Source organism: Zea mays, chromosome 4, assembly GCF_902167145.1.
Source record: "Zea mays cultivar B73 chromosome 4, Zm-B73-REFERENCE-NAM-5.0, whole genome shotgun sequence".
In the NCBI taxonomy this organism is placed as follows: domain Eukaryota; kingdom Viridiplantae; phylum Streptophyta; class Magnoliopsida; order Poales; family Poaceae; genus Zea; species Zea mays.
The window spans coordinates 195,886,249-195,958,337 of record NC_050099.1 but is presented as its reverse complement, the minus strand read 5'-3'; the positions used below and the strand labels follow the sequence as shown (position 1 = coordinate 195,958,337).

The window sequence follows — 72,089 nt, the reverse complement described above, 5'->3', positions numbered from 1 at the left end:
TATTCAGACTCCGACTATGCTGGATGTAAGGTCGATAGTAAGAGTACATCGGGGACGTGCCAATTCTTAGGAAGGTTCCTGGTGTCGTGGAGTTCTAAGAAACAAACTTCCGTTGCCCTATCCATCGCTGAGGCCGAGTATGTTGTCGCAGGACAGTGTTGCACGCAACTACTTTGGATGAGGCAAACCCTCAGGGACTTTGGCTACAATCTGAGCAAAGTCCCACTCCTATGTGATAATGAGAGTGCTATCCACATGGCGGATAATCCTGTTGAACACAGCCGCACAAAGCACATTGACATCCGGCATCACTTTTTGAGAGACCACCAGCAAAAGGGAGATATCGAAGTGTTTCATGTTAGCACCGAGAACTAGCTAGCTGATATCTTTACCAAGCCTCTAGATGAGTCGACCTTTTGCAAGCTGCGTAGTGAGCTAAATGTCTTAGATTCGCGGAACCTGGATTGATTTATAGCATACATGTATTTTATGCCTTGATCATGTTCCTTAATGCATTTTGTTGTTTATTTATGGTGCTCAAGTTGTACAAGCACTCCCCAGACCTCACAAGTCCATTTGCAAGTGATGCACATATTTAGGGGGAGATGTGCTACAACTTGACCCTTTGAGACTAACTGTGTGCTTGAGTTTGCTTAATTTAGTCTCAAAGGAAGTTTGAAAGGGAAAAGGTGGACTTGGACCATGCAAGACTTCCACTGCACTCTGATGAAAGAGTAACTGATTCCAAGTTCATCTTTGTACTCTTATTGCCTTTTTCCTCTTAGTTGAAGATTTTGGTGAGGCAATGGGGTTAAAGGGCCAAGATTGATCCCATTTTGGTGCTTGATGCCAAAGGGGGAGAAAATAAGGCCAAAGCAATAAATGGATCAGCTACCACTTGAGAATTTTGAAAATAGTAGAATAGAGCTTTTGGTTTGTCAAAAATCTCTTATTGTCTCTTTTATCAAAAGTTGGCCTCTTGTGGGGAGAATGGTTGTCACACCCGGTTTTAGAAGGCAAACCGAATGCGAACCATGTACGTGCCAGGATCAGCAATTCACGTACACAGCAGTTACATAACATGGACATCATCACACAGTGCTCAAATAGTATTAAAAAAGGGGAATAATAGTCGATTACATCATATGTCTGAGACATCCACGTAGTCCTTACATTAAATCAAAGTGCGGAAAAGAAACGTAGATAAACGCGGCCTTCACAGGCAGCTGACTGGGGGTTGCCGCTAACCCACGCCTAGAACTCGTCGTAGTCTTGAAACTCCTGGAAGTCTCCTTCCACGGCTTCATCTTCTCCTGAGCAGTGGTTGCAATGCTGACAACCTGGGGATGGGGGGGGGGGTTTGGTGTGTAGAGCAAGGGTGAGTACACATCAACATATTCAGCAAGTATCTTGTTTGGCTGTAGTGGACTAGCTTTATGTGGGGATAAGTCAAGCAGTTGCTTTTAGTTGGTCAAATTATTATTTACTAGTAGAAAGCCAGGTTTTAACATTAACCCAAGTTATTAGCCTGATGTACCCTTTCCAAACGGAAAGAATACCACTTACCAGTACCATAATCATAACCAGAACCATCAATCTCATTGCCACCTGTACACCAAAATGTCTCTGATCAAGTACCACTAATCACTGGAGCTCCCTTGGCCGCTCATAACCGCGAGCACGACTGATATATCAGTTTTCAAACACTCTGCAGAGGTTGTGCACTTTACCCACAAGCCGTGATTTCCTTTCCGCCCGGAGAGAGCTACTCCCCATTGACCACTGCCTAGGTGGTCCAGCAGGGCATCACTACGTAGCCTTTACAAAGATTCCTCGGGGCTGTAGCCGCCCGTTAGGTTTCCTAAATGCACCGCACTCCTCCCCAAGGGGGCGAACCCAAACTTGGCAGAGCGAGCCGCATACACCGAGCCCTATTGACGGCACGACGGCTAAGCGAACTACACCCCGGATCCTCTAATTACTCAGCTAAGGGCACCCCATTCCACCCTCATGGTTGCACTGTTTTTCCCGGGCGGTCATCCAAAGAACAGGTCCTTACGGAGAGGCACTCGAGAAACCGCTCGAGCCCCCTTAAAGGCCACAAGTATAACATCATAATAAGAAGGGGGGAAACAGCGTATCATTGATTATTCTCATCATGTTCATTGATTAGAGTGGAGCAATAGCATAAGACTAAACAATAATAATCCAACCCAAATAGGTAAACAAGGATATGCATAACAAAACTAGTACAACCTTAGGCATAAATGCGTAATGCGGGAGGTGAATTAAAGAATGAATAGGACAGAGATAGGTCAAGGGACACTTGCCTCCACCAACCGACTGCTGCTCAGGGGCTTCTCCTGCGAGTTCCTCGGGCTCTTCAACCAGATCGTTCTCTATGCGATTGCAAACATACATACATCCATCCATTGAAATTAGGAAACCAACAGTACACCATACAAGAGAACAAGTAGATTAAACATGCATAGAATATGACATGCGATATTGCATTTACCATGGTTAAAAAGAAACGGTGAAAGGTCTCGCAGGGGTTAAAGCTTATGGTCGAGGCGCACTACGGGTAGACGAATAACTAAACGTTACGTGCTCTAGTTCTACTTAGCTCCAATAATAAGGATTAGCTACATGCACTAATGGAAACGTGACCACTTTTAGTAGATTAACGTTAAATGAGATAGACAAGTAGCTATACAAATTAACTAACGTAACCAATTTCTAAATTGAGAATCCTATCTTATTAACATGAACAATGTGATTAGCACGCATAAAATATAGGGGGGGTAGACGGGGACGTCTGGGGGGTAGACGAGGGCATGGCGAGCCGTGCCAAGGCACTGCGCACTATGCGAGCACGCGCACAAGGCCGCACGCACACGCCACGAACTAGCCGTGCGCACGTCGGGGTCGCGCGCTAGCCGAGCTCAAGGCCGCGCGCCATAGGCACGCTGGGCCGAGCTCGAGGCCGCGCCGGGGCCGTCACGACGCGAGCAAGGCACGCCGGGGCGGGCGGGCGAGCATGGCGCACGGGCGGGGCGAAGCACGGGCGGGACGGGGCACGGCCGGAGCCGGGACGAGGGCAGCCGGGGCCGGGGCGGCACGGCCGGGGCCGAGGCGGGCGCGGTCGAGCCGGGCGCGGGCGCGGCGGGGGCGGCCGAGCCGGGGCCGAGCGAGGCGGGGACGGGGCAGCTCGCCGGGGCGGCCGGGCGCGGGGCGGGGGCGGACTCGCCGGGGCGGCGCGGGGGCGGCTCGCCGGGGGGCGCGGGGCGGGTCGTCGAGGCGGGGCGGGGACGGGCGCGGGGCGGCTTGCCGGGGAGCTGGGCGGACGGGGCGGGTCGCCGGGGCGGCCGAGCGGCTCGCCGGGGAGCCGGGCGGGCGGGTCGCCAAGGCGGGGGCGGGGCCGGGCGCGGGGCGGCTCGCCGGGGAGCGGCGCTGATGTAGCTGAGGTGCCCGATCTTTCGGCGAGTAGAGATAATTCCGATTTGGCGGAAGATGACCCTTGCGATCCGACTACGACGAGCAAGCCCGAGGCGCCAATGCAATCGCTGAACCAACTCCCTGTGGTTACCGACCTTGCTGATGCGAGATCGGCCTGATCACGAAGATCGTTTCCTGTGCGCAATCGAAGAACGAACAAGAAAAAGATGCGAGCAATCTAATCTATTACTCGAGGGTGGAGTTCTGAATACACGAAGACAGCGCAGATTTGCGCGTGTTCGAGAGTAGCTAAAGCTAATGTAAAACAAAACTCGAGAATAAAGGAGGCGCAGCTCCTGGATAAATAGAGGGGGCGCAGCCCCTAGGGGCGGCCAACCCTAGGTCGTCCACTATGGGCCGCAGTTGGGCTGGTCGTCTATTCTTCTGGGCCCTCATTCTTCAATAGCATGACGAAGTTAAGATCTCTAGCACGGGCCCGAGTGATTGGCCCAGCTAATGAAGGAAGTGGCGCTTGATGTGGAGGTGCTGCTGGTGTAGTCGTACTCATAGTGATGTCCTCATCAGGCGCCGGCGGACGGGGAAGGGGGAGGGAGGGGAGGGGGCCTCACCGTGGCGAGGGAGGGCGGCGCGGCGGCGGCGGCGGCGCAGGGAGAGGGCGGCGACGGCGGTTAGGGTAGGGGAGAGGGAGAGAGGGAGAGAGAATGATGGGCGGGGCCCGCGGGGAGGGGGGAGGGGAGGGGCGGCTGGGCCGCTTTGGGCCCAAATGGGGCGCCCGGGGGGGCGGCCCACGGCGGGGGAGGGAAGGGGGAGGGGGAGCGCGGCTGGGCCGGGCGCGAGGGGGAGGGGGCGGCTGGGCCAAAAATGGGGAAGGAGGGGGAAGAGAGAAGAAAAAGGTTTTCCTTTTTCTAAAAACCTATTTTCTCTAGATGAATGCATTTACATTTTAAACAATCAAAAAGTATGCATGGTTCGGCATGGTGCATCACACAAAATAAGGTATTTTAGGGTTTTGCTTTACATGGGATCTCAAGCCGAATCCCGCTATACTTTGGAAAAAGATCAAGGTTTAGCGGGGAGAAAAGGGAAAAGGAAAGGGTAACGCCCGAATTTGGTGAGAGAAAAGAAGAAAAAATTCCACCCCCAAATTCAGGGTGTTACAAACCTATCCCCCTTAAAAGAATCTCGCCCTCGAGATTCAGGGTTGGCTAGCAAAGAGCTCTGGGTATTTAGCCATCAGGTCATCTTCACGCTCCCAGGTTGCTTCTTCCTCCGAGTGATGATTCCATCTGACTTTGCACATTCTGATGGTCTTCCTTCGGATGACTCTGTCTGCAATCTCAAGGATTTGCGCTGGTTTCTCTGTGTAGGTCAAGTCCTCTTGGACTTCAAGACCTTCCACTGGCAACTGCTCTTCCGGCACGCGCAAGCACTTCTTCAACTGAGACACATGAAAGACATCATGCACAGCAGACAAATTTTCTGGCAGGCTGAGCTGATAGGCCACTTCTCCACGCCTTGCGAGAATCTGGTACGGGCCAATGTAGCAGGGTGCTAGCTTGCCTTTGACTCCGAACCTTCTGACTCCTCTGATCGGTGACACTTTTAGATAGACAAAGTCTCCGACTTCGAAACTCAGCTCTCTTCTTCTTGTGTCAGCATAACTTTGCTGCCTCGATTGCGCTATCTTTAGATTTTCTTGGACCATCTTGATGTTCTCTTCGGCTTCAAGCAGAATGTCTGGCCCAAACACCTGCTTTTCTCCAGGCTGGTCCCATTGCAACGGAGTCCTACAACTCCTTCCATAGAGCACCTGAAATGGTGACATCTTCAAGCTGGCCTGGTAACTGTTGTTATAGGAAAACTCTGCATAAGGCAATCGCTTGTCCCATCCGGACTGATCTTGCAACGCACAGGCTCTCAACATATCTTCAAGAATTTGATTGGTCCTTTCAGTCTAACCATATGTCTGCGGATGATAAGCTGAACTGAAATTCAGATGTGTGCCCAAGGCTTCATGCAACTGCTGCCAGAAATGAGAGGTGAACTGCGTTCCTCGGTCTGACACTATCTTCTTTGGCACACCATGAAGACAAACGATCTGAGACATATACAGCTCTGCCAATACTGCACTGTTGTAGTTGGTCTTGACAGGTATGAAGTGGGCTGACTTGGTCAAACGGTCCACTACTACCCAAATAGAATCGTAGCCGGCTCGAGTGCGAGGCAATCCGACTATGAAATCCATACCGATTTCATCCCATTTCCACTGAGGGATTTGCAACGGTTGCAACAATCCAGCTGGTCTCTGATGCTCTGCCTTGATCCTTCGACAACTATCACACATAGCCACATGCTCTGCGATTTCCCTCTTCATTCCGTACCACCAGAATTTCTTCTTCAGATCTTAATACATCTTCTCAGTGCCAGGGTGAATCGGATAGGCTGTCTCATGAGCTTCCTTAAGGATCAACTCCCGAATAGACTGGACATTGGGAACGCACAAGCGGTCTTTGAACCATATCACACCTTCAGCATCTTCCCGAAAATCTTTGCCTCTGCCATTTAGAATCAGTCGCCGGATCTCACTGATCTTCTCATCGTTCTTCTGCGCTTCTTTGATTTCCCGCTCCAGGGTAGGTTCCAACTCAACTGTGACTCCTCGCGTGTTGTTCAGAAATCCGAGACTCAACCTATCAAATTCTTTGGCCAACTCATAAGGCATCAGACGAGCGACCATCAGACTGACCTGACTCTTCCTGCTCAAAGCATCTGCCACTACGTTCGCTTTGCCTGGATGGTAGTGAATCTCCAACTCATAGTCTTTGATCAACTCTAACCATCTTCGCTGCCTCATATTCAACTCTGACTGAGTGAATATGTACTTCAGACTCTTGTGGTCTGTGTAAACATCACATTTCTGTCCATACAGATAATGCCTCCATGTCTTCAGTGCGTGAACCACTGCTGCCAACTCTAGATCATGGATTGGGTAATTCTTCTCATGAACTTTCAGTTGTCGGGACGAGTAAGCCACAACTCTTCCCTCTTGCATCAACACACATCCCAAACCAGTGTAACAAGCATCACAATACACTGAGAAGGGCTTGTGCACATCAGGCAAGACTAGGACAGGCGTTGTTGTCAACTTCTCTTTCAGCGCTTCGAAGGCCTCCTGACATTTTTGGGTCCAATTGAACTCAACCTTGTTGCCTAGCAACGCTGTCATTGGTTTCGCAATCTTTGAAAACCCTTCAATGAATCACCGATAATATCCGGCCATTCCAATGAAACTCTTGATTCCTCGGGCATCTGTTGGCGCTTTCTAGTTCAGAATGTCTGCCACTTTCTTCGGATCCACAGCCAATCCTTCTTTGTTGATTATGTGACCCAAGAACAGGAATTCACTGATCCAGAACTCACACTTGCTCAACTTTGCATACAACTGGTGCTCTCGCAATCTCTGCAATACCATCCTCAAATGACTTGCATGCTCTTCTTAGCTTTGAGAATAAATTAGAATGTCATCGATGAATACCACCACAAACTTATCGAGATAATCCATGAATACACTGTTCATCAGATTCATGAAGAAGGCTGGCGCATTGGTCAAACCAAAAGACATCACAATGAACTCATACAACCCATACTTGGTAATGAATGTCGTCTTCGGAATATCCGAAGGTCGGATCCTGAGCTGATGGTAACCTGACCTCAGATCGATCTTGGAGAACACACTGGCTCCTCTCAACTGGTCAAACAGATCTTCTATTCTGGGCAAGGGGTACTTGTTCTTGATTGTGACTTCATTCAGAGCTCGATAATCGATGCACATCCTTTTGGTGCCATCTTTCTTCTCCACAAATAGGACAGGGGCGGCCCAAGGAGAGGTGCTTGGCCGAATGTAACCTTTCTCTGACAGCTCATCAATCTGCTTCTTAAGTTCAACCAACTCTGGTCCAGATATTCTGTAAGCTCTCTTAAAGATGGGGGCGGTTCCAGGAAGAAGCTCTATGGCAAACTCAACTTTCCGCTCTGGTGGCATACCTGATAAGTCCTTTAGAAACACATCTAGAAACTCAGACACAATCTTGATCCTCTCAATTGGGTCTGCTTCACTGCTATCGACAGCCATCTGATAACAACTTCCTTTCTTCGACTCAGGCGGGACTAACTCGGTCACCACTTCCTCTCCTAGTGGGGACACCAACTTGATTGTCCTTTTATCACAACTGATAACTGCCTGATACTTATCTAGCCAATTCATCCCCAGGATGACATCTATTCCCTGAGTACCCATTACTATGAGGTTGGCGGGAAACGCTATCCCCCTTATTTCCACACATACATTCAAACAAATGCTATTGGCTCGAATTCTACCACCGGCTGAGTCAATTTGAATGGGGGTTGACATGGTAGTAATTGGAAGATTATGTGCTTCTACCCATGATGCAGTAATGAAAGAACGCGTTGCTCCAGTATCAAATAACACTTCTGCAATATGGGAGTCGATTGGGAACATACCTACTATCATGTCGGGGGTCTCCTGAACTGCTTCAGCCTCCAAGTGGTTCAGTCTCCCATGATTATAGCGTGGCTGAGAGCGGTTGCCTGCTCCGGGCTGAGACACATTCTGCTTTGCTGGGGCATTGGGGCCTGACTGCTGCTGGGCTGCCTTCTTCGGACATTGCATCACCCAGTGGCCTTGCTCTCCACAGTGGAAACATGCCCTGTTTCCAACCTGAGCTGGTGCTACCTGACTGTTCTACTGAGCGGCTGGGGCAGGAAGACGAGGTGCCTGCTGATTCTGCCTCTGAAACTGACCTCCTGACTGATTGCTCTGACGGTTCTGATACTGGTGCTGAGGATACTGCCTTTGGAACTGCTGATGCTGCTGAGGTGGACGCTGGTTCTGCCTGAACTACTGAGGTTGATTGCCTGAGAAACGAGGACGATTGCTGCTTCCAGGCTGGGGTCCACTGATCTTGCGCTTACGATCCTCCATTTCCTTACACTTCCTCTCTGTCATGATTGCTCTGTCAATCAGGTGCTGGAATGTCGGAAAGGTGTGATTCATCAGCTGATACTGAAGAGGGTCAACCAAGCCTCTCAGGAAACGGTACTGTCTCTTGGCGTCGGTGTTGACATCTTCAGGAGCATAGCGAGACAAATGCAGAAACTTGTCTCGATACTCACTGACAGACGATGACCCTTGCTTGAGGGCCAGGAACTCCTCCTTCTTCACTGTCATCAGACCTGCAGGCACATGGTACTGACGAAAGCTACCTCTGAACTCTTCCCAGGTGATGGTGTCGGGGTTGGCATGGGTGACGAGATAAGACTCCCACCATGACTGAGCTGCTCCTCTCAACAGACGAGGACCATACAGGACTTTCTCCCTGTCATCGCACTGAGCGGTATGCAACTCCCGCTCCACAGTGCGCAGCCAGTCTTCAGCATCCATGGGGTCAGAAGAGTGAGCGAACGTTGGTGGATGACCTCTCATGAATTCAGCACGCTTGTCCCTGGGCATCTGAGGCATCTGAGGCTGGGGTGGTGCCTGCTGCTGCTGCTGAATGGCGGCCAGAGTCTGACCGATGGCTTGGACTGCCTGAGTCTGCATCAGAAACATCTGCTCGATGGACATCAGGGGCGGGGGTGGCAGCTTCTGTTGCTGGGGTACCTCTTCCTGCTGAGCGGCTTGCTCCTGCTGAGCACGCCTTCCTCCTCTGCGCCTGTTCTCTGACATCTGCAGAATGCAATCACACATCAGAACTGATCTTGCAAATCTTGCAGCATAGGAGAAGAGTATAGAATTCTCCACCACACTGAACAGATGAGCATCTTCACTGATCTCCAACACAGACCACATAGCTTCTCAGATAAAGAGGAAAGTGGAATAAAAGGTTTCCCAACTAGATAACTAACTCCATTAACATAACAGGTAAACCAAAATGCAGGGGATACCCGCACTCTGGTGACAGTCATTACAAAGATCCAAACCAAACATAGTTCATCATGACAAACATAAATGCACAGGATATAGCAAACTATCCTGTCTAACTAAGACTAACTAAGGGCGAGACTAACGCTAAGACTGTAGCTTCTACGTATATATTTCGTATTAATTACAAGATCCGACTCTAACGATCTATGGTTCTATATTTATCTTGGTCTTGCAGTCGGGATTGCCATAAGACTGGCGTCCACACCGAGGTGAGCGGTACGGGTGCTGAGTCCCAGCGGGAGCGGGGGAACCATCATCCAGGTGACGACGTTCCGCGCGCTCAGCCCGCAGCAGGGCGATCTCAGCACGAGCCCTACTCAGCTCGTCTAGTGCATGGTCCAGCTCCGTGTTTAGCACGGCGGCTAGGTTGACTGTGCTGCTCAACCTAGGATTGTCTTCACCGACAGGTGAGACAATCACGCCTCCTGTGCTGCCAGATGGACGGCGGGGGTAATAATTCAGGTTGAGACCGTCAGCTACCTCACCGATAGAGATGGCAATGGGTACCCGCTACCCGAAACCCGGTGGGTTTTTGCTCTATTAGGGTATGGGTTTGAGTCAATTTCTTTACCCATGGGTTTGTTAATGGGTTCAAATAGAAACCCAACGGGTACGTGGGCATGGGTTTGTTTTTCTACTACCCATACCCGCAAACCCATGGGTGTTTAAAACCCGCCTTAAAATCATCATTCCTTATAAATATGTCTCATAATATTATTAATTGAATATGTTCTAATTGAAATAAACTTCATGTAACAAATGTTAAGCTAAAATTAGTTATTACTTGTTCCTTTTATCCTAGCTTATTAATGTATTGATTGTTATTTATATGATGAATTATTTTTTATGTTGATGTTAGTGGGTATGGGAAACCCGTTGGGTACCCAAAACCCGCATGGGTATGGGTTTGGGCAAAATTTTATACCCGTCATGGGTATGGGTTTTTTAGCGGGCGTATTTTTTCTTCGCGGGTACGGGTTTGGGCAAGTAATAACCAGCGGGTTTTTACCCGTTGCCATCTCTACTCACCGAGAACCGAGCAGTAGTGCGAAAGCGCACGCCGTGCGGCATCTTGCATGGCCGCCTCAGCTGAGTCCCGCTCAGAGATAGAATAGTGCTCTGAGCAGGCCTCCGCACCCTGGAGACTGTTCTCCGGACGGCGCACCAAGAAGGTCGCCTCCCAGCAGTCCGGGTAGACCCCGCGACTGTGCTGGTAGACCACACAGCGATACTCGATGGACCAAGTACGCCGGTTAAGTGCCCGACGTAGCAGGGTGTCGAGCGCATCGTGGAAGTGACACCCGCGAGCAGCGTCGCGAGTGATGGGTCGAGCGATCCATCCTTCTGGCTCCTGGTCAGCAGAGAAGTCGGTGTCGTGGCTCGAGCTGTCGTCGCCACCTCCGTCGTCTGGGTCTCCTCCAGCAGCTACTCCAGAGGCTGGGGCGCCCAGTGGTGGTGCAGGGGCGCCTCCAGAGGAAGCACAGGGGAGCAGCTCCTCACGGACTCTATCTCCTGCTGGAGCGAGAAGAAAGAGCCTTGCTGCTCCTGTCATCGACACTCCTACTCCTCATGCAGGCGGTGGTGCAGCCTCTCCAAGTGGCTGGACTGTCCGGCCACGGGACGGCGAAGCGGACGCTCAGCAAGGCGGGAGGGTAAGAAGGGGATGACGGACTTTCGTGTAGTGTGTCTAAGACGAGCCATCTACAAAAGACACCGCAAGCAAAAGAGTGAGAACAGAATTAATATGACCAGCAAGTAATAAACCGTGAATAAATGAAGGATTAGAATGAAACATAATTTTTAGCAAGGTATAATATATAGTAGAACATAGGTTTGGTCGATATGACCAACTTTTGAAGGGATATCAAAGTCAAGGCAGGGACAGAGGTCTATAATCCTTAGAACGACCATTCTACTCCAGGTTAGCGGTCCTACAGTCAGCACGACTTTTATACCTTTTATGTCACACCCGGTTTTAGAAGGCAAACCGAATGTGAACCATGTACGTGCCAGGATCAGCAATTCACGTACACAACAGTTACATAACATGGACATCATCACACAGTGCTCAAATAGTATTAAAAAAGGGGAATAATAGTCGATTACATCATATGTCTGAGACATCCACGTAGTCCTTACAATAAATCAAAGTGCGGAAAAGAAACGTAGATAAACACGGCCTTCAAAGGCAGCCGACTGGGGGTTGCCGCTAACCCACGCCTAAAACTCATCGTAGTCTTGAAACTCCTAGAAGTCTCCTTCTACGGCTTCATCTTCTCCTGAGCAGTGGTTGCAATGCTAACAACCTGGGGATGAGGGGGGGTTGGTGTGTAGAGCAAGGGTGAGTACACATCAACATACTCAGCAAGTATCATGTTTGGCTGTAGTGGACTAGCTTTATGTGGGGATAAGTCAAGCAGTTGCTTTTAGTTGGTCAAATTATTATTTACTAGTAGAAAGCCAGGTTTTAACATTAACCCAAGTTATTAGCCCGATGTACTCTTTCCAAACGGAAAGAATACCACTTACCAGTACCATAATCATAACTAGAACCATCAATCTCATTGCCACCTGTACACCAAAATGTCTCTGATCAAGTACCACTAATCACTGGAGCTCCCTTGGCCGCTCATAACCGCGAGCACGGCTGATATATCAGTTTTCAAACACTCTGCAGAGGTTGTGCACTTTACCCACAAGCCGTGATTCCCTTTCCGCCCGGAGAGAGCTACTCCCCATTGACCACTGCCTAGGTGGTCCAGCAGGGCATCACTACGTAGCCTTTACAAAGTTTCCCCGGGGCTGTAGCCGCCCGTTAGGTTTCCTAAATGCACCGCACTCCTCCCCAAGGGGGCGAACCCAAACTTGGCAGAGCGAGCCGCATACACCGAGCCCCATTGACGGCACGACGGCTAAGCGAACTACACCCCGGATCCTCTAATTACTCAGCTAAGGGCACCCCATTCCACCCTCATGGTTGCACTGTTTTTCCCGGGCGGTCATCCAAAGAACAGGTCCTTACGGAGAGGCACTCGAGAAACCGCTCGAGCCCCCTTAAAGGCCACAAGTATAACATCATAATAAGAAGGGGGAAAACAGCGTATCATTGATCATTCTCATCATGTTCATTGATTAGAGTGGAGCAATAGCATAAGACTAAACAATAATAATCCAACCCAAATAGGTAAACAAGGATATGTATAACAAAGCTAGTACAACCTTAGGCATAAATGCGTAATGCGGGAGGTGAATTGAAGAATGAATAGGACAGAGATAGGTCAAGGGACACTTGCCTCCACCAACCGACTGCTGCTCAGGGGCTTCTCCTGCGAGTTCCTCGGGCTCTTCAACCAGATCGTTCTCTATGCGATTGCAAACATACATACATCCATCCATTGAAATTAGGAAACCAACAGTACACCATACAAGAGAACAAGTAGATTAAACATGCATAGAATATGACATGCGATATTGCATTTACCATGGTTAAAAAGAAACGGGGAAATGTCTCGCAGGGGTTAAAGCTTATGCTCGAGGTGCACTACGGGTAGACGAATAACTAAACGTTACGTGCTCTAGTTCTACTTAGCTCCAATAATAAGGATTAGCTATATGCACTAATGGAAACGTGACCACTTTTAGTAGATTAACGTTAAATGAGATAGACAATTAGCTATACAAATTAACTAACGTAACCAATTTCTAAATTGAGATTCCTATCTTATTAACATGAACAATGTGATTAGCACGCATAAAATATAGGGGGGGTAGACGGGGACGTCTGGGGGGTAGACGAGGGCATGGCGAGCCGTGCCAAGGCACTGCGCACTATGCGAGCACGCGAAGGGGCGGCTCGTCGGGGAGCGGCGCCGGCGGGCGGGGAAGGGGGAGGGAGGGGAGGGGGCCTCACCGTGGCGAGGGAGGGCGGCGGCGGCGGTTAGGGTAGGGGAGAGGGAGAGAGAATGACGGGCGGGGCCCACGGGGAGGGGAATTTTTGGGGGGAGGGGGAGGGGCGGCTGGGCCGCTTTGGGCCCAAATGGGGCGCGGGGGGGGGGGGGGGGCTAGGCCGGCCGGGGCGGCCCACGGCGGGGGAGGGAAGGGGGGAGGGGGCGGCTGGGCCAAAAATGGGGAAGGAGGGGGGAAGAGAGAAGAAAAAGGTTTTCCTTTTTCTAAAAACCTATTTTCTCTAGATGAATGCATTTACATTTTAAACAATCAAAAAGTATGCATGGTTCGGCATGGTGCATCACACAAAATAAGGTATTTTAGAGTTTTGCTTTACATGGGATCTCAAGCCGAATCCCGCTATACTTTGGAAAAAGATCAAGGTTTAGCGGGGAGAAAAGGGAAAAGGAAAGGGTAACGCCCGAATTTGGTGAGAGAAAAGAAGAAAAAATTCCACCGCCAATTTCAGGGCGTTACAATGGTTGATTATGGGAAAAGGGGGAGTTTTTGAAAACTTTGATCAATTTTTCTTGGAACAACTCTCTTTATGTCTCAACAAGTGTGTTTGACTTAGAGATAGGAAATTGAGGTTGATTTGCAAAAACAAACCAAGCGGTGGCAAAGAATGATCCAAATATGGCAAATTTGAATCAAAACAAATTTGAGTTTTCATTTGCATTGATGTTGCACTTCTTTTAGTTGCCTTTTATTGTGTTGGCATAAATCACCAAAAAAGGGGGAGATTGAAAGGGAAATGTGCCCTTGGGCCATTTCTAAGTATTTTGGTGATTAAGTGTCCAACACAAGTGCCTAAGTGTTAAATTGTGTGCCAAGGACTCAAGAAGTGCAAATCAAGATTAAAGGTATGGTTCTAGACTTAGTACATTGTTTTTAAGACTAATGTATTGTGTCTAAGTGCTAGAAACAGGAGAAACAATTGTGGAGAAGTTGGCTGTGTACAGCCAAAAGGCAGCTCGGTCTGGGTGCACCGGACTGTCCGGTGGTGCACCGGACAGTGTCCGGTGCGCCAGGCTGGCGTCTGTCAACTGGCTGCTCTCGGGACTTAGTCGGCGGCGTACGGCTATAAATCACCGGACTGTACGGTGGTGCACCAGACTGTCCGGTGAGCCAACAGTCAGACCGGCCAACGGTCGGCCGTGTAATCCGCGCGCGACGCGTGGCAGAGCCAACAGTCAGAAGGGGGCACCGGACTGTGTCCGGTGCGCCAACGGCTCTGAACCGCCAACGGTCGGCTTCGCCAAAGAAGGAAAGAAATCCGCACTGGACAGTGTCCGGTGGTGCACCGGACTGTCCGGTGCGCCAGGCGACAGAAGGCAAGAATTGCCTTCCTGGAATGCTCTCAACGGCTCCTAGCTGCCTTGGGGCTATAAAAGGGACCCCTAGGCGCATGGAGGAGTACACCAAGCATTCTCTAAGCATTCCTAAGCACCAAGACTTCAATTCCGTGCATTCGACTCTTCGTGATAGCAACTAGAGCTCCATTTGAGTAGAAAACTCTTTGAGTTGTGTTGAGAGCTCGTATTGTGACTTGTGTGCGTATTGTCGCTCTGATTTTGTGTCTTGTGTGCGTTGCTCATCCCTCCCTTACTCTGTGCTTCTTCGTGAACATCATATTGTAAGGGCGAGAGGCTCTAAGTTGTGGAGAGTCCTCGCAAACGGGGTATAGTAAAGCAAAGCAAAACACCGTGGTATTCAAGTGGGTCTTTGGACCGCTTGAGAGGGGTTGATTGCAACCCTCGTCCGTTGGGACGCCACAACGTGGAGTAGGCAAGTGTTGAACTTGGCCGAACCATGGGATAAACCACTGTGTCTATCTGTGATTGATCTTCTCGTGGTTATCGTGTCTTGCAAAGACTCTTCTCTAGCCACTTGGATTTATTGTGCTAACTCCTAACCAAGTTTTGTGGCATTAAAGTTCAAGTTTTACAGGATCACCTATTCACCCCCCCTCTAGGTGCTCTCATGAGCCCGAAAGGTCAGCCCCTAGCTCCAGAAGAGGAATTGCCTAAGTTTCGAAATGCACTTGAGTTCTTAGTTAGAGATAATCTTGATATCACAATCCGACAGTGGAGAGATGTGTAAGATTATGTCAAGAATCAAATATGGAATAAGCTATTAACGAGGTTCGTTTTGCCTTGGGGTTCACAAGAACTCATGAAGGAATACACAATGAAGTAGTTTACAATCAATTTTCGAAACTGGAGGTCTGTGATGGATATCAAGTTTGCAAAGAAAGGTCTAGACCCGACAAAAATATAAAATTTCAGCAAGTCAGTGGGCAGTATTTCTATAGCGGAGGAGCAGCCCTGATTTCATATCTTCAAGCGAGGCAAATTCGGAACCATCTAAGAAGAACAAGTACCACCACCACCTAAGCGCAGGTGGTTACAAGCGTCAAATTCCTAAATGGAGACAAGAATATGTCGATAAGAAGGCCACAGGGTTGCCGACGCTGTCCGAGCAACTTGGTGAAAGGACGGCTAATTGGATCCGTGCTAAAAAACCAAGGGAAAACGAGTCAGGTGTATCTTTTGATGATCCCACTGTCCAAGAAGCGGCAAAAACATATATGCAATGGCAGCTAAGCAGAGCCAAGGAACATTTAAGCCACAAAGGGAGAGAGACATCCTAACGGCTGGTCTTTGTAACCCTGAGCATCCTAGTTGTGTAAAAGGAATCTCGTTTAAGGAAGGATGGAAGGAACACTTCGGACCACAGTGGGGAGGTTTGTACAAGAAATGTGATCGAAACAAGGAACAAATGACGGATTATTTTAAGGAGGTGGCTAAGAAGGAGTTCAAAGACCTAATGTCTCAAATGCTATCGAATCCTACTACAGAATTGATGCAATAATTAGTGAGTGTGATTTCTTTTCAACAGATGACCACTCCACAGATGCAAACAATTCCATCAGCTCAACCGCCGTCTTCCACCAATCGTACGACCGTTCCAAGCTCTATCGCGTCAACAAGAAATAAGGTCTGCTATCCAGTTGATGACATCACAAGGCCTGTGGCGTGCACACTAGTTATAAGATATGGTATTAACAATAATTGTATGAAGAAAGTAGCCAGAGGCCTTGCGATCTCAGGACACAAGTTCCATGGAAGTGACATTCCGGAAGACTATTGCAGGATTTAAGTGATGATAGTCGTTCAAGGATCCTAGGACGACATGCAAGACATCCCTGCGCCCGAAGGTATTGAGATACTTGGACAAGCTATCAACAATTTCATCCTTTGGCCTCGAAGGGATGTCGATTTGGTTTATCTACCACCGTCGTCATCCCCTGCCCATCCATCTCCGACTCCTCAAACTGCAGTTCCTATTGTACATCCATCATCGCCTCAAACTTCACATGTTGCTCCTCATCCCCTTTCTGACCCATCATCTCCACCACAAGCATCGCCATTCAGGGCTCCACCACATTCTCCTCCTCATCCTCTTGGTGACCCACTGTCTACGCCACCAGCAACAGATCCACCTTCTCCCCAGCCATCAAGGGATCCACGACCATCAAAGAAATCTAAATTTTATAACAAAATTGGCGTCCTCGTATAAAAAAGAAGAGTAAATCTATCACTACTGGCACAACTCGATTTTTGTCAGGGATTGCAAGGAGCCTCACGACACATGACCTTCCGACATTTCTTCAAATATATACTTTAAGTATAATATAAACAGTGCATGTAGGCCTTAAAATCCCCTGTTTGTCTGTCATGAAAGATTACTAAGAGTAGGCCAATCATTAATTGTTACAAACCAACATTGCTGGTAGGTCAAGTCTTCCTATTTTTGCTCATCCCACACACGTACAACTTTTTTGTTACAAAAAAGTAAAAACTCTTTGACTAATGACCTTAGGTACACATCAATGTCACTGTTAGGTTGCTTTCGGCCTGGGATGAGCACAAACATCACAATTAGTTTTTTCTTCATGCACAACCAAGGAGGAAGATTGTAGATAGATAATCGCAAGGCAAGTGCTACGACTACTGCTCTACTCCCTCAAGGGATTCATGCCATATGTATTTAAACTAAACCTTAAGTTTCTTGCATCCTCTACATACTCTATGGATTCCCTGTAAAATTTTCTTCATTAGGACCCATTAGCAAGGTGTCTCAACATATTGTCTACATTATGGTCTTCTTTATGGCATCACAACAACTTTGCATGTTTTTTTTGTTTTTGAACAAATGTTTCAATCATATTGTTATAGGAGCATCCACATCACCTTGGCAGGAACTTTCTTCATGGGACATTCGTCCTCAACATCGCCAAGGTCATCTCACCTGATCTTATACAGGATGCACCACAAACCAGACATCCATCCAAATTCTCGTACTTCTCAGCACGGGAGAGGATGCAATTATTAGAACATGCGTGTATCTTCTAGACCTCTAATCCTAAAGGACAAATAACCTATTTTGCTTTGTATGTAGTGGAAGACTATCCATTGTCGTTCAGAAGCATCTTCTTTATGATTTTTAGTAACTCTCCAAATCCTTTATTAGACACACCATTCTTTTCCTTACATTGCAACAATTCTAGTGTGGTACCCAACTTTTCTGCACCTCTTTGCAATTTGGGTATAGAAATTTCTTGTGAACCTTTAACATGCATTCAAACTTAATCCTCTCTTTTTCACCTTTCTAGTCTCTATATATGGTGAATGGCCTGGCCAAGATCATGAGCAAACCCGTCTTTTTCTGCTATCTCTTCTTTAGCTTCCCCAATTACAAAATCATAAAAGGCACCATATTTATTGAACCCAGTAATGTTGTCATCATTCTCTTCTTCATCATCATCTTCTATTATAACCATGCTTTCTCCATTCTTGGTCCAAAAAATATAGCAAGACAAGAAATCCAACCTAAACAGTGTTCGTGAAGGGCCTTTGAAAAAGCATAATCCTTTACGTGCTTACAAAGCACACATGGACAACACATAATACCATTTCGAACTTGTTTGGCTCGACCACTCCAAGAAAAAGATACATGACCTCGATGAATTCTTGGGAACGTCGATTAACATTGTGCATCCAATACCAGTTCGTCTAAACTACATGAAATATATAAAAAAGAGAATATCTATATATTACACAACATAAAATTTAAAAGGTCTGAAATATACATAACAAAACATGAATGATTAAATAGTTAAAATATCATAGATATCCATTATATAACATGATTAATTAATACCCTACCACGATTGTTTGACTTGAACATTAATCCATTAAAGTATTGATACAATATAGACAATCTTAAATAGCACTAAACAAACTTAATCTACACAACAAAAAGGATTATGTGACCAATTCCAAATAAAAAATATTCTATGTCAATTCTTCAGCAATTGGCTTCTTTTGTTGGTTGACCACTTCATGCACCTCATCAAGCGATTTTACTTGTGCTTAACATACTTGTCGGGGACCATAATTAGGGGTACCCTCAAGACTCCTAATTCTCAGCTGGTAACTCCCATCAGCATTAAGCTGCTAAGGCCTGATGGGTGCGATTAAGCCAGGGATCAGTCCATTCGAGCGACTCGATCACGCCTCGCCCGAGCCTAGCCTCGGACAAGGGCAGCCGACCCCGGAAGGTTTCCGTCTCGCTCGAGGCCCCCCTCCAACGGCAGACACATCTCCGGCTCGCCCGAGGCCCTGCCTTCGCTAAGAAGCAACCCTGACTAAATCGCCGCACCGACCGACCGAGTCGCAGGAGCATTTAATGCAAAGGTGGCCTGACACCTTATCCTGACACGCGCCCCCCGGCAGAGCCGAAGTGACCGCCGTCACTTCGCCGCTCCACTGACCGGTCTGACAGAAGGACAGCGCCGCCTGTGCCACTCCGACTACAGCGCCACTTGACAGAGTGAGACAGACAGGCGGTCAGGTCCTACCAAAGGCGCCATAGGAAGCTCCGCCCGACCCAGGGCTCGGACTCGGGCTAAGTCCCGGAAGACGGCGAACTCCGCTCCGCCCGACCCAGGGCTCGGACTCGGGCTAAGTCCCGGAAGACGGCGAACTCCGCTCCGCCCGACCCAGGGCTCGGACTCGGGCTAAGTCCCAGAAGACGACGAACTCCGTTCCGCCCGACCCCAGGGCTCGGACTCGGGTTCGGCCCCAGAAGACGACGAACTCCGCTTCGCTCGACCCCAGAGCTCGGACTCCGCCCTGGCCTCCGCCGAACGACCTCCGCCTCGCCCGACCCAGGGGCTCGGCCTCGGCCACGGAAGACAGACTCGACCTCATCTTCGGAGGAGCCTCCACGTCGCCCGACCTAGGGCGCGGGCCAGCCACGTCAACAGGAGGCACCATCATCACCCTACCCCGAGCCGCCTCGGGTCGTAGGGAACAAGACCGGTGTCCCATCTGGCTAGCTCTGCCAGATAGGCAATGATGGCGCCCCCGCACGCTCTGTGACGACGGCGGCCCCCAGCTCTCTTACGGAGGCAGGCGGACGTCAGCCAGGACTCGACCGCTCCAACAGCTGTCCCTCCGCCAAGCACCGTCGCTCCTCCGACGGCCACGACATCACACCAGCAGGGTGCCAAGATCTCTCCGGCTGCCACATTGGCATGTACTTAGGGCGTCAGCTCTCCCCCGCTAGACACGTAGCACCTCGCTACACCCCCATTGTACACCTGGATCCTCTCCTTACGCCTATAAAAGGAAGGACCAGGGCCCTCTTAGAGAGGGTTGGCCGCGCGAGGACGAGGACGAGACAGGCGCTCCCTTGGGGCCGCTCGCTTCCCTCACCCGCGTGGACGCTTGTAACCCCCTACTGCAAGCGCACCCGACCTGGGCGCGGGACGAACACGAAGGCCGCGGGATTCCCACCACTCTCACGCCGGACTCCGGCCGCCTCGCTCCTCTCCCCCCTTTGTGCTCGCCCACGCGCTCGACCCATCTGGGCTGGGGCACGCGGCACTCACTCGTCGGCCTGAGGGACCCCCGGTCTCGAAACGCCGACAGTTGGCGCGCCAGGTAGGGGCCTGCTGCGTGTTGACGAACAGCTTCCCGTCAAGCTCCAGATGGGCAGTCTCCAGCAACCTCTCCGACCCGGGACGGTGCTCCGTTTCGGGAGTCTTGAGTTCATGTCCTTCGACGGCAGCTACGACATGATACTCCTTCCATCGCCGCGCGACAACGACAAAGGCGGTCAACAACCCGCCCGCCGGTGGCGGAATCGACGACGTCTTCCCCGCGTGGTGGAAGAACAACGTTCAAGCTCGCTCCGTCCTCTCCCCCGCCAACGGAGGAGGAGGCGGGGCAACTAGGGCCAAGCAGGAGGTCGCGCCTCGTCGGCTGTCGAGCGAGTTGACGTCCCCAGCGTCCCAACGAGGGGTGCACCGGGCATCGACCTCGCGTCTGAGACGAAGACGAGCGACGTCTCCCCGCGACACGCCAAACCCGAGCAAATGGACGACGCCAGCGCGCTTGCGGAAAGTTTGCTGGGCATCGTCCTCGTACCTGAGGCGACGGTGCAGTCAGTCCCCGACGTGACTTCATCGTCGCTCGACGATCAAGAGGTACCGACCGATTCCCATCCTACGTCTTTTGGATTCAGCCTCAACCCGCCTAGCAATCTTGCTTTGGCGGGCATTCTCGTAGAGGCGAGTCCAAACCCTTTGGGGTCTCGCACGCGGTCGCCTTGGGACCGGTTGACGGATGTCTCGACCTACGGGCCCTCTGGGTCCGAGGAAGACGACGACCCCAGCATCTGTTGGGATTTCTCTGGACTTGGCAACCCCAGTGGCATGCGGGACTTCATGACCGCATGTGACTTCTGCCTCTCCGACTGTTCCGACGGTAGCCGCAGCCTCGACGACGAGGACTGTGGCCCAAGCCGCGAATGTTTCCACGTCGATCTAGGGGGTCACTCCGAAGGCAATCATCTCGGCATGCCAGAGGACGGTGATCTCCCTAGGCCGGTGCCTCGCGCCGACATCCCGCGGGAGCTAGCTGTGGACCCCGTTCCGGCGGGGGGTTACGACCCACAGCTCGAGCAAGTCCGCGGGGCGCAGGCCAGGATCGACGAGGGAGCAGGAGCGCTTGAGCCGATCCGCCGGGACGCCGGGCAGGCATGGGTGGGTCAACCCCCGGCCGGAGAAATACGTCACCTGCCTCAGGGTCTCCAGCACCGTGTCGCCGATGACGTCAGGGTCAGGCCACCGCCTACATCCAGCGGGGTCGGTCAGAACCTGGCGGCGGCAGCGATGTTTCTCCGCGCGATGCCGGAGCCATCAACCACCGAGGGTCGGCGAATCCAGGGAGAACTCAAGAATCTCCTGGAAGGCGCTGCGGTCCGACGGGCCGAGAGCTCTGCCTCCCGAAGGCAGGGATACCCCTCGGAACCTCATGCCGCGACTTCCCGATTCATGTGGGAAGCCTCGGTCTACACCGGACGCACGCGCAACACCGCGCCTGCGGCCCCGGGCCGCCTCGGCAACGAGCACCATCATCGCGACCGTCGAGCCCACCTCGACGAGAGGGTGCGCCGAGGCTATCACCCCAGGCGTGGGGGACGCTACGACAGCGGGGAGGATCGGAGTCCCTCGCCCGAACCACCCGGTCCGCAAGCCTTCAGCCGGGCCATCCGACGGGCGCCGTTCCCGACCCGGTTCCGACCCCCGACTACTATCACAAAGTACTCGGGGGAAACGAGACCGGAACTGTGGCTCGCGGACTACCGCCTGGCCTGCCAACTGGGTGGAATGGACGATGAGAACCTCATCATACGCAACCTCCCCCTGTTCCTCTCCGACACTGCTCGCGCCTGGTTGGAGCATCTGCCTCCGGGGCAGATCTCCAGCTGGGATGACCTGGTCCAAGCCTTCGCCGGAAACTTCCAGGGCACATACGTGCGCCCCGGAAATTCCTGGGACCTCCGAAGCTGCCGGCAGCAGCCGGGAGAGTCTCTCCGGGATTACATCCGGCGATTCTCGAAGCAGCACACCGAGCTGCCCAACATCACCGACTCGGATGTCATCGGCGCGTTCCTTGCCGGCACCACCTGTCGCGACCTGGTGAGCAAGTTGGGTCACAAGACCCCCACCAGGGCGAGCGAGCTGATGGACATCGCCACCAAGTTCGCCTCTGGCCAGGAGGCGGTCGAGGCTATCTTCCGAAAGGACAAGCAGCCCCAGGGCCGCCCATCGGAAGAGGCTCCCGAGACGTCTACTCAGCGCGGCGCCAAGAAGAAAGGCAAGAAGAAGTCGCAAGCGAAACGCGACGCCGCCGACGCGGACCTTGTCGCCGCCGCCGAGTACAAGAACCCTCGGAAGCCCCCCGGAGGTGCTAACCTCTTCGACAAGATGCTCAAGGAGCCGTGCCCCTATCATCAGGGGCCCGTCAAGCACACCCTTGAGGAGTGCGTCATGCTTCGGCGTCACTTCCACAGGGCCGAGCCACCCGCGGAGGGTGGCAGGGCCCACGACGACGACAAGAAGGAAGATCATCAAGCAGGAGAGTTCCCCGAGGTCCGCGACTGCTTCATGATCTACGGTGGGCATGCGGCGAATGCCTCGGCTCGGCATCGCAAGCAAGAGCGCCGGGAGGTATGCTCGGTGAAGGTGGCGGCGCCAGTCTACCTGGACTGGTCCGACAAGCCCATCACCTTCGACCAAGCTGACCACCCCGACCACGTGCTGAGCCCGGGGAAATACCCGCTCGTCGTCGACCCCGTCATCGGCGACGTCAGGCTCACCAAGGTCCTTATGGACGGGGGCAGCAGCCTCAACATCATCTACGCCAAGACCCTCAGGCTCCTGCGCGTCGATCCATCCTCCGTCCAAGCAGGCGCTGCGCCCTTCCACGGGATCATTCCCGGGAAGCGCGTCCAGCCCCTCGGACGACTCGACCTACCCGTCTGCTTCGGAACGCCCTCCAACTTCCGAAGAGAGACTCTAACGTTCGAGGTGGTCGGGTTCCGAGGAACCTACCACGCGGTATTGGGGAGGCCATGCTACGCGAAGTTCATGGCCGTCCCCAACTACACCTACCTGAAGCTCAAGATGCCGAGCCCCAACGGGGTCATCACCGTCGGCCCCACGTACAAACACGCGTTCGAATGCGACGTGGAGTGCGTGGAGTACGCCGAGGCCCTCGCCGAGTCCGAGGCCCTCATCGCCGACCTGGAGAACCTCTCCAAAGAGGTGCCAGACGTGAAGCGTCATGCCGGCAACTTCGAGCCAGCGGAGACGGTTAAGACCGTCCCCCTCAACCCCAGTGGCGACGTCTCCAAGCAGATCCGGATCGGTTCCGGGCTCGACCCCAAATAGGAAGCAGGGCTCGTCGACTTTCTCCGCGCGAACGTCGACGTCTTCGCGTGGAGTCCCTCGGACATGCCCGGCATACCGAGGGATGTCGTCGAGCACTCGCTGGATATTCGGGCCGGAGCCCGACCCGTCAAGCAGCCTCTGCGCCGATTCGACGAGGAGAAGCGCAGAGCGATAGGCGAGGAGATCCACAAGCTAATGGCGGCAGGGTTCATCAAAGAGGTATTCCATCCCGAATGGCTTGCCAACCCTGTGCTTGTGAGAAAGAAAGGGGGGAAATGGCGGATGTGTGTAGACTACACTGGTCTCAACAAAGCATGTCCGAAGGTTCCCTACCCTCTGCCTCGCATCGATCAAATCGTGGATTCCACTGCTGGGTGCGAAACCCTGTCTTTCCTCGATGCCTACTCAGGGTATCATCAGATCAAGATGAAAGAGTCCGACCAGCTCGCAACTTCTTTCATCACGCCCTTCGGCATGTACTGCTATGTCACCATGCCGTTCGGTTTGAGGAATGCGGGCGCGACGTACCAGCGGTGCATGAACCATGTGTTCGGGGAACACATCGGTCGCACGGTCGAGGCCTACGTCGATGACATCGTAGTCAAGACGAGGAAAACCTCGGACTTTCTCTCCGACCTTGAAGTGACATTCCGATGTCTCAAGGCGAAAGGCGTCAAGCTCAATCCTGAGAAGTGTGTCTTCGGGGTGCCCCGAGGCATGCTCTTGGGGTTCATCGTCTCCGAGCGGGGCATCGAAGCCAACCCGGAGAAAATCGCAGCCATCACCAGCATGGGGCCCATCAAGGACTTAAAGGGCGTACATAGGGTCATGGGATGTCTTGCGGCTCTAAGCCGCTTCATCTCACGCCTCGGCGAAAGAGGTCTGCCTCTGTACCGCCTCTTAAGGAAGGCCGAGTGTTTCACTTGGACCCCTGAGGCCGAGGAAGCCCTCGGGAACCTGAAGGCGCTCCTCACAAAGGCGCCTATCCTGGTGCCTCCAGCTGACGGAGAAGCCCTCTTGGTCTACGTCGCCGCGACCACTCAGGTGGTTAGCGCCGCGATTGTGGTCGAGAGGCAAGAAGAGGGGCATGCATTACCCGTTCAGAGGCCAGTCTACTTCGTTAGCGAGTTACGACACTACTTCGAGTCTCATCCGGTAACTGTGGTGTCATCCTTCCCCCTGGGGGAGATCATCCAGTGCCGAGAGGCCTCGGGCAGGATTGCAAAGTGGGCGGTGGAAATCATGGGCGAGACAATCTCGTTCGCCCCTCGGAAGGCCATCAAGTCCCAGGTCTTGGCGGACTTTGTAGCCGAATGGGTCGACACTCAGCTACCGACGGCTCCGATCCAACCGGAGCTCTGGACCATGTTTTTCGACGGGTCGCTGATGAAGACATGAGCCGGCGTGGGCCTGCTCTTCATCTCACCCCTTGGGAAGCACCTACGCTACGTGTTGCGCCTCCATTTCCCGGCGTCCAACAATGTGGCTGAGTACGAGGCTCCGGTCAATGGGTTGCGGATCGCCATCGAGCTAGGGGTCCGACGCCTCGACGCTCGCGGTGACTCGCAGCTCGCCATCGACCAAGTCATGAAGAACTCGCACTGCCGCGACCCGAAGATGGAGGCCTACTGCGATGAGGTTCGAAGCCTGGAAGACAAGTTCTACGGGCTCGAGCTCAACCACATCGCTCGGCGCTACAACGAGACCGCGGACGAGCTGGCTAAAATAGCCTCGGGGCGAACAACGGTTCCCCCGGACGTCTTCTCCCGGGATCTGCATCAACCCTCCGTCAAGATCGACGACTCGGCCGAGCCAGAGGCGACCTCGGTTCAGCCTAAGGTACCCTCGGCACAACCCGAGGCACCCTCGGCTCGGCCCGAGGCACCCTCGGATCAGCCCGAGGTACCCTCGGCCACCGAAGGCGAGGCATTGCGCATCGAGGGGGAGCAGACTGGGGTCACGCCTGATCGAAATTGGCAGACCCCGTACCTGCGATATCTCCGCCAAGGAGAGCTACCCCTCGACCGAGCCGAGGCTCGGCGGGTAGCGCGACGCGCCAAGTCGTCCGTCTTGCTGGGCGATGAGAAGGAGCTCTACCACCGCAGCCATTCGGGCATCCTCCAGCGATGCATCTCCGTCGCCGAAGGACAGGAACTCCTACAAGAGATACACTCGGGGGTTTGCGGCCATCACGCAGCGCCTCGAGCCCTCGTCGGGAATGCTTTCCGGCAAGGCTTCTACTGGCCGACGGCGGTGGCTGACGCCACTAGAATTGTCCGCACCTGCGAAGGGTGTCAATTCTATGCGAAGCAGACCCACCTGCCTGCTCAGGCTCTGCAGACGATACCCATCACCTGGCGTTTTGCTGTGTGGGGTCTGGACCTCGTCGGCCCCTTACAGAAGGTGCCCGGGGGCTACACGCACCTGCTGGTCGCCATCGACAAATTCTCCAAGTGGGTCGAGGTCCGACCTCTGAACAGCATCAGGTCCGAGCAGGCGGTGGCGTTCTTCACCAACACCGCGACTCGAGGCGACCCAGCGCACGACCCAGCAGCGCCAGCCTGGCGCGACGGTCAATGTGGCCAAAGGTGGACCGGCAGTAATGGCGGTGGCAGGCGGGCGGGAGCAGCGGTCACGCCGTCAGCCAAGCTCACGTCCCATCCGGGAGCAGCAAGAGAACCCCCTCTCACGGCGTGAAGACGACGCGCCCGTGACCCGTCCCTCGAACGGCTCGCGCACGCGCAACGGCCGCCCCGCCAACCACTCGCCCCGTCGCATTAACTCCGCGGCAGGACAGGCGGCGCAGGAAAGGCAGGCGACGCTTCGCCTTCGCCGAAATAACCGCACCAAAAAAGGTACGCCGCGTCGTTCGATTTCGAATCCTTTTCGTTTTTTCCTCTTTCTCTCTCTTGCAACAGGGACCGGGAAAGGGGGATACCCCGAAAAGGATCATTCCCAGTGAAGGAACCAGGCTCCGAGCCTCCTTACTGATCAGAGGTTCGAAGGCTGGCCCTCCGAGGGGTTCAACAGCCGCCTCAGATCGCGTGGGCCCTACACCCACTACTGGTCAGAGGTTCGAAGGCCGGCCCCCCGAAGGGTTCCACGACCGCCTCAGGCTACCCGGGCTCCGCGCCCATTACTGATCAGGGGTTCGAAGGCTGGCCCCCGAAGGGTTCACAGTCGCCTCAGACACCGAGCGAGGGATGACCAGGGGTACGTTCGATACATAACCGAGGCTCGGGCTGCGCTCTCGAGGTACCCTAGGACATTTCCGAGACCAGCGGGAGCGATCTTGTAACAGAATCCCACCAGAGGGAGGCACCGAGCCCTCGGACCCCGTCGCCAGGGGACTGGGTCTGGCAGATCACCCGCAGGTACTTTTGGGCGTGCTTATGGGCCCCTAGCCGACCCCTAACGAACGGGGCACGGACGTCCACTCGGATTACCCGCTTGCAGCTCACCGGAGACACCATGTTCGGTGCCCATCAAGGGTAACATGGCGCTTTCCCCCCCTCCTCCTTGCGGAAAGGCGACGTAGGGGCGTATGCAAAAAGCCGAGTCTGTCCCTGATCGCCCTCTCGCTCTGTGCAGAGGCTCGGGGGCTGCTCTCGCAAACCCGGCTCCGGCCAAACCGTTGACAGCGTCAACATACCAGCCCGAGAACTTGGGCCCCGACCGTACACCCGGGCTACGGCCAGTTCGCATGAGGGAACAACCAGGCCAGCCGAAGCATTACGCGAGGCATTAAGACCTCGAAGGAGTGAAATCACTCCTCCGAGGCCTCGGGGGCTACACCCGGCGGGTGCGCTCGCGCGCACCCACCGGAACAAAATGCAACCGAGAAAGGCTGGTCCCCTTGCAAAAAAGTGCGACGAAAGCCTCCAAGCGAGTGTTAACACTCCCTTCGAGGCTCGGGGGCTACTGTCGGGGACCATAATTAGGGGTACCCTCAAGACTCCTAATTCTCAGCTGGTAACCCCCATCAGCATTAAGCTGCTAAGGCCTGATGGGTGCGATTAAGCCAGGGATCAGTCCATTCGAGCGACTCGATCACGCCTCGCCCGAGCCTAGCATCGGACAAGGGTAGCCGACCCCGGAAGGTTTCCGTCTCGCCCGAGGCCCCCCTCCAACGGCAGACACATCTCCGGCTCGCCCGAGGCCCTGCCTTCGCTAAGAAGCAACCCTGACTAAATCGCCGCACCGACCGACCGAGTCGCAGGAGCATTTAATGCAAAGGTGGCCTGACACCTTATCCTGACACGCGCCCCCCGGCAGAGCCGAAGTGACCGTCGTCACTTCGCCGCTCCACTGACCGGTCTGACAGAAGGACAGCGCCGCCTGCGCCACTCCGACTACAGCGACACTTGACAGAGTGAGACTGACAGGCGGTCAGGTCCTACCAAAGGCGCCATAGGAAGCTCCGCCCGACCCAGGGCTCGGACTCGGGCTAAGTCCCGGAAGACAGCGAACTCCGCTCCGACCGACCCAAGGCTCGGACTCGGGCTAAGTCCCGGAAGACGGCGAACTCCGCTCCGCCCGACCCAGGGCTCGGACTCGGGCTAAGTCCCAGAAGACGACGAACTCCGTTCCGCCCGACCCCAGGGCTCGGACTCGGGCTCGGCCCCAGAAGACGACGAACTCCGCTTCGCCCGACCCCAGAGCTCGGACTCCGCCCTGGCCTCCGCCGAACGACCTCCGCCTCGCCCGACCCAGAGGCTCGGCCTCGGCCACGGAAGACAGACTCGACCTCGGCTTCGGAGGAGCCTCCACGTCGCCCGACCTAGGGCGCGGGCCAGCCACGTCAACAGGAGGCACCATCATCACCATACCCCGAGCCGCCACGGGTCGTAGGGAACAAGACCGGTGTCCCATCTGGCTAGCTCTGCCAGATAGGCAATGATGGCGCCCCCGCACGCTCTGTGACGACGGCGGCCCCAGCTCTCTTACGGAGGCAGGCGGACGTCAGCAAGGACTCGACCGCTCCAACAGCTGTCCCTCCGCCAAGCACCGTCGCTCCTCCGACGGCCACGACATCACACCAGCAGGGTGCCAAGATCTCTCCGGCTGCCACATTGGCATGTACTTAGGGCGTCAGCTCTCCCCCGCTAGACACGTAGCACCTCGCTACAACCCCATTGTACACCTGGATCCTCTCCTTACGCCTATAAAAGGAAGGACCAGGGCCCTCTTAGAGAGGGTTGGCCGCGCGAGGACGAGGACGAGACAGGCGCTCCCTTGGGGCCGCTCGCTTCCCTCACCCGCGTGGACGCTTGTAACCCCCTACTGCAAGCGCACCCGACCTGGGCGCGGGACGAACACAAAGGCCGCGGGATTCCCACCACTCTCACGCCGGACTCCGGCCGCCTCGCTCCTCTCCCCCCTTTGTGCTCGCCCACGCGCTCGACCCATCTGGGCTGGGGCACGCGGCACTCACTCGTCGGCCTGAGGGACCCCCGGTCTCGAAACGCCGACAATACTCTTCCTCCCAGTGCCAGCATTTACATCAAGTACCATCCCATTAAAACTAGAACACCGAATTACCCAAGTACTTCAATCAAAATCATCATAAAATATATAGTTGTCAATTGTTATCATCCATGTTACATGTTATCGTGCTCTTATAGAATATATAGTTGTCAATTGTTTAACCAAGCAAATTTCAAAATTTTCACAATTGTCAGTTCATAGCAGCTTTCTTACAGAGCTCACAGCTAAAATCAGATTATCAGGAATTACAACTCATAGGGATGGATATCGAGCCAGTTCGGCTCAACTCGTTTAGCTCGTGAGCCACATTAGAAAATATATATATATATATATAATCAATTTATAGTTAATTCAAAACCAATTTAACAATAGAAAATAATAATTATACTCGTAGTTTCACGGTTCATATCAATGCAACACCAAATTAACATAACTCATCACTCATCAATTCACACATATGTTCATCAGTTTAACCCACAGTCACAATCGCACAGAACAATTTAACAGATAGACACAGTTATTCAATCATCAATTTAACTCATAGACCATAGGCACCGTATAAACATATAACGTGTTTATCAGTTCATGCGTAAGTGATATGCATATAGTTTCGTTATATTAAAACGTGATAGCTTGTTGATCTCACGAGCTGGCTCGTTAAAAATCGAGCTGAGATGTAAGCTCAGCTCGTGAAAAAAGCAAACAAACCGATCTAATTAGACCATGAACCGAGTGAGCCAACAAGCCACAAGTATATTGTCTAGCTCTAACAGCTGAACCAAACGGACCGTTAGTCTGACTCGATGATGCCATACAGGATAAAACCTCAGCAAAGCCAACGGCCAGGACTAAAGGAGCAAAAACGTTGGATTGGTGACTCCAACAAAACTAAGAACTAGTTTGGGAGTAACAATACCGGAGTGGATTGGAGAGGCTAAATTGCACTTCATATTTGTCGGGGACCATAATTAGGGGTACCCTCAAGACTCCTAATTCTCAGCTGGTAACCCCCATCAGCATTAAGCTGCTAAGGCCTGATGGGTGCAATTAAGCCAGGGATCAGTCCATTCGAGCGACTCGATCACGCCTCGCCCGAGCCTAGCCTCGGACAAGGGCAGCCGACCCCGGAAGGTTTCTGTCTCGCCCGAGGCCCCCCTCCAACGACAGACGCATCTCCGGCTCGCCCGAGGCCCTGCCTTCGCTAAGAAGCAACCCTGACTAAATCGCCGCACCAACCGACCAAGTCGCAGGAGCATTTAATGCAAAGGTGGTCTGACACCTTATCCTGACGCGCGCCCCCCGGCAGAGCCGAAGTGACCGCCGTCACTTCGCCGCTCCACTGACCGGTCTGACAGAAGGGCAGCTCCGCCTGCGCCACTCCGACTACAGCGCCGCTTGACAGAGTGAGACTGACAGGCGGTCAGGTCCTACCAAAGGCGCCATAGGAAGCTCCGCCCGACCCAGGGCTCGGACTCGGGCTAAGTCCCGGAAGACGGCGAACTCCGCTCCGCCCGACCCAGGGCTCGGACTCGGTGTAACACCCGGTTTTAAAGGACAAAGCCGGGTGCATCTCATACATGCGCCAAAGAAGACAACATATATAATAACAGAGTGTATAGAGATAAATGTCATAAAACATCAGAGTATTTATTACATAGCGGAAGACTTATTACAAAATAAAAGTGTAACATAAAACGAACTAAGGATCGTTGGCGCCAATGTCGACCGAGACACGCCACCTAGATCAGATCGAACTCCTCAGTGTTAGGCGGCTCCTCTTCGACCACCTGCTCTTCTCCTGTGGGGGGGGGGTGTGAGACAGCAAGAGTGAGCTCACATACGTTCATAGCTCAACAAGTCGTGGGGAATAATGTGTCATGAACTCACCAAAGGTGGGAGTTCATGTAGTGTAAGGCTGATCAATGAAATAAAGGCTGAGGCTGAGCATTGCTTTTACAAGTTGGTCAAAATTTTATTAGCAATTACTAAGTGTATGTAAATACCAAACCTTAATAATAATAAAGAACAATAATAGTAAAATAATCCCAAATGCGATGCAAATGTCAAATTGAATTTAAGTTCCATAATTAATCATGTGAGGGTCCGAGCCGCTCTTGACCGTGAGCACGGCTAGTATACTAGTTTTACACTCTGCAGAGGTTGCGCATCTTTACCCACAAGTCGTGTATCCCATGTCGCCTGGGTTTGCAAGGCCCTTAGACACTACCGAGGTGAATGGCTAGGGATCCACTACGAGGCCTTTACAAAGTTCCACTAGCTTCCGAAAACCCGCTACAGTTTATAGGAAGATCCAGTACAGGGTTCCTGGCTGACAGCCATCGCAGCAAAATCAACCAGGGACCTCCCCGCACTGACCTCTCCCCTACTGCCCTTGCCCCTTTCGGGTAAGGTAGTCTTCCACTAGCTTTCCTAGTTAGTCAGCCAAGGGCGTCCCATTAAACCCTTGTGGTAGCACTATTTTCCCGGGTGGTTCTCCATGTTCCCATTAACATAATGATCTTATCATGAACATAAAATAATGAACAGATAATAGAAAGTGTAGTCATGAGTCATAAATATCTTTATACCCAAATCCACATAATGCAATAGCATGTACTACCCAAAAATTTAGTAGTAAAACCAGTGGTGAAACAAGGTATAAAGATAGTCAAAATCTAGGGTATCCTATTGGGTCCCATCAAAATTAACCTATGCAGATCATTATGAATAATAAGAACATGAATAGGTAAAAGAAGTGATCAAGGGCACAACTTGCCTTCAATGAGCTCCTGCTCAGCTACCTCTACTTGCTGAACCTCAGAATCCTCTGTAGCTTGCTCGTCTACTCGCATCAACACAATACATACATAGTATAGCAAGAATTAACATTACACAAAGCATGTAAATAAAATACACAGTAAAAATCTACACATTAAAATGAGATCACAGGAACTGGAATTATTAATTTTGGAGTAACGGATTTTAAGTTATGGATTTTCTAATGCTTTATGTGCTTAATACAAGATTAAGTGCTAGATAACTTTTAAATCATCTTTCATGTTAAAACAGAGGCACTAATGGTTAGGCAATAATATTATAAAAATTTAGGAACTGGAATGGGTCAATTTGGAGTTCATATGCATTTTCTGTGAATTAAACAAGTTTTTGCCATTAATTTAATATTAAAAATCTATTTATAAATTCATTTCTCTGGTTTTTCTGTTCTCTGGACTAGGCCTCAAATACCAGAAAGAGCAGGGGCTACGGTGCAAGAATTCCACAGACTCAGGGAGACACCCGAGCGGACTGCGGGTTGATTCCCATTTTCCCCGAGGGTTCTTTTGCAAAACGACCCGACCGAAGGGGTATCCAACGACCCTGGCCGCCCGATTCAATTTAAACAATCCAGATTAGATCACGGTTCATATTGAAGCGGTATGGAATGCGGGCCCTCGGATTTCAATCGCACGGTCCACGCTGAATCTACGTCATAATCAATCGTGAACCCTACGATCCAAATCTAATGGCCATGATCACCCTGAGTGAAACGGTACGCAGATTCTAATCTCAACCGTGGGGAACTGATCCAACGGCCCAAGATGCCTCTCCTACCTCCAGCATCGGACCCCAGCGGCGCGACGAATCCCAGCGGCCGGACCTTGCCGGCGCGGAGCCTACCTGGCACCCAGGTGCCCCAATTTCCAAATTGCCCACGGCTACGCAGTAGGGAAGAGATAATGAATGCAATGGTGGGTGCCTTACCGTAGATCAAGCTCCCAGGAATCCTGCCCACGACGCGCTGTAGTCCCGCGGCGGAGAACGATTCGACGGCGAGAAATTGGAGGCACACGGCCCGTCCCCTCGCACGGCACTACGGCAATCGCGAATAGGAGGTTCGGGCGGAGCTCTCTGACCTCACAGCACTGGCTAGAAGGCGCAGGAACAGGATTTCCACCCACGGCCGAGCGCGCGACGGCGACTGACACAGGGTATTCTCTGGACAGGGGAAATTTACGCTTGGCGGCGCACGCGAACACGAGGGGGAGGAGAGAGAGGTTACGTCCGGTTTTATGGACACGCGGGTGACCGAGATACCGCAACAGTCCACGCGGCCGGCGAGCATGCAGCGGCGGAAGGAGCGGGTTGACCCAACCAACCGAGGAGATGGTCGATCTGACTAGGAGGGCCCACCGGGCGGCGAGGGAAATCACGAGCGCGAGGCAGCGGTGAATGACGCATGGGGCCCGCGGCGCAGTGAGGCAAGTGGGCGGCCATGCGCTGACGGCCGAGCCCCACATGTCGGGCGCGCGCGCGGTATGGAGATTGACGACCTGGGCTGCGCGGTGGGAGATGGATAGTGGGCCGAAAAGGGCTTAGCCGGCCCAAACAGGGTTTTAATCTTTTTTTCCATTTTATTCCCTATTTTCTTTTCTCCATTTCCAAGTTAAATTTGAATTCAAACTTAAATTCAAACTTCTATGGCTCATCACTTCAACTTATATTTGTGAAATTAGGGATATTAATTCTGAATATATTTATTTATATATATATTATTTATTTTTTTATATCCCTTCTCTTTTTGGTTTCACTTCTAGAATTTCTTTTCCAAACTCTAGAATTTCGTTTAGGATTTAACTTCCCATTGGGGTATTAACATAATTTTTTTTTGTTTACCATATTTTTATATCATCACAAAATGCACACAAAGTAAGATCCAGCATGATGCACATGTTATTTAGGTGTTCTTGGTTCTAATTACCCACTTTTAACTAGTGTTGATCACATGCAATGAATAGTAGAGGCCACAAACTAATGGGTTTATCTCTATCCACTTTTATTATACTTTTGAGTATTACAAATCCTACCCCCCTTAAAAATAATCTCGTCCTCGAGATTTAAGAAGAACTAGAGAAAAGGTGGGGAAAATCTATACGAAGCTCTTCTTCTCTTTCCCAAGTTGCTTCATCTTCACCGTGGTGGCTCCATTGCACTTTGCACATCTTAATAACTTTATTCCTCGTAACTCGAGTCAAAGTATCCAAAATCTTGATGGGGTACTCAGCATAAGTCAAATCTTCTTGAACACTAAGGTCTTCCATTGGTAATTGTTCTTCAGGTACCCTAAGACATTTCTTCAGCTGAGATACATGAAAGACATCGTGAACATCCGCGAGATGATCCGGTAACTCCAATTGGTATGCAACCTCTCCCACTCGCTTTAAGATTAAGAAGGGTCCAATAAAGCGAGGGGACAACTTTCCTTTGACTTTGAACCTTCTCATGCCCCGGAGTGGTGACACCTTCAAATAGACATAATCTCCCTCTTTAAACTCAAGCAGTCTTCTCCGGGTATCAGCATAACTTTTCTGCCTGGATTGTGCAGTTCTCAAATTCTCCCTTATTTGCTGAACTTGTTCCTCTGCTTCTTGTATAATCTCAGGTCCAAACAACTGCCTTTCACCAGTTTGATTCCAATACAAGGGAGTCCTGCACTTTCTGCCATACAAAGCCTCAAACGGTGACATCTTCAAGCTGGCCTGGTAGCTATTATTATATGAGAACTCCGCATACGGCAAACTCTTATCCCAACTACCACCATGTTTAAGAGCACAAGCTCTTAACATATCTTCAAGCACTTGGTTAGTCCTCTCAGTCTGCCCATCAGTCTGGGGATGGTAAGCCGAACTGAAATTCAATCTTGTATCCAATGACTCGTGCAACTTCTTCCAATACCGAGAGGTAAACTGTGATCCTCGATCAGACACGATCTTCTTTGGCACACCATGTAAGCATACAATCCGTGCCATGTACAACTCTGCCAACTTGGCACCTGAATACGTGGTCTTCACTGGAATAAAGTGGGCTACCTTGGTTAGCCTGTCCACAATCACCCATATAGAATCATAACCAGCAGACGTGCGGGGTAATCCAACAATGAAGTCCATGCCAATCTCTTCCCATTTCCACTCAGGTATCTTTAGTGGGTGCAGTAGTCCGGCTGGCCTCTGGTGTTCAGCCTTAACTCTTCGACACACATCGCACATAGCCACATGTGCAGCCACATCTCTCTTTAGTCCATACCACCAATACTTTTGCTTTAAATCCTAATACATCTTAGTGCTCCCAGGATGGATAGAATAAACTGAATCATGTGCCTCCTTCAATATAGTTTCCCGAAGACTTTCAATGTCGGGAACACAGATCCGATTCTTGAACCATATCGTGCCTTGCTCATCCTCTGTGAACTCTGGGCCTCTACCCTCTGTTATCAGATCCTTGATCTCCTGGATTTTGGCATCACCAACCTGACCTTTACGAATTTCTTGCTCCAAGGTAGGTTCCAATTCAATAGTCACTCCTTCCGTATGTGTAACAATTCCCAGGTTGAGTCTCTCAAAATCTTTTGCTAATTCATCAGGTAGCTGGACAACGAAAGCGGAGTGAACATGTTCCTTCCGACTCAAGGCATCTGCAACCAAATTTGCCTTGCCTGGGTGATAGTGAATCTCCAAATCATAATCCTTAATGAGCTCCAACCAACGGCGTTGCCTAAGATTGAGATCCTTCTGAGTGAATATGTACTTCAAACTCTTATGATCCGTATATACCTGGCACTTAGTTCCCATAATGTAGTGCCTCCAAATCTTAAGTGCATGTACAACTGCAGCCAATTCCAAGTCATGAGTGGGGTAGTTCAACTCATGCTTCCTCAACTGACGAGATGCATAGGCAATCACATGACCATCTTGCATAAGCACACATCCAAGTCCTTGGCCACATGCATCACAGTAAATGTCAAATCCCTTCTGCAGATCTGGCATAATCAATACTGGCGGAGACATCAATCTCTCCTTCAATTGATCAAAACTCTCTTGGCATTTCTCATCCCACTTGAATTCTCTTCCTTTCTCCAAAAGCGATGTCATGGGCTTAGCAATCTTAGAAAATCCTTCAATAAATCTCCGATAATATCCTGCGAGTCCCAAGAAACTCCGAATCTCAGTAACTGTAGTGGGCACTCTCCACTCCATTATCTCCTTTACTTTAGCAGGATCCACAGCTATTCCTCCATTAGAAATAATATGACCAAGGAATGACACCTTGTCAATCCAAAACTCGCACTTGCTGAACTTAGCATAGAGTTGATTATCTCGTAACTTCTGTAGCACTAATCTCAGATATTTCTCATGATCACTTTCATTCTTAGAATAGATAAGAATATCGTCGATGAATACCACGACGAACCTGTCCAAATACTCCATAAACACCTTATTCATCAAATTCATAAAATAAGCTGGTGCATTGGTTAATCCAAACGACATAACAGTAAACTCATATAATCCATATCGAGTCGAGAAAGCCGTCTTGGGAATATCCGATGGTCTAATCCTCATCTGATGGTAACCCGATCGGAGATCAATCTTCGAAAATACTCTTGCACCTCTCATCTGATCAAATAAATCCTCAATACGGGGCAATGGATACTTGTTCTTCACTGTAACATCATTAAGAGATCTATAATCCACGCACATCCGTTGCGATCCATCCTTCTTCTGCACAAATAATACCGGCGCTCCCCAAGGTGAGGAACTCGGGCGAATGTAACCGGCCTCTTGTAACTCCGTCAACTGCTTCTTCAGTTCCTTCAACTCCTCTACGGACATTCTATATGGCCGTTTAGAAATAGGGGCAGTTCTAAGTAAGAGATCAATAACAAACTCAACTTCCCTATCTGGTGGCATCCCTGGTAACTCCTCTGGGAAGACATCCGAAAAATCTCTAACCACACGGATGTTGACACCAACAAACTTCCCATCTACTAAGAATGTCGCTATTCTGATGGTGGTAGTTACTGCAACTTCAACTTCAAATCTTTGTCCTTTGGAATTGGTGAGTTCTATGGTTCCTTTAGCACAGTGTATAAACTGCCTTTGCCTCTCTTAACCATGACATACCAAGGATCACGTCTATAGTGCTCTCTTCTAACACTATAGGGGTAGCTCATCTGGGTTAGAAACACAGGGTAAAAAAGGAAGAATTGTAGACAAGGCGAGTAATTATGAGGAATATTACTGCGGGGGATTTATTAGCTAAGTAGATTAGTGTGTTAACCACTAAAGCTAACTCATAACCTTATGGTGGTACATGCTAAGATGCCCGTCTATACTATTTCAATCAATCAAAGAAGCAAATCAGACATTGATCATCAGAACAATCAACCAACATTTTTAATAGAGAAAATAGTTATAATTTTGTCTTAGGCTTCCTATCTCTTAAAAATGTCATAGGGGTAAGGATTCCAAGGTGTGAAATCCATCTTGTCTCAGAGTAGAAAAGGTAAGAATGATCAGAGTAGAACAGTAGAAGGTGAGATAGGATCAAGATAAGGTAAGTATGGAATGAATCAGAGTAAGATAAGTAGATAAGGGTTTTGTCCATTTCTATCTAGGTTTCGTCCTACAGTCAACATTTCCTCTGATACCACTTCTGTAACACCCGGTTTTAAAGGACAAAGCCGGGTGCATCTCATACATGCGCCAAAGAAGACAACATATATAATAACAGAGTGTATAGAGATAAATGTCATAAAACATCAAAGTATTTATTACATAGCGGAAGACTTATTACAAAATAAAAGTGTAACATAAAACGAACTAAGGATCGTTGGCGCCAATGTCGACCGAGACACGCCACCTAGATCAGATCGAACTCCTCAGTGTTAGGCGGCTCCTCTTCGACCACCTGCTCTTCTCCTGTGGGGGGGGTGTGAGACAGCAAGAGTGAGCTCACATACGTTCATAGCTCAACAAGTCGTGGGGAATAATGTGTCATGAACTCACCAAAGGTGGGAGTTCATGTAGTGTAAGGCTGATCAATGAAATAAAGGCTGAGGCTGAGCATTGCTTTTACAAGTTGGTCAAAATTTTATTAGCAATTACTAAGTGTATGTAAATACCAAACCTTAATAATAATAAAGAACAATAATAGTAAAATAATCCCAAATGCGATGCAAATGTCAAATTGAATTTAAGTTCCATAATTAATCATGTGAGGGTCCGAGCCGCTCTTGACCGTGAGCACGGCTAGTATACTAGTTTTACACTCTGCAGAGGTTGCGCATCTTTACCCACAAGTCGTGTATCCCATGTCGCCTGGGTTTGCAAGGCCCTTAGACACTACCGAGGTGAATGGCTAGGGATCCACTACGAGGCCTTTACAAAGTTCCACTAGCTTCCGAAAACCCGCTACAGTTTATAGGAAGATCCAGTACAGGGTTCCTGGCTGACAGCCATCGCAGCAAAATCAACCAGGGACCTCCCCGCACTGACCTCTCCCCTACTGCCCTTGCCCCTTTCGGGTAAGGTAGTCTTCCAATAGCTTTCCTAGTTAGTCAGCCAAGGGCGTCCCATTAAACCCTTGTGGTAGCACTGTTTTCCCGGGTGGTTCTCCATGTTCCCATTAACATAATGATCTTATCATGAACATAAAATAATGAACAGATAATAGAAAGTGTAGTCATGAGTCATAAATATCTTTATACCCAAATCCACATAATGCAATAGCATGTACTACCCAAAAATTTAGTAGTAAAACCAGTGGTGAAACAAGGTATAAAGATAGTCAAAATCTAGGGTATCCTATTGGGTCCCATCAAAATTAACCTATGCAGATCATTATGAATAATAAGAACATGAATAGGTAAAAGAAGTGATCAAGGGCACAACTTGCCTTCAATGAGCTCCTGCTCAGCTACCTCTACTTGCTGAACCTCAGAATCCTCTGTAGCTTGCTCGTCTACTCGCATCAACACAATACATACATAGTATAGCAAGAATTAACATTACACAAAGCATGTAAATAAAATACACAGTAAAAATCTACACATTAAAATGAGATCACAGGAACTGGAATTATTAATTTTGGAGTAACGGATTTTAAGTTATGGATTTTCTAATGCTTTATGTGCTTAATACAAGATTAAGTGCTAGATAACTTTTAAATCATCTTTCATGTTAAAACAGAGGCACTAATGGTTAGGCAATAATATTATAAAAATTTAGGAACTGGAATGGGTCAATTTGGAGTTCATATGCATTTTCTGTGAATTAAACAAGTTTTTGCCATTAATTTAATATTAAAAATCTATTTATAAATTCATTTCTCTGGTTTTTCTGTTCTCTGGACTAGGCCTCAAATACCAGAAAGAGCAGGGGCTACGGTGCAAGAATTCCACAGACTCAGGGAGACACCCGAGCGGACTGCGGGTTGATTCCCATTTTCCCCGAGGGTTCTTTTGCAAAACGACCCGACCGAAGGGGTATCCAACGACCCTGGCCGCCCGATTCAATTTAAACAATCCAGATTAGATCACGGTTCATATTGAAGCGGTATGGAATGCGGGCCCTCGGATTTCAATCGCACGGTCCACGCTGAATCTACGTCATAATCAATCGTGAACCCTACGATCCAAATCTAATGGCCATGATCACCCTGAGTGAAACGGTACGCAGATTCTAATCTCAACCGTGGGGAACTGATCCAACGGCCCAAGATGCCTCTCCTACCTCCAGCATCGGACCCCAGCGGCGCGACGAATCCCAGCGGCCGGACCTTGCCGGCGCGGAGCCTACCTGGCACCCAGGTGCCCCAATTTCCAAATTGCCCACGGCTACGCAGTAGGGAAGAGATAATGAATGCAATGGTGGGTGCCTTACCGTAGATCAAGCTCCCAGGAATCCTGCCCACGACGCGCTGTAGTCCCGCGGCGGAGAACGATTCGACGGCGAGAAATTGGAGGCACACGGCCCGTCCCCTCGCACGGCACTACGGCAATCGCGAATAGGAGGTTCGGGCGGAGCTCTCTGACCTCACAGCACTGGCTAGAAGGCGCAGGAACAGGATTTCCACCCACGGCCGAGCGCGCGACGGCGACTGACACAGGGTATTCTCTGGACAGGGGAAATTTACGCTTGGCGGCGCACGCGAACACGAGGGGGAGGAGAGAGAGGTTACGTCCGGTTTTATGGACACGCGGGTGACCGAGATACCGCAACAGTCCACGCGGCCGGCGAGCATGCAGCGGCGGAAGGAGCGGGTTGACCCAACCAACCGAGGAGATGGTCGATCTGACTAGGAGGGCCCACCGGGCGGCGAGGGAAATCACGAGCGCGAGGCAGCGGTGAATGACGCATGGGGCCCGCGGCGCAGTGAGGCAAGTGGGCGGCCATGCGCTGACGGCCGAGCCCCACATGTCGGGCGCGCGCGCGGTATGGAGATTGACGACCTGGGCTGCGCGGTGGGAGATGGATAGTGGGCCGAAAAGGGCTTAGCCGGCCCAAACAGGGTTTTAATCTTTTTTCCATTTTATTCCCTATTTTCTTTTCTCCATTTCCAAGTTAAATTTGAATTCAAACTTAAATTCAAACTTCTATGGCTCATCACTTCAACTTATATTTGTGAAATTAGGGATATTAATTCTGAATATATTTATTTATATATATATTATTTATTTTTTTTATATCCCTTCTCTTTTTGGTTTCACTTCTAGAATTTCTTTTCCAAACTCTAGAATTTCGTTTAGGATTTAACTTCCCATTGGGGTATTAACATAATTTTTTTTTTGTTTACCATATTTTTATATCATCACAAAATGCACACAAAGTAAGATCCAGCATGATGCACATGTTATTTAGGTGTTCTTGGTTCTAATTACCCACTTTTAACTAGTGTTGATCACATGCAATGAATAGTAGAGGCCACAAACTAATGGGTTTATCTCTATCCACTTTTATTATACTTTTGAGTATTACACTCGGGCTAAGTCCCGGAAGACGGCGAACTCCGCTCCGCCCGACCCAGGGCTCGGACTCGGGCTAAGTCCCGGAAGACGGCGAACTCCGCTCCGCCCGACCCAGGGCTCGGATTCGGGCTCAGTCCCAGAAGACGACGAACTCCGCTTCGCCCGACCCCAGGGCTCGGACTCCGCCCTGGCCTCCGCCGAACGACCTCCGCCTCGCCCGACCCAGGGGCTCGGCCTCGGCCACGGAAGACAGACTCGACCTCGGCTTCGGAGGAGCCTCCACGTCGCCCGACCTAGGGCGCGGGCCAGCCACGTCAACAGGAGGCACCATCATCACCCTACCCCGAGCCGCCTCGGGTCGTAGGGAACAAGACCGGTGTCCCATCTGGCTAGCTCTACCAGATAGGCAATGATGGCGCCCTCGCACGCTCTGTGACGACGGCGGCCCCCAGCTCTCTTACGGAGGCAGGCGGACGTCAGCAAGGACTCGACCGCTCCAACAGCTGTCCCTCCGCCAAGCACCGTCGCTCCTCCGACGGCCACGACATCACACCAGCAGGGTGCCAAGATCTCTCCGGCTGCCACATTGGCATGTACTTAGGGCGTCAGCTCTCCCCCGCTAGACACGTAGCACCTCGCTACACCCCCATTGTACACCTGGATCCTCTCCTTACGCCTATAAAAGGAAGGACCAGGGCCCTCTTAGAGAGGGTTGGCCGCGCGAGGACGAGGACGAGACAGGCGCTCCCTTGGGGCCGCTCGCTTCCCTCACCCGCGTGGACGCTTGTAACCCCCTACTGCAAGCGCACCCGACCTGGGCGCGGGACGAACACGAAGGCCGCGGGATTCCCACCACTCTCACGCTGGACTCCGGCCGCCTCGCTCCTCTCCCCCCTTTGTGCTCGCCCACGCGCTCGACCCATCTGGGCTGGGGCACGCGGCACTCACTCGTCGGCCTGAGGGACCCCCGGTCTCGAAACGCCGACAGTTGGCGCGCTAGGTAGGGGCCTGCTGCGTGTTGACGAACAGCTTCCCGTCAAGCTCCAGATGGGCAGTCTCCAGCAACCTCTCCGACCCGGGACGGTGCTCCGTTTCGGGAGTCTTGAGTTCATGTCCTTCGATGGCAGCTACGACATGATACTCCTTCCACCGCCGCGCGACAACGACAAAGGCGGTCAACAACCCGCCCGCCGGCGGCGGAATCGACGACGTCTTCCCCGCGTGGTGGAAGAACAACGTTCAAGCTCGCTCTGTCCTCTCCCCCGCCAACGGAGGAGGAGGCGGGGCAACCAGGGCCAAGCAGGAGGCCGCGCCTCGTCGGCTGTCGAGCGAGTTGACGTCCCCAGCGTCCCAACGAGGGGTGCACCGGGCATCGACCTCGCGTCTGAGACGAAGACGAGCGTCGTCTCCCCGCGACACGCCAAACCCGAGCAAATGGAGGACGCCAGCGCGCTTGCGGAAAGTTTGCTGGGCATCGCCCTCGTACCTGAGGCGACGGTGCAGTCAGTCCCCGACGTGACTTCATCGCCGCTCGACGATCAAGAGGTACCGACTGATTCCCATCCTACGTCTTTTGGATTCAGCCTCAACCCGCCTAGCAATCTTGCTTTGGCGGGCATTCTCGTAGAGGCGAGTCCAAACCCTTTGGGGTCTCGCACGCGGTCGCCTTGGGACCGGTTGACGGATGTCTCCACCTACGGGCCCTCTGGGACCGAGGAAGACGACGACCCCAGCATCTGTTGGGATTTCTCTGGACTTGGCAACCCCAGTGGCATGCGGGACTTCATGACCGTATGTGACTTCTGCCTCTCCGACTGTTCCGACGGTAGCCGCAGCCTCGACGACGAGGACTGCGGCCCAAGCCGCGAATGTTTCCACGTCGATCTAGGGGGTCACTCCGAAGGAAATCATCTCGGCATGCCAGAGGACGGTGATCTCCCTAGGCCGGTGCCTCGCGCCGACATCCCGCGGGAGCTAGCTGTGGTCCCCGTTCCGGCGGGGGGTTACGACCCACAGCTCGAGCAAGTCCGCGGGGCGCAGGCCAGGATCGACGAGGGAGCAGGAGCGCTTGAGCCGATCCGCCGGGACGCCGGGCAGGCATGGGTGGGTCAACCCCCGGCCGGAGAAATACGTCACCTGCCTCAGGGTCTCCAGCACCGTGTCGCCGATGACGTCAGGGTCAGGCCACAGCCTACATCCAGCGGGGTCGGTCAGAACCTGGCGGCGGCAGTGATGTTTCTCCGCGCGATGCCGGAGCCATCAACCACCGAGGGTCGGCGAATCCAGGGAGAACTCAAGAATCTCCTGGAAGGCGCTACGGTCCGACGGGCCGAGAGCTCTGCCTCCCGAAGGCAGGGATACCCCTCGGAACCTCATGCCGCGACTTCCCGATTCATGCGGGAAGCCTCGGTCTACACCGTGCGCACGCGCAACACCGCGCCTGCGGCCCTGGGCCGCCTCGGCAACGAGCACCATCATCGCGACCGTCGAGCCCACCTCGACGAGAGGGTGCGCCGAGGCTATCACCCCAGGCGTGGGGGACGCTACGACAGCGGGGAGGATCGGAGTCCCTCGCTCGAACCACCCGGTCTGCAAGCCTTCAGCCGGGCCATCCGACGGGCACCGTTCCCTACCCGGTTCCGACCCCCAACTACTATCACAAAGTACTCGGGGGAAACGAGACCGGAACTGTGGCTCGCGGACTACCGCCTGGCCTGCCAACTGGGTGGAACGGACGATGACAACCTCATCATACGCAACCTCCCCCTGTTCCTCTCCGACACTGCTCGCGCCTGGTTGGAGCATCTGCCTCCGGGGCAGATCTCCAGCTGGGATGACCTGGTCCAAGCCTTCACCGGAAACTTCCAGGGCACATACGTGCGCCACGGAAATTCCTGGGACCTCCGAAGCTGCCGGCAGCAGCCGAGAGAGTCTCTCCGGGATTACATCCGGCGATTCTCGAAGCAGCGCACCGAGCTGCCCAACATCACCGACTCGGATGTCATCGGCGCGTTCCTTGCCGGCACCACCTGTCGCGACCTGGTGAGCAAGTTGGGTCGCAAGACCCCCACCAGGGCGAGCGAGCTGATGGACATCGCCACCAAGTTCGCCTCTGGCCAGGAGGCGGTCGAGGCTACCTTCCGAAAGGACAAGCAGCCCCAGGGCCGCCCATCGGAAGAGGCTCCCGAGGCGTCTACTCAGCGCGGCGCCAAGAAGAAAGGCAAGAAGAAGTCGCAAGCGAAACGCGAAGCCGCCGACGCGGACCTTGTCGCCGCCGCCGAGTACAAGAACCGTCGGAAGCCCCCCGGAGGTGCTAACCTCTTCGACAAGATGCTCAAGGAGCCGTGCCCCTATCATTAGGGGCCCGTCAAGCACACCCTTGAGGAGTGCGACATGCTTCGGCGTCACTTCCACAGGGCCGGGCCACCCGCGGAGGGTGGCAGGGCCCGCGACGACGACAAGAAGGAAGATCACCAAGCAGGAGAGTTCCCCGAGGTCCGCGACTGCTTCATGATCTACGGTGGGCATGCGGCGAATGCCTCGGCTCGGCATCGCAAGCAAGAGCGCCGGGAGGTATGCTCGGTGAAGGTGGCGGCGCCAGTCTACCTGGACTGGTCCGACAAGCCCATCACCTTCGACCAAGCTGACCACCCCGACCACGTGCCGAGCCCGGGGAAATACCCGCTCGTCGTCGACCCCGTCATCGGCGACGTCAGGCTCACCAAGGTCCTTATGGACGGGGGCAGCAGCCTCAACATCATCTACGCCGAGACCATCAGGCTCCTGCGCGTCGATCCATCCTCCGTCCGGGCAGGCGCTGCGCCCTTCCACGGGATCATTCCCGGGAAGCGCGTCCAGCCCCTCGGACGACTCGACCTACCCGTCTGCTTCGGAACGCCCTCCAACTTCCGAAGAGAGACTCTAACGTTCGAGGTGGTCGGGTTCCGAGGAACCTACCACGCGGTATTGGGGAGGCCATGCTACGCGAAGTTCATGGCCGTCCCCAACTACACCTACCTGAAGCTCAAGATGCCGGGCCCCAACGGGGTCATCACCGTCGGCCCCACGTACAAACACGCGTTCGAATGCGACGTGGAGTGCGTGGAGTACGCCGAGGCCCTCGCCGAGTCCGAGGCCCTCATCGCCGACCTGGAGAACCTCTCCAAAGAGGTGCCAGACGTGAAGCGTCATGCCGGCAACTTCGAGCCAGCGGAGACGGTTAAGACCGTCCCCCTCGACCCCAGTGGCGACGTCTCCAAGCAGATCCGGATCGGTTCCGGGCTCGACCCCAAATAGGAAGCAGTGCTCGTCGACTTTCTCCACGCGAACGCCGACGTCTTCGCGTGGAGTCCCTCGGACATGCCCGGCATACCGAGGGATGTCGCCGAGCACTCGCTGGATATTCGGGCCGGAGCCCGACCCGTCAAGCAGCCTCTGTGCCGATTCGACGAGGAAAAGCGCAAAGCGATAGGCGAGGAGATCCACAAGCTAATGGCGGCAGGGTTCATCAAAGAGGTATTCCATCCCGAATGGCTTACCAACCCTGTGCTTGTGAGAAAGAAAGGGGGGAAATGGCGGATGTGTGTAGACTACACTGGTCTCAACAAAGCATGTCCGAAGGTTCCCTACCCTCTGCCTCGCATCGATCAAATCGTGGATTCCACTGCTGGGTGCGAAACCCTGTCTTTCCTCGATGCCTACTCAGGGTATCATCAGATCAAGATGAAAGAGTCCGACCAGCTTGCGACTTCTTTCATCACGCCCTTCGGCATGTACTGCTATGTCACCATGCCGTTCGGTTTGAGGAATGCAGGCGCGACATACCAGCGGTGCATGAACCATGTGTTCGGGGAACACATCGGTCGCACGGTCGAGGCCTACGTCGATGACATCATAGTCAAGACGAGGAAAACCTCGGACCTTCTCTCCGACCTTGAAGTGACATTCCGATGTCTCAAGGCGAAAGGCGTCAAGCTCAATCCTGAGAAGTGTGTCTTCGGGGTGCCCCGAGGCATGCTCTTGGGGTTCATCGTCTCCGAGCGAGGCATCGAAGCCAACCCGGAGAAAATCGCAGCCATCACCAGCATGGGGCCCATCAAGGACTTAAAGGGCATACAGAGGGTCATGGGATGTCTTGCGGCTCTAAGCCGCTTCATCTCACGCCTCGGCGAAAGAGGTCTGCCTCTGTACCACCTCTTAAGGAAGGCCGAGTGTTTCACTTGGACCCCTGAGGCCGAGGAAGCCCTCGAGAACCTGAAGGCGCTCCTCACAAAGGCGCCTATCCTGGTGCCTCCAGCTGATGGTGAAGCCCTCTTGGTCTACGTCGCCGCGACCACTCAGGTAGTTAGCTCCGCGATTGTGGTCGAGAGGCAAGAAGAGGGGCATGCATTACCCGTTCAGAGGCCAGTCTACTTCGTCAGCGAGGTACTGTCCGAAACCAAGATCCGCTACCCACAAATTCAGAAGCTGTTGTACGCAGTGATCCTGACGAGGCGGAAGTTACGACACTACTTCGAGTCTCATCCGGTAACTGTGGTGTCATCCTTCCCCCTGGGGGAGATCATCCAGTGCCGAGAGGCCTCGGGCAGGATTGCAAAGTGGGCGGTGGAAATCATGGGCGAGACAATCTCGTTCGCCCCTCGGAAGGCCATCAAGTCCCAGGTCTTGGCGGACTTCGTAGCCGAATGGGTCGACACTCAGCTACCGACGGCTCCGATCCAACCGGAGCTCTGGACCATGTTTTTCGACGGGTCGCTGATGAAGACAGGAGCCGGCGCGGGCCTGCTCTTCATCTCACCCCTCGGGAAGCACCTACGCTACGTGCTGCGCCTCCATTTCCCGGCGTCCAACAATGTGGCTGAGTACGAGGCTCTGGTCAATGGGTTGCGGATCGCCATCGAGCTAGGGGTCCGACGCCTCGACGCTCGCGGTGACTCGCAGCTCGTCATCGACCAAGTCATGAAGAACCCCCACTGCCGCGACCCGAAGATGGAGGCCTACTGCGATGAGGTTCGGCGCCTGGAAGACAAGTTCTACGGGCTCGAGCTCAACCACGTCGCTTGGCGCTACAACGAGACCGCGGACGAGCTGGCTAAAATAGCCTCAGGGCGAGCAACGGTTCCCCCGGACGTCTTCTCCCGGGATCTGCATCAACCCTCCGTCAAGATCGACGACTCGGCCGAGCCAGAGGCGACCTCGGTTCAGCCCAAGGTACCCTCGGCACAACCCGAGGCACCCTCGGCTCGGCCCGAGGCACCCTCGAATCAGCCCGAGGTACCCTCGGCCACCGAAGGCGAGGCATTGCGCATCGAGGGGGAGCAGACCGGGGTCACGCCTGATCGAAATTGGCAGACCCCGTACCTGCGATATCTCCGCCAAGGAGAGCTACCCCTCGACCGAGCCGAGGCTCGGCGGGTAGCGCGACGCGCCAAGTCGTTCGTCTTGCTGGGCGATGAGAAGGAGCTCTACCACCGCAGCCCTTCGGGCATCCTCCAGCGATGTATCTCCGTCGCCGAAGGACAAGAACTCCTACAAGAGATACACTCGGGGGCTTGCGGCCATCACGCAGCGCCTCGAGCCCTCGTCGGGAATGCTTTCCGGCAAGGCTTCTACTGGCCGACGGCGGTGGCTGACGCCACTAGAATTGTCCGCAGCTGCGAAGGGTGTCAATTCTATGCGAAACAGACCCACCTGCCTGCTCAGGCTCTGCAGACGATACCCATCACCTGGCCTTTTGCTGTGTGGGGTCTGGACCTCGTCGGCCCCTTACAGAAGGCGCCCGGGGGCTACACGCACCTGCTGGTCGCCATAGACAAATTCTCCAAGTGGGTCGAGGTCCGACCTCTGAACAGCATCAGGTCCGAGCAGGCGGTGGCGTTCTTCACCAACATCATCCATCGCTTCGGGGTCCCGAACTCCATCATCACCGACAACGGCACCCAGTTCACCGGTAGAAAATTCTTGGACTTCTGCAAGGACCACCACATCCGGGTGGACTGGGCCGCCGTGGCTCATCCCATGTCGAATAGGCAAGTAGAGCGTGCCAACGGCATGATTCTACAAGGGCTCAAGCCTCGGATTTACAACGACCTCAACAAGTTCGGCAAGCGATGGATGAAGGAACTCCCCTCGGTGGTTTGGAGCCTGAGGACAACACCGAGCCGAGCCACGGGTTTCACGCTGTTCTTCCTGGTCTACGGGGCCGAGGCTGTCTTGCCCACTGACCTGGAATACGGCTCCCCGAGGACGAGGGCCTACAGCGATCAAAGCAACCAAGCTAGCCGAGAAGACTCGCTGGACCAGCTGGAAGAGGCTCGGGACAAGGCCTTACTACACTCGGCGAGGTACCAGCAGTCCCTGCGACGCTACCACGCCCGAGGGGTCCGGCCCCGAGACCTCCAGGTGGGCGACCTGGTGCTTCGGCTGCGGCAAGACGCCCGAGGGAGGCACAAGCTCACGCCCCCCTGGGAGGGGCCATTCGTCATCGCCAAAGTTCTGAAGCCCGGAACGTACAAGCTGGCCAACAGCCAAGGCGAGGTCTACGGCAACGCTTGGAACATCCAACAGCTACGTCGTTTCTACCCTTAAGATGTTTTCAAGTCGTTTATACACCTCGCACCCACGCGAAGTTTAGTCATCAAGGAAGGGTCGGCCTCGCCTCGGCAAAGCCCGACCCTCCCTCGGGGGCTAAAAGGGGGAGCACCCCCTCTGCGTTGAAATTTTCCTCGAAAAAAGATTTCTTCTGTCAGAATATCTTTCGTGCTTTCTGACTACTTCGAGAAGCAGATCCTGAAAACGACGGAGTACACGTAAGCAGCCAAGGCTGACCGAGCCGAGGGACTCCTACGCCTCCGGGATACGGATACCTCACTCATCACCTTCTGCGATAAGTAACTCGCGTTCGGATAAAGCGACTCCGCGGATCGAACAAGTCTTTACGTTTGGAAGCTCTTCTGCCGAAGCGATCCTTCGGGCCTTCTAGACTGAGTCGGTGATAGGGCCCCATGGACGGGTGAAAGTACGCGTAAGCGGGAAGGCCGACCGAGCCGAGGGACTCCCACGCCTCTGGGATACGGATACCTCACTCATCACCTTCCGCGAGAAGCAACTCTCGCTCGCACAAACGTCCCTGTTACCGACAAAAAAGTCCAGATACCCGAAACAAGAGGAAAGGAGACGCAGCTTTACAACACAGCGAGGGTGTGTTTTCTGGCCTCGGCGGTCGCAGAAGACACACACTACAAGACATTCTGATCCTGTAGGCTCGGGTCTTGACGCTGGAAGGGGGCAGCAGCACCCTCGGCATCGACGACACCTTCGGCGAGGTTCGACCTAGCCTCGGACGGCGACGCGGTCCGAAGGCCTCCGCTCCGAAGGACGACGTCATCACCACGCCCGGGCCATCGCCGCCAGGGTCTTCTCCGGGAATCCGGCCCGAGCAGGCGGCTCAGCCGGATACCCCTGGGGCCTCGGCCGACCATCTTCCAGGGGCGCCAGCCCGACCCGAGGCCTCGACTGATCGACTCCGGCGTCGGTCCCACCAACGGACAACCCGGCTTGGCTCCGGCCAACTAGGTTTCATTTTCGAGCCGACTCCGCCTCTGTTCATGCTGATATCGCTACCCCTGGCCTCGGCTCGTCGAAGAGCGGCCAAGGGGTTCTTTAACTAAGCTAGAGGAGCCTCAGACAACAAGGCCGACCGAGCCGAGGGGCTCCTACGCCTCCGGGCTACGGATACCTCACTCGTCACCTTGACACGGGGCGACTCATGCTTGGTGAAGCGGTTCAGATAATCAACAGGCGAGTCTTAGTGCTCGAAAATGAGGAAAAAACACGGCTCCGAGCCGAAAATTACATACATGTTCAGGCCCCGAAAGCCGCAATGAACAAAAACACTGGCATTCGAAGTGCCATTACAAACGGAACTCCGGTCCCCCCCTCCGCAGGTACGAACAACCCCACTCCATAGGGGTAGGCCTGCGGAGCAACAGAAGACCGACGAATGGCGCGCCGTCACCTGCTCCAGCAGCGGCGACGACGACGACTTCTGCCCACCCGTGCCAAAAACTCGTAAGGCAAGGACGGTCAGAAGGCCGCGGAGTTGGAGGTCGGTCCGAGGTCGGCCCCGGCTATCTCGTCGGCGGAAGAACCTCTTCCAGCTGCCGTGGCAGACGCCGGCACCGAGAGCGGCTCCGAAGCCACTCGGGTCCGAGAGCCAGGCACGCGGCAGCTGCCAGCGCCGCGGACAGCGACTGCCCTTCCCTCCGATCACTGAGTGAAGGAGCGGACCGCCACCCACGCAGGGGCCGACCCAACTCGGCACACTCCCCTCCCTAGCCTCGGTGATGAAAATCCTTGAGGCTGAGGGAGGGGCAGAGGCCGCAGCCCGGCTCGCTTTCCCCCACCACCAAGTTGGAGGTCACCGTCCTAGGTGACCGCCGGTGGAGGGGTGCGGCCGGGCTGCATGATGAAAATCCTTGAAGCCGAACGATGGCTGAAAGGTACCAACTCCCACGGAGTTGCGTTCCTCCAACGATGAGGCGAAAAAACGGCGGGCATCCCCCATCCAGGGGCTTGGAAGATGGAAAGACACGGTGCATGAGGAAGGGAGAAGACATGGTCGCCTTCCGAAGGGGGTCGCCCTCCTTTTAAAGGCCACTCTCCCTACTTGTGCCTCCAACCGTCACGGGCTGAGGCTCCTCCAACACACTCCAAGGCCCTCCCCTGCGGCGCGGGGGCTGGGTCCCGCATGTCGTGCAGGCCGGCTCAGAGCGGAAGAAGCCAAACCGCCGCGCACGGCGCGCACGACCGCCCGGCGGTTACAAGCGACCCTCCACTTTTGCCCAGACCAACGGGCGAAAGAGGCCGGCAGCCATGCAGGCGGCATGCAACCGCGCCAGGTGGACGCACTTCTCCGACTCCTGACACGCCTGCATGGAAGACCAGGCCCACGCGTCACGCAACCGGCGCGCCGGATGCTGCATACAAGCAATTGCACCGCCACTTGCGCCACCACCGCGCCTCCTCGATTGCGGAACCAACACCGCGACTCGAGGCGACCCAGCGCACGACCCGGCAGCGCCAGCCTGGCGCGACGGTCAATGTGGCCAAAGGTGGACCGGCAGTAATGGCGGTGGCAGGCGGGCGGGAGCAGCGGTCACGTCGTCAGCCAAGCTCACGTCCCATCCGGGAGCAGCAAGAGAACCCCCTCTCACGGCGTGAAGACGACGCGCCCGTGATCCGTCCCTCGAACGGCTCGCGCACGCGCAATGGCCGCCCCACCAACCACTCGCCCCGTCGCATTAACTCCGCGGCAGGACAGGCGGCGCAGGAAAGGCAGGCGACGCTTCGCCTTCGCCGAAATAACCGCACCAAAAAAAGGTACGCCACGTCGTTCGATTTCGAATCCTTTTCGTTTTTTCCTCTTTCTCTCTCTTGCAACAGGGACCGGGAAAGGGGGATACCCCGAAAAGGATCCTTCCCAGTGAAGGAACCAGGCTCCGAGCCTCCTTACTGATCAGAGGTTCGAAGGCTGGCCCTCCGAGGGGTTCAACAGCCGCCTCAGATCGCGTGGGCCATACACCCACTACTGGTCAGAGGTTCGAAGGCCGGCCCCCCGAAGGGTTCCACGACCGCCTCAGGCTACCCGGGCTCCGCGCCCATTACTGATCAGGGGTTCGAAGGCTGGCCCCCGAAGGGTTCACAGTCGCCTCAGACACCGAGCGAGGGATGACCAGGGGTACGTTCGATACATAACCGAGGCTCGGGCTGCGCTCCCGAGGTACCCTAGGACATTTCCGAGACCAGCGGGAGCGATCTTGTAACAGAATCCCACCAGAGGGAGGCATCGAGCCCTCGGACCCCGTCGCCAGGGGACCGGGTCTGGCAGATCACCCGCAGGTACTTTTGGGCGTGCCTCTGGGCCCCTAGCCGACCCCTAACGAACGGGGCACGGACGTCCACTCGGATTACCCGCTTGCAGCTCATCGGAGACACCATGTTCGGTGCCCATCGAGGGTAACATGGCGCTTTCCCCCCTCCTCCTTGCGGAAAGGCGACGTAGGGGCGTATGCAAAAAGCCGAGTCTGTCCCTGATCGCCCTCTCGCTCTGTGCAGAGGCTCGGGGGCTGCTCTCGCAAACCCGGCTCCGGCCAAACCGTTGACAGCGTCAACATACCAGCCCGAGAACTTGGGCCCCGACCGTACACCCGGGCTACGGCCAGTTCGCATGAGGGAACAACCAGGCCAGCCGAAGCATTACGCGAGGCATTAAGACCTCGAAGGAGTGAAAACACTCCTCCGAGGCCTCGGGGGCTACACCCGGCGGGTGCGCTCGCGCGCACCCACCGGAACAAAATGCAACCGAGAAAGGCTGGTCCCCTTGCAAAAAAGTGCGACGAAAGCCTCCAAACGAGTGTTAACACTCCCTTCGAGGCTCGGGGGCTACTGTCGGGGACCATAATTAGGGGTACCCTCAAGACTCCTAATTCTCAGCTGGTAACCCCCATCAGCATTAAGCTGCTAAGGCCTGATGGGTGCGATTAAGCCAGGGATCAGTCCATTCGAGCGACTCGATCACGCCTCGCCCGAGCCTAGCCTCGGACAAGGGCAGCCGACCCCGGAAGGTTTCCGTCTCGCCCGAGGCCCCCCTCCAACGGCAGACGCATCTCCGGCTCGCCCGAGGCCCTGCCTTCGCTAAGAAGCAACCCTGACTAAATCGCCGCACCAACCGACCAAGTCGCAGGAGCATTTAATGCAAAGGTGGCCTGACACCTTATCCTGACGCGCGCCCCCCGGCAGAGCCGAAGTGACCGCCGTCACTTCGCCGCTCCACTGACCGGTCTGACAGAAGGGCAGCGCCGCCTGCGCCACTCCGACTACAGCGCCGCTTGACAGAGTGAGACTGACAGGCGGTCAGGTCCTACCAAAGGCGCCATAGGAAGCTCCGCCCAACCCAGGGCTCGGACTCGAGCTAAGTCCCGGAAGACGGCGAACTCCGCTCCGCCCGACCCAGGGCTCGGATTCGGGCTCAGTCCCAGAAGACGACGAACTCCGCTTCGCCCGACCCCAGGGCTCGGACTCCGCCCTGGCCTCCGCCGAACGACCTCCGCCTCGCCCGACCTAGGGGCTCGGCCTCGGCCACGGAATACAGACTCGACCTCAGCTTCGGAGGAGCCTCCACGTCGCCCGACCTAGGGCGCGGGCCAGCCACGTCAACAGGAGGCACCATCATTACCCTACCCCGAGCCGCCTCGGGTCGTAGGGAACAAGACCGGTGTCCCATCTGGCTAGCTCTGCCAGATAGGCAATGATGGCGCCCCCGCACGCTCTGTGACGACGGCGGCCCCCAGCTCTCTTACGGAGGCAGGCGGACGTCAGCAAGGACTCGACCGCTCCAACAGCTGTCCCTCCGCCAAGCACCGTCGCTCCTCCGACGGCCACAACATCACACCAGCAGGGTGCCAAGATCTCTCCGGCTGCCACATTGGCATGTACTTAGGGCGTCAGCTCTCACCCGCTAGACACGTAGCACCTCGCTACACCCCCATTGTACACCTGGATCCTCTCCTTACGCCTATAAAAGGAAGGACCAGGGCCCTCTTAGAGAGGGTTGGCCGCGCGAGGACGAGGACGAGACAGGCGCTCCCTTGGGGCCGCTCGCTTCCCTCACCCGCGTGGACGCTTGTAACCCCTACTGCAAGCGCACCCGACCTGGGCGCGGGACGAACACGAAGGCCGCGGGATTCCCACCACTCTCACGCCGGACTCCGGCCGCCTCGCTCCTCTCCCCCCTTTGTGCTCGCCCACGCGCTCGACCCATCTGGGCTGGGGCACGCGGCACTCACTCGTCGGCCTGAGGGACCCCGGTCTCGAAACGCCGACAATATTCAAAATTGAATAGAATGAAAATTTAGTCCATCTAATCCCCTCCGGTATCCTTGCTCCCAAACTAGACCTAAAGGGTTTAGTTCAGTCACGGTTGAAGCCACCCGTCACTCAATCAGGACTCAAGGAGTCAAGGTTCCTCCTGTAAAAAAGCCTGTGGTCTTGACCATTTGGCCAGGAATTTTAGTCCCGGGTGATGGCAACTAGGACTAATAATGCTTCCATGAGTTCCGAGCCCAACTCTGCCCGGGACCAGACTAGTAGGAAAACCCGAACGACTGTTCTCTGCTAGTGAATCGAGATCACCACCCGGCCTACTGACGTTGCCATGCATGCATGCCATCGAGTACACTCGTCTTTTGCAGCAGTGCATCTGTACATGCATGCAGCAAGGTGAGTGGCAACAACTTCAACTGCTGCGCGTTCCAAAGTTCATGAACACAGGAAACAACGAAAGTTAAGAGTAACGTATATATGGGGATTTGCATCAAATGGAGAGAGAGAGAGGCAAGGGGACTGCGAGTGTATATAGATGCATAAACGGAGAAAGGAGGGACAACAATCATACCGTCTGAGTCGAAAGGCTTTCGGAAATTGGACGGACAGGCTAAGGGCGGGCAGATCTTTGTCCAGGTCCAATCTTGATCCTATATATACTTCCCATTCCAATGCTCGAATATTGTGATGCTTGGGAACTTGAAGCCACAGAGGAGGAGGAGGAGCAGAAAGCATAATGCCACGTGAGATTAATAATCACGTCACACATATCCCCAATTCTCTGGTCCTTATTAGATCGGAAAGAAAAAGAGTCTGAGTCAGGAAAAAAATAGAGACTTATGGTTTTCAAATATACGATAGAGTAGATCTAGTGTCAAAGGCAGGCACCCCATATGCATGAATGGAGTCTGGAAAAAAAAGATAAACCGACGTAAGCCTTCACCCGTAAATACGGAGAGCAGCGAGAGTACTTTAGACCCTTGGACTTTGAAATGTATGGAAGTAACTTAACCTAATCTAATTCTAAATGTTAGAAAGAGCCAAGCAAACAGAACGAACAGAGGGTGTGATCACCTTTGAAGATACCGTCCGGTCATCACTACTATAGAGACTCTTGACCGTACCTACTAACAGAACGAGAGGGACAACCCATACAGGCCCCTCCGGTTTCCCAAAGGTTGACAAGCTGAATAATACTCCACAATAGCATATCTTATTAGTCAGCATACAATGTATCCAGCCACGTACTGACTGAACCATGTGACGGAATGCTTGTCTCCAAAGTACCAAGCAAAGCGACATCGCCGATTTCCGCCCTCCATATAATGATACGGGGGGAAAAATATATTATACCGGCGCGCTTGATACAGAGATCTGTCATTAAAAACGCAGGGAAAACAGATCGTATACCTTGCGTCGTCCTGCATCCCGATCCTCCAACAACAGGAGGTGCTCTCTAACACAGAGAGATTAGAGAAGTATTCTCTCTTTTAATTTGCAGTTGGTTGGTGTCCGCCATATAGCGTCCTCGACGGAGGCAGGCACAGGTTGTCCTGCAAGAACGGGTTGAGTGAGAAAAATATAGTAGTATGTTACAGCCAATTGCATGAGTTGTGTAAAGAATCCAGCCAGAACCAGCTTGTTTGCATGGAAGCAGCCTGCTTGCATTGCTGCCCTATTGGGTGTGGTCAGCGGCCACCTATTATTGAAGAGAACGTATCTGGTGTAAATGGAAGTTTAATGCACATCACTACCGGAATCAATCGCTTTGCCGAGTGCCTGAAGCACTCGGCGAAGCCTTAAAAACACTCGGCAAAGGCTTTGCCGAGTGTGGCACTCGGCAAAGGCTTTGCCGAGTGTGGCACTCGGCAAAGAAGGCTTGGCAAACAGTGCATCGGCAAAGCCTTCTTTGCCGAGTGCTTTTTCTCGGGCACTCGGCAAAGAGGTTTGCCGAGTGTCAGAGAGCACTCGGCAAAGAAAAGCAGTCGTTACGGCGCCGGGTGACGGAGACGGCGGCTTTGCCGAGTGTCCCTGGTGACACTCGGCAAAGGAGTTATCTTTGCCGAGTGTCTGCCCTGTGTCGAATGTGTCTTTGCCGAGTGTGCACCTGTGCCGAGTGTCCAGCACTCGGTAAAGTGGCTCTTTGCCGAGAGCCTAACGTTACCGAGGGCGGCTCTCGGCAAAGCCGTCTTTGCCGAGTGCCCGACAAAAGGCACTCGGCAAAGCGGCCAACACTCGGCAAAGCCTCGGATTCCGGTAGTGCATATTATACATATTAAATCATCACAACTCATTTTAGATCTATATATATTTTGCTAAGTACACCCTCTGACGTGGTGGGACGTAGTGATAGAAGGTGTTATTTGTAAATTGCAATGATTAACAAGATATGTTAGATCTAAGATGGATGATTATGATTTAATATGTGTATCATGTGCACTAAGCTTCCATGTGCACCAGATATATCCTCATTATTGAATGAGACAGGTCTAGCAGAACCCCTTGGTCGTATTGAATCTGGGATCAGAAAAAAAAATGCATGGCTGGCGGTACGAGTAGAAAACAGTGCGTGGATAGTTAGAGCATACGCGCGCGCCTCGATCAGGGGCCTGTTTGGTTCGTGGCTAACTACGCCACACTTTGCCCAAGGTTAGTCGTTCAAATTGAAGAACTAACCTTAGGCAGAAAAGTTAGGCAAAGTGTGGCAAGTTAGGTAGGGAACCAAACATGCCCCAGATGTCACACCGGCCTGGCCTGGCCTGCGAGATCATGCATGCAGTAGCAGTAGTACCCTTGACACGTAACTGTCCACCAGCTATCCCAATGCATGCGGACCACAGGGGCATGAAGAAACTGCTGCCAATCTATGGGACGATGGGATAATGCTCATGACTTCCTCTCACCGTCCATCCATCCAAGATCGACGGCCGGGGTTAAAAACGGTCCGGGTAGCTAAATGTGCTAATGACAGTGGTACGTCTAGGCTCCAACCACCACCAGAGCACATGGAAAGCAAAATGGTAGGGCCTACACCACCTCCCTCTCCCTGGATGGCTGTGGTTAGGCCACACACACACAATGTCCAGTCCAGGCACTAACTTTGAAGTAGCACCACGTACACCACCTGATCGTCGTCCCGGCCCGGCCTCACCACCAGCCTACTACTACATATTTTATAACCTGCCTCACGCCCACCTCTGAAGCCCTTCACACTTTGATTCCTCCTGTCTCTCTAGCCTTCTCCATGCTAATAGCCAGATCAAACGCATCAAGACCTCATGTTGTGTAGTACCAGCAGGGGGGGGGGGGGGGGGGGGGGGGGAATATTAATACTACGTCTCGCGTAGACGCTAGCTAGCTTAGCTAGCTCCGTCGTCGTCCCAAAAGTCCTCCTGCTCTTGGGCTATAAATGCCTGGCCAAGACACCTGCATGGTTCTCTACGCGACACACACACACCATCACTGCGCTGCGCTACTCTACTCCCCACCACCGCCGCCACCCAAGAGCTTTCCTCGCTGCACAAGAAATGGCCACGAACCATCTCTCCCAAGGGCAGCACCAGCACCCGCAGGCCTGGCCCTGGGGCGTGGCCATGTACACCAACCTACACTACCACCACCAGCAGCACCACCACTACGAGAAGGAGCACCTGTTCGAGAAGCCGCTGACGCCGAGCGACGTGGGCAAGCTCAACAGGCTGGTGATCCCCAAGCAGCACGCCGAGAGGTACTTCCCTCTCAGCAGCAGCGGCGCCGGCGACAAAGGCCTCATCCTGTGCTTCGAGGACGACGACGACGACGAGGCTGCCGCCGCCAACAAGCCGTGGCGGTTCCGCTACTCGTACTGGACCAGCAGCCAGAGCTACGTGCTCACCAAGGGCTGGAGCCGCTACGTCAAGGAGAAGCAGCTTGACGCCGGCGACGTCGTGCGCTTCCAGAGGATGCGTGGTTTCGGCATGCCCGACCGCCTGTTCATCAGCCACAGCCGCCGCGGCGAGACTACTGCTACTGCTGCAACAACAGTGCCCCCCGCTGCTGCTGCCGTGCGCGTAGTAGTGGCACCTGCACAGAGCGCTGGCGCAGACCACCAGCAGCAGCAGCAGCCGTCGCCTTGGAGCCCAATGTGCTACAGCACATCAGGCTCGTACTCGTACCCCACCAGCAGCCCAGCCAATTCCCAGCATGCCTACCACCGCCACTCAGCTGACCATGACCACAGCAACAACATGCAACATGCAGGTAAATTAAAAACACTGCTGCTCGTAACAGAACGAAAGAAAGAAAGATCTGTATGCACTCTTTTCTCATACCTCTTATGCACTGCTGTGGGGTGAACAATTGCAGGAGAATCTCAGTCCGACAGAGACAACAGGAGCTGCAGTGCAGCTTCGGCACCGCCGCCACCGTCGCGGCGGCTCCGGCTGTTCGGCGTAAACCTCGACTGCGGCCCGGGGCCGGAGCCGGAGACACCAACGGCGATGTACGGCTACATGCACCAAAGCCCCTACGCTTACAACAACTGGTCAGCACTGAACGAAAAAAAACCCATCAGAATTTGACCCGCGTCATATCATATATAAAACCATAGCTAACGAGTTTTCGAACTTCTAATACGTCAGGGGCAGTCCATACCAGCATGACGAGGAGATTTAAGATTATGCCTGCAGAATCCAAACAGCCAAAGTAGTAGCAGTAGTAGTTGCTAGCAGCAGCAGCAGCCGCCTAGTACTACTTGCACACGAAGTGACAGGATTGAATTGACCTGTACACGGGGAGAAAAAAAAAGGAAGGAAGGAAGTGGAGAGAGATCCCTTGTTTCCCGGGCAATCTTCCTTCCATCCCCGCCCCCAGAAGAATGCTGCTGCCTTTTTGCTGTTCCGTTTTTTTTTTTTAATTTTTATTTTCTTCTCCATGGCTTCCAGAAAACCCTACTTACTGTAGGGGATCTGGTAGCAGGGGGCCGGGCATGCGTGGGAGGTTTGCAGGAAGCATCAAGCTGCCAAGGAGCTGGAACGAGAGACAACAGACAGAGAGAGATGTGTGTGTATGTATGTGTGTGTCATCTGTACCTATATGTCTTAATTTGTGGGTCCGATAGAGAACAAACTGTGAAGTTGATGTGTGTGCCTGCCTGCCTCCTGAAGAAACAATGCAATATCCCCATGGGGATTTTGTTCCCTCGCTCCAGCATCTCCCTGCTTCTACTGTTCTATCCTGCGGTTCATCAGTGGTGGTGCAATGCTTTCACTTCGTAAAAGTAATGTACTTGACCTTTTCTCCGCAAAAAAAAGTGGCAATCCTGTTTCGGAAGATTATAGGGGGAAAAAAATCAGTCAATTGTATAAGAATGTTGTGAGTGCTGATCCTTTTTATGCTGTCAATTGCGACGGTCTCCCTTGCACGCGCCCGAGATTTTGTAAGCAGTGACCTTCCATGCACACCATCGCTGTCAGATAGGACGTTTGTGTGTGAGATAAATGACAGATTTTCTGTTCCAGAGTTTTGCCACCAAATATGTATTGTTTCGTTACCCGACTGCCATTATTGCTAGGTTATGGAGATTTTTTCCATTGTTGGTGTCGGCCATTTAAGGGCTTGTTCGCTTTTCCTCTCAATCCATATGGATTGAGGTGGGATTAGACGGGTTTAAATCCCGAGCAAGTCAAAATCCTTCATAATTTTTTTTCAATCTCATACAATCTACATGGGACAGAAATAACCAAACAAAACCCAAGTCTATTTTCTCTTCAACCAAACAGGTTATCTATGGGTACTTTGCCCCCTTAGGGCTTGTTCGGTTACACCAATCCAGGAGAGGATTAGAGGGGTTTAAATCCCCTCCTAGTCATTTTTGACTTGGAGGGGATTTGATCCCCTCCAATCCCTTTCTGGATTGGTGTAACCGAACATGCCCTTAGGGAGTGTTTGAATGGACTAGAACTAATAATCAGCTGCTAAAATTAGCCGAGACATCCAAACAATCTAGATAATAGTTCAACTATTAGCTATTTTTAGCAAATTAGCTAATAGTTAGCTCACTATTTGTTAGCTAGTTAATTCCACTAGCAATTTTTAGCCAACTAACTATTAGCTCTAATGCATTTAAACATCACATTAGTAGAAAAATAAACAGGCTAACAACAAAGTAACAATTAATGGTTAATTTGGCTGATGGATGGAACTATCACAATAAATGGAACGAAAGTATTGTGCTTATAACTTTTTGGGTGGCTAAGGGAGCAATGAGAGAAGCATAATCAAAGGAAGAAAATGAAATGACCCTAAAATAATGGCATATAAGGAATACGTAGACATAGTGGTAAACTGGTATTTTACATGGTAAAATCACAAACCTTCAATTTTAATGAAATGATGGGGGCATACCGCATAAGCGATGCTGACACCTGGGGATTTTCATGTCCTAATCTTTTAAAGCCGGTCTCCACCTTTTTGTTCCCTGGGGAAGGAAAGGTGCAACAAAAGTTTAAGTGTGCAAGTGGGATCAATTGCCCTAGTAGGATACTAAGAAAAAGGCTGCCTAAGTTGATGGTCTAAGGGGCAAGGTTCGACACAAAAGGCCGCAAAACTCCAATAAGCATGAAGATTCCTCACAGCATGTATCAAAAGAAAAACAGAGGGCTGTCTCCTGCTTTTGTTGCCTATGCAAAGAAGGGGCAAAAAAATAGCTGGTACGGGCCTAACAACAGTTTATTACTTAGACAGCCAGTCAATAAAATGAAGTATACACCTAGAGGAGAATCAACTTGCGAAACATTAGTTCTTAACCGAGGGTAATAAGCCAAAGGGGTTACTGTAGCTTCGGTTTGTGAAACACATCAAAGATAGAGACAAATATATGCATGATGTGTCTATAATATGCTTAACAAAAAAGTGTTCCATGTAGCTCAGTAGCAAGGACTTGTTAGTTCTTAGCTTAAAGACCACGGGATACTGTAAGTATCCTGAGAGCTAGGTATTCATTTGCTACATATAGATACAGAACAGAGAAACATGGTCCCAGAGCATTAGATTGATTAATGGAAAGATGACTGCGCAGGTTTCAGATTCATCTGAATGGGATTTTGTGGCAACTGCGGTAATGATGATTAAACAAGTAGGTTAACTACCGTATCAACGACAAGATTTCCTGTCTGCTTACTAAGAAGTCTAGAGCACAAGCCATGTGCCAGGGTTCTTTCCTTAGTGGCGAAAGTTGAGCCCTATCCCAGGGTTACATGATTAAGACTTTTGAACACCAAGTTGTTTATCTTAACATCAGCGCAAATGGGTCATGTGACTGCCATAATGATAAAGTAGACCCAACCTACTTAACACATACCGAGGAAAAGAAAAAAATATATCAAAGGGTCCCAACTACAAAGTACAGTTTAATCACGTCATCCATGTAAGATATTCATAGAAATCTTCAACTTTTACCTTTTGATGTTCAACCTAGCAGTTTCATTGCAGAATCGCTGCATGGATGCAAAACATGGGGCTACCAAAGAAAGAATACACATGGAAATGCCATGATGGTGGGGCACTAGAAGTAACCATCACGAGATTGAAAGCTACCAAGATGAGGATGCAGCAGATATAAGAGATGGTCCCCCTGGAAAAATGCGTAGCAGAGGCGACCCACGAACTGGCACACACAGGGGGGCCAACTAAGACTGGACCAACAAAATGCCCATGATACATCCATCAGGCAATCAACCACTTGATTTCCTTGCTTTCCAAGAAGCCACTGCCTCCTCAAGGTTATGAACAAGCATGGTCTTCAAGAAAAGGCTAGCAGTGAGCCTGATAACTCGCCTTTTGAATGCAATGTTTGCCATTTTAAAATCCTTGCTAGTGGTTCTTGAGCCAGCTTTTCTGCATAAACAGTACTTTCCTTGAGAGACAGATGTCGCATAGACAGATAGTAAGCCAGTGGACTCTGTAAGGACATGACATGATCCAACGCGCTATGGGGAAGAAATCACCCAATCTATTAATAAGTTGTTAAATGAAAACAATTCAGAAAATAGATTGGATTTCTGTTTTCCTCACATCATCCAAACATTTCTGTACTACAGTGCTTGCGAACAGATATTTGAGTTGAAGATAGTGAATACCTCAAGAAGAATGATTAATTGCTGAAGCCAGAATGATTAATTAAATAATCAAGCTAAAAGCAGTATGAATATAAAGCCCATATGGGTATGTCCAAGGATAATACCATTACAATAAAAACGAAGTTATTGCAAGATAACAAACTGTGACACAGAATTTAAGTAACTACAGTAGATACGAAATTGTGAAGGGCATAAAAGAAAGAGCACCTGAGCAAAGGAGAACCTGACGAAATTTCCAGAGATTATCATTTACTGCAGTACATTAGCTGCATCCAGGACTGATGCACAGCCTTCAGATAATAACAGAACTGATGCCAAAATGGAAAAGAGATCCAACTTCCACACAACCTTCTACAACAGCAAAATCTGCACAGCTAAGAACATACAGTGTTACGATAATAACAGAACTGATGCACAAGGCGGGGATCCGTTCAGACTTCAGATGAGCAGGGCCCCCCGCACCTGCGCTTCCATCTGCTACGCACAGTTCAAGACGACAGTGCTGACATTACGCTAGATGGGGCCGGTAGCACGACATTATTGACCTGGATGAGGAACCTGTCAATGTAAGCCCTGACATAGATCTTTGGAGCAGCAGTGTCGCTACTCACGTGACAATAATTTGGCACATGATGACAGGCAGTACCACGGGAAGGTGATTGCTCCTTCTCGTTCAGTCCTTCTCAATCAGCAGAAGTCCCCACAAGACCACGATGGCACGATCCATTCTTAAAATGTAGAAAATCTATTGAGTTCCGACGCCGACGACGACTATGTGTCCAGTAAGTAACCTGGGCGCTGCCATCTTCCGGAAGGAATGCATGGAGGCCATAAGGTTCCCGTACGTAACTTAGAATACAAGCAGAGCCCTGTTTCTTGGCTTCGACAATTTCAAGTCTATTTCAGCTTCTTCTATCCAAACAAATTCAGCTCTACAAGCTCTAGCTTCAAAAAAAAAAAAACTACAGACCAGTTTCATAAAAGTTCCGAAGCTCCTCAAATGGTGCTTAAAAAACATTGTTTCATACCTTCTCATAAAATTGCACAAAAATTTCTCACCAGGCCACCATATCATTGGTTACATGACATATCGATTCATGTCTTTTTCTCCCCCCACTAATCATCAAGTGTAATTAAGAAAACTCACACAAATTAATTGTATTGTAGAAGCTATAGTCTATGTGCAAACCAAACATCCGAAGTAAGGGGAAAAAAACCAGAGGTAAGGGGCTGATTTTGAAATGTGGTGTTAAAGTGGCTCTTCATTTAGCCAGTCATCAACATCCGACAAATCACATCTGCAGTTAATCTTGTGAGCAAGTTTCTTGCTTCAGAATGAATTTTCCTCAGCTTTGTTATTAATCATCCATCAATGGAGTCGGGCCCATACTAGAAACATCTACTTGACAGGTGACAACTTGCGAAACACCTGTGCACCAATAACTGAAACAGGCGAACAGCCACAGGCCTCAGCACATTCATCTCACACCCAACCCACCTGCTGCACGAGAGCCAATACAGCCATACAGCGCAGGCAGCAGGAGGAGCTCATAGCAAGGCATTCCCGTGGCGCAGGCAGCAGGAGGAGCTCATAGCAAGGCGTTCCCGTGGCGCGCATGGGACCAGCGCGACATAGGCCCACACAGACAACGATGACGCGAGCTCATGAGTCCCCCATGAAGAACCCTCCGTCGAAATTCGAAAACGATCATGTTTCCTCGAAATCACCGGGGCTCAGCCGCTCAGGGGATGCAGAAACCGAGGCTGCACAAACAGGACGCGAGAGCACACTGGACGGCACCTGAAATCTAGCGCGCGTGGGGAGGGGAATGGCTAGTACCTCTCCCGGGTCCCAGCGGTGGCATCCCGTCGAACACGAGCAACCCTTGCGGTGCGGCGGCACGACGAGGATGCGAGGGGCGGCGACGATGATCCGCCACGCGGCCGGCTCTCGCCACACTGTGTGGGAAATGGCGAGGGGGACAGAAATGGCGGGCCGGGCTAGCTTGGCCTTGGGGTGCTAGTGTTAGGCGTTTGGAATTTGGTCCTTGAAGCCCAACAAAGGTGTGGCCCAGGTTATCATCATGGGGAAGATTGGAAAATGCCCATCTGTCTTGGAAAAATCAGAGGCCCGGTAGTTGTATATAGGCCTCACTTAGTTATTGGATTTTGCGGCATGAATCGCTACATTGGCCCAAGCGATCTCAATCAATCTGCTTCGAGCAGAAATAGCTGACTTCCCTAAAAAAAGGGAACATAAAAGCCGACACCTCTCGAGGAGCCTAATTTCTTGTGATAATAAATTAAATGATATTGTATGTTATTATTATATCCATAGAGTGAGAAATATTTCCTTTGTTTTAAATTATAAGTCACTTAGGCTTTTTTAAGGTACATAACCTATTTTATGCATCTAGACATTATATTTAGAGTGTGCTTGATTTATCTTTCTGACCTAGATTCACTGTCAAAAATCTGGAATATCAACCAAATGGATACGACCGTAGAATATATTCTTGAAAATTTATAAATTTCTCTAGTTTAATTCATAATCACCTCATATCTCTGGTTTTTTAGATTTCTGTCATTCATGTTACCAAGCTATCATGCTCTTAAAGAATCTATAGTTGATAGTTGCTTCAACCATATATATTTTAGCTTTTCCACAATCATTAGATCGCAGTAACTTTCTTATCTCACAGCTAGAATCAGATTTTCACAAATAGACCCTTAAATAAGTAACTTTTGTTGTGTATCTTAGAAAAGCTTATAATTTAAATGGCTTATAATTTGAAGCAAAAAATTAAAAAAACATAAAAAGATTCTATATATAATTATGTGACCCCCACGATATTATGCTTCTTGACCGACTAAGGGTCTGTTGGGATGTGGCTGTGAAAAAAGCTACTGTGAGCTATGAGCTGTGAAAAAAGCTATTGTGAGCTATGAGCTGTGAAAAGGCTGCTGTGAACTGTGATTTGTTAAAAAGATAACAATTATTAGGTGGAAACCACTAAAAGCCACTAAAATTTATTCCATATATATTTTCACAGTTCCATCTGAAATCCACTAAAAGCAAGTCTATAGGTGATTTCAGTTTTGCATCGCAAGAAATTCGACTTTTAGAAAAAGCTGCTTCCTCGATCCAGCCCTTTGGTTTAGCTTTTGGCTTTGAGGGGACAAAAGCCAAAGGCAAAAGTCAAACCAAACACACTCTAAGCACACTTGTGCCTAGGGATGGCAATGTGTACAAATTATTTGCATGCCCTGTTGACACAAATCCTATAGGATGAGAATTTTGGTGTGAGTTTGTGCCTAAGTTGAGCGTACAAGTTTGATTCTGTGCCTAATGGTTTTACTCTCATAGACATAAAAATGTCTCACTCGTGCTCGTATACGTGCAAACCAGCTATATAAATATACTTGAAACCCTAGCTCCTGCGGACATGTCGTCCTCACACTCTCAGTCCTAGCCGTCAGTCAGTCTCTCGACCGCTCCCCGACCCAAATCTAGATTGAGGGAGGAGTCCAGGCAGTGTCTCACCCTGCTCTCGCTCTCCTACAACTAGTCGACCGCCAGTCGCCGCTACCCTACTTCAGGTGTCAAGGCCTTCGTCAATCTATGCGCTAGTGATGAACACCTAGTAGGTATTCTCATTCCTTATCTTCCATTCATGTTATGCGAAGGGACATCGTGGGGGACAGATATCCCCCGGTCCACTACAAGGCTAGAAGGCCTCGCGCGGGGCCTCGGGCCAGTTACCTCGCAAGGCTGTCCCTTCGTGGGCCGGGTTAGAACTACTAGCGGAGTGGGCCGACCCGAGAAAGCTGCAGACTCAGGCCCAGGCAACCCATCAGACTCGTGCGCTATCTGCAGCAACCGCCTGACTTTCCCGCGTATGGCGCCCTTGAATATCGGGGTGGATTAGGGATAAGTCAGCAAGATTGTAGGAAGATCAGTTCAATCAGTTCACTATTATTTAGGAGACATGTGAACCTCATGTACACATGGAGTGTCCCACGGTTGAGTATATAAGGCCCAGGGGTACCCCATCATTTCCATCGACCATCTACCTATCTCATTAGCTTTTCTCCATTCAGGAGACTTCACTTGTAATCCACCACATAAAGATCCACACCAAGAAGTAGGGTATTACGCCTCTCCAAGCGGACCGAACCTGTAGAAAATTGTATGTCCTTCTCTCGTGCATCTAGCATCTAGCACGAATCATTGAGCTATAGTCGACAGCACCGTCCTACCCAAAAGCACCACAAGAGGTAACCCTGGGTGTGCGGTCAGACTCTAAACACCGACAGACATCTCTTCTCAGATGGAGGTTGCATGGTTGCTAAGTTGCAGGACCTTCATCTGGGTGTGCCGCCTTATCACTTGCATGTAGGGGTGACAATAAGCTCTAAATTTTACACTATAGGATTTAAGGATTGTATCAGATTAGGATCAGACTCTATTTCTATTCATTTTTGAACTAAATTTATTTAGGGCCCTAACATTTTGTGAAGAAGCATTTGGATCATGATCCATTACCACCCTACTTGCATGTTGTGTCATGCATGCACCCCGCCACCCTGCCCCTCCCCGTCCCATTCTCTTGTGATTCTTAGATAAATGTCATAGTGTAGTGGGTGTAAGGCTCGTGGGGATTGAGACGCATGTGTGCAATATCGAGATTCTAGACTTCTATAGCTTCTATTCAGGGTCCATATATGCTTGCCGCTCTTGGATTCATGTTATGTTGTCTTTGATATTTGAGAGTGAATATAATAATTCTGATATGTAGGTTAGTTTAGTTTATTCATTTGGCCTCACTTTTACAATTGAGTTGAGCAAGTTGAGTCCATTGTGTTAGGTGTAGTATCTTATTGTTGTTTATTTAATCTGCTTGGTCTATTTCTAGTATAAAAGAGAGGCATTTTAGTCTGACTTTGATATTGACCTCTTAAGGGAAAATGTTTAGCCCTTGGTTGTTGAGTTCACAAAGTGATAATTGCATGATAGTTTATTGAAACCATCTATCAGGTCAGAAATGGTCATAACTTTAGCATATTTCTCTTTTGTAATTTGTAATGCAAGATAAAGTACATAACGACTTATCTAGGCTCTTGAATACTAGTGATAATCAATCACTGGTCTTTCCTAGTTTCCTATAGAGCAGAGGTTGCTTTTGATGTTGTGCTAAGTCAACTCTAATAATAGCAGTAGATGAGCCTTCAAAATGGTCACTGCCACATGGGACCGCGCCGTCAGCTCTATCTTCCACCTTAGAGTATATCTGCGCACCGTAGCCGCTAGACCTTTCTCATATGTTGTTGCGGTTTGATTGTGCAAGCCAGACATCTCAACCACCTCCTCGCGACTATATAATCCATATCGCCTTCCCCTCCCTCACCATGGCCCATATCGAGCGTGTACATACTAGGGGAGAGAGAAAAGAGCCGTTGTGGGGACGAAACTGCCACACGGGCATTTAGGGTAGTAGAAGCAACCTGGGAGCATCACTAGTGTTCACCGCACCCGTGCGAGGACTTCCCTAGTGCGGAGGGCGTGCGTCGCGGGTGAAATTTGTCGCCGGAGTTCGTTACCACCGCGGATTTATCCCATATCGTCGCCATGGCACCTTGCTATGTAGCACATGGTAAGAACCCCCACCCTGATTCACCTTCCTCTCTGCGTCGTGTAGCATTGGTCGGGAGGGGCTGTAACGGAATAGATCGCGACATGGCCCTGCGCCGGTGAATGTTCGCTGCGGTCAGTGGGCGGTGCCACCACCCCTCGGAGCCGGGGGGAGACGGGCTATCATCCGTTGGAATCCAAATGGAGGGCCACGATTAGAGTTAGCGTAACGATTCGGTTCTTTGACTTAAGGCCGTTGATCTGAGATCAAAAGGATGTGGTTCCATATTGGATATTTAAATCTATGCCGCAGATCCTAGATCCTATGGATCTGGCTGTGTACCGATTCGGTTTTATAAGAATCTAATCCACACTGTTGATTTTAGATTGGTCGATTGGAGATCTCCCATACCCTTTCAGCCATGGCTTTATCAAAAAGAACCCCTCGGTTTTTGACAAAATAACTCGCAGTCCATTGAATAGGAAAAACCATTACAAGCAGGTCCTTTTATTTACAAATAGAACCCAAAGCTCTTGAATAATTTTACCCGCAGCCTGGAAAATAATAAAACAAATGTAGAAATTGATTTTTAGTATAAAAATTAATCCTAGAATCTTAGAAAATCCATAACTAATTCATTTTAACTTCGTTAGTGGTTCTCGAACCTACGATCTCGTAGAGACGAGTAGAATATTTTTACATAGTTTGTTCTTATGCTTTGGTGTAATGTTACTGTATCCATTATTTGCTTTATTGTATGTATTGCTACGCTAGAACTAGAAGCGAGGTGACAAGGAATCTGAAGACCAACTCTGTGAAGTACTTGGAATCACATGTAAAAGGCAAGTTGTGTCCTTGATCACTTTTTGGCCTAATAATGTTCTATTAATGACCATGGCACTGTTAGGTTTAAGCTGATGGGACCTAATAGGTTACCTAGTTTTGTTTACACAATACCTTGCAAACAAATGAATTATTGGATAGTCTTGATAGTGCTCTAACTGGTTTTGAGATTAATATTATATCTGAATTATGATCATGGTTTATCATTATTACTAGATTATTTATTGTTCATGATAAGATCGTTTTGTTAATTGGAACATGGAGCTTCACCTAAGAAAACAGTGCTACCACAAGGGTGGTATGGGACACCCTTGGATGACTAATTAGGAAAGCTAGTGGAGGACTACCTTACCTGAAAGGGGCTACCACAGTGTGAGGAGTTGTCGGTATATAGGGAGGTTCTTAGGTCGATCATGCTGAGATGGCTTTTCGGACGAGGGATTCCTATATCGCCCCCTTCTTGCAGAAACCATAGCGAGGTTTCTGAAGCTAGTGGAACTTTGTAAAGGCCTCGTAGCCGGAGAAGTTCGTCGGTGGAGAGGGTGGCCGAGGCCATCAGGGAACTTTCCACGGAGGCCTCGTGCGTCATCTCGTCGAGGCGGAGTCAGCGGTCGGCCAGCGACAGTACCCGCCGCCAGCCACGATGAGACTACGATCCCGGAGCTTTCGCAGTGCCCCCAGCAACGACTTGAGGTGGGTCTGGAGGTCCCGAGGTAGCCCCCACCTCACTCGCTCCTCCGCTCCGAGGACGACATGGTGTGTAAACGCCGGCATCCGCCCGTCATCGTTGCGGAGGTAGAACCACCGGCTCTGCCACCCCTTATTCGACGAAGTGAGGGTGGCAGGGATGTACAATACCGCCCAGTCCGAGCGCAGTTGGAGCATGCAGCCACCGACGCGGACGGCGTGGTGCACCCTCCTCACCTCTCTAGGGGGGAGAAAGGCTCCACGCGGAAGAGGTGGACCCACAGGTCCTAGTGGGACTCGGTCTCTAGGATCCCCTCGCAGGCGGTGGTGAAGATGGCCACCTGCGCGATGGAGTTGGGGTTGAAGTTGTGCAACTCCACCCCATAGTAGTGCGGCAGGGCCCGCATGAAGCGGCTCGCCGGAACTCCGAAACCTCGTTCATGGAATGAGGTGAAGCTAACAATGTAGCCCATATGCAGATTTGACACCTCCTCGTCGTGCGGTGTGATCCACTCAGGCTACGGGCCGGTGGATCGGGGCCGGAGCAGGTCGTCTTCGACCAGCGCCTCCAGATCCTCGTCAGTGACGGAGGATACAGGCCACATGTCATGGGGAGGAAGGACGGTGATCTTTTCCACCATTAGAGTGAGGGAAGAGGCAAGAGGAAGACTGAAAGTCGCCTAGAGGGGGGGTGAATAGGCAAATCTGAAATTTACAAACTTTAAGAACAACTACAAGCCGGGGTTAGTGTTAGAAATAAAACCGAGTCCGAAAGAGAGGGAAAAACAAATCAACTAAGAAACGAAGTGGATGAACACAGTGATTTGTTTTACCGAGGTTTGGTTCCAAAGAACCTAGTCCCCGTTGAGGTGGTCACAAGAACGGGTCTCTTTCAACCCTTTCCCTCTCTCAAACGGTCACTTAGACTGAGTGAGCTTTCTCCTTAATCAAACGGGTCACTTAGACCCCTACAAGGACCACCACAACTTGGTGTCTCTTGCTTTGATTACAAGTGTCTTGAGAATAAGAATGGGAAGAGAAGAAAGCACAATTGCAAAAGCCAAGCGACAAGAGCGTCAAATAACACACAGATCACTCTCTCTCTCTCTCTCTCAAGTCACTAATCACTAATGATCACTTGTCTCAATTGTGGAACTTGGAGAGATTGGAGGCTTTGATTGTGTCTTGGAATGGATAGCTAGCTCTTGTATTGAATGTGGAAGATTGGAATGCTTGGGTGTCCTGAATGGAGGTGGTTGGGGTTGTATTTATAGCCCTCAACCACTTCCTAGCCGTTGCTTCATTTCTGCCAACCACGGACGGTCCGCGCCCCTGGTCCGGACGGTCCGCCCCTACACATCAACGGCTACATCGCAACGGTCAGCAGTAACGGCTATATCAACAGCTACTATGCATTAAATGTGTCACCAGATGTCAGATAAAGGCAGTCGCGGACGGTCCGGTCATGCACCCCGGACGGTCCGCGAGGACGCTATAATTCATTTTACCAAACCCGTCACCTTCGGGTTTTTCGAATCTGCACCGACCGGACGGTTCGCGCCTGGTTCCGGACGGTCCGCGCCTGGTCTCGGACCGTGCTTGCTTTTCATCGGACGGTCTGTAGTGTAGACTTGTGTTTTTGCATTGGTTCTATCCGAGGCTCACCCTAGTGTCGCGAACGCTCCGCTGTAAGGGCCCGGATGGTCCGCGCTTAGGTGATTTTCCAAAAAGCTTCTCCTGTCCGAAATAATCTACGGTATTCCGGACAATCGACTTTAGAATAGTTGTAGATGAACTTATGCACCTGTGGAATGATCAACTAGACAAACTGGTTAGTCCACAAGGTTTGTGATGGTCGTCAAACACCAAAATCGATTATAGGAAATATTGAGACTATTTCCCTTTCAATCTCCCCCTTTTTGGTGATTGATTCCAACACAAACCAAAGCAAATATAAAGTGTAGAAATGTAACTAGTTTGCATTTTGACAGATGTGCATAAGTTATTTTGAAATGAAACCATTTCTAAGTATATAAGTTGAATTTGATATTTAACATTTTGGACCACATTTGCACCACTTGTTTTGTTTTTGCAAATTCTTTTAGAAAAATCTTTTCAAAGTCTTTTGCAAATTGTGAAAGGTATATGAATAAGATTTGTGAGAAGCATTTTCAAGATTTGCAATTTTCTCCCCCTGTTTCAAATGCTTTTCCTTTGATTTAACCAAAACTCCCCCTGAATGAAATTCTCCTCTTAGTGTTCAAGAGGGTTTTACCAATTGAAAGAAGATTAATTATTTTTAGATACCAATTTGAAAAATACTAACCAATTGAAAACTTCTTTTAAAAACTTTTAAAATTGGTGGTGGTGAGGTCCTTTTGCTTTGGGCTAATACTTTATCCCCATTTGGCATTAATCGCCAAAAACGGAGACATTTGATAGCCCTTTTTAATTTCTCCCCATTGGTACTAGTAATAAGAGTGAAGATTATACCAGAGTGGAGAGCGGTGTGGAGTGACGGCGAAGGGTAAATAATACCGATAGAGTGGAGTGGAAGCCTTGTCTTCGCTGAAGACCCCATTTCCCTTTCAATCTATGACTTAGTAGAAATTCACTTGAAAACACATTAGTCATAGGCATAAAAGAGATATGATCAAAGGTACGTAAATGAGCTATGTGTGCAAAGTATCAATCAAAGTTCCGAGAATCAAGAATGTTTAGCTCATTCCTAAGTTTGGTAAATGTTTTCTCATCTAATGGTTTGGTAAAGATATCGGCTAGTTGTTCTTTGGTGCTAACATAAGCAATCTCGATATTCCCCCTTTGTTGGTGATCCCTCAGAAAGTGATACCGAATGGCTATGTGCTTAGTGCGGCTGTGTTCAACGGGATTATCCGTCATGCGGATTGCACTCTCATTATCA

General features: G+C 51.7%; 1 protein-coding gene and 1 long non-coding RNA gene across 8 annotated transcripts; one reads left to right on the top strand and one right to left on the bottom strand.

Moving 5' to 3' along the window:
• Nucleotides 1-54,736: 54,736 nt before the first annotated feature.
• LOC103654372 (uncharacterized) lies at nucleotides 54,737-63,993 on the bottom strand. Of its 7 annotated transcripts, XR_004857901.1 has the most exons (6): nucleotides 62,650-63,993; nucleotides 62,466-62,548; nucleotides 62,211-62,369; nucleotides 60,240-61,761; nucleotides 58,197-59,332; nucleotides 54,738-55,439 (listed from the first exon to the last, which is right to left on the bottom strand). It is a non-coding gene; the product is annotated as an uncharacterized lncRNA (long non-coding RNA). The 7 variants fall into 7 exon arrangements; XR_004857900.1 differs by having other exon boundaries at nucleotides 54,737-55,439; nucleotides 62,211-62,548; XR_004857899.1 differs by having other exon boundaries at nucleotides 62,466-63,993.
• LOC100193310 (uncharacterized) lies at nucleotides 57,335-59,008 on the top strand. Its single transcript, NM_001138448.2, is given in 3 exon segments — nucleotides 57,335-58,125; nucleotides 58,231-58,408; nucleotides 58,506-59,008. Coding segments are annotated over 3 exon segments (924 nt in total). The 5' UTR covers nucleotides 57,335-57,413; the 3' UTR covers nucleotides 58,540-59,008.
• Nucleotides 63,994-72,089: the final 8,096 nt, after the last annotated feature.